Below are 72,089 nucleotides of genomic sequence, written 5' to 3' on the forward strand. Positions count from 1 at the left end.
GGTGTGAACTCGCTGCGCTTCACCCCTCTCCCTGACATGTCCCTTCAGTATTTGGAGGGAGATTCTGGAGCACATCTACCTCAAATGTTCCAGGTTGTATTCCCTCTTCCAATTCCTCCAGAACCTTCTCCTCATCAACCTCCTCCTGACACTGGCCAAGATGCTCATCTATTCCTCCTGGAAGAAGATGCTGGATGGAGAGGTGCTCTGCAACTGTGCAGCCTATTTCTGCTCCTCCCTTCAGTTACATACCCAGGAAAATTTTCTTTGGGCTGCATTCAGTGGCTCCCACTAGACACCTTTGAGGAGCAGCGGGTGTTCTCTGGGGTTCTCTTCTAAATGTCCCCTTCAGATTCCCTGTTTTTGACCTGTGACTCTCACACCTATCCTATTTATCATTACTTGGCCCCAAACTCACTTCAGCACTGGGTTTAGTAGCTCTTCCCCTTGGACTCGTGGAGGGGCCTAGGCCTCCTACCCTCAGAACTCAATAGATGCACATTCTCTGCACTCTGATCACTCAGATGTTTAGTTTTATTTCTTCACAGAAAGTTGATGTGACGGGGTGACCTTACCCCGCACGCTCCGCTCCGCTCCGCTCCGTATGGGACGCCGCGAGCAGGACCACGTGCATGTGCAGCATGCTCGGCATCTGCAGCCCAGTTGAAGGGGGGGATAGTTGATGGGAAGAGAGTGAGGGAAGGCAGGCCAGATGGGCACGCATGCTCAGAGGCTCAAAGAGCCACCAATCAACTGAGAGGGGAAGGCAGGACAGACTGGCGCACATGTGCAGAGGTGCAAAGAGCTGCTGATCAGCTCGGAGGGTGGGGGGATACAAGGCACAGGCATGGCGTGGGAAGGAGGAGGAATGGGTGGAGTTTCGGAGCACAGGTGGTGCGGAGAGGCTGGCAAGTAAACGGTACAGATGGGGAGAGGAAGCAGCCCAGGGCAGGGCAATTTGGAAGCCCGCGGGCTGGCGAGTTTCGGCGGGACGCCCCGCCAGCCGGATGAAACGACAGAAGGTCTGTGTCCTTAGGGCCCTGAGCTGGGGTCCGTGAGTGAGGGCGGGCCCGGACCTCCCTCTCCCTCTGCAACCTCCGTAACCAACGGTAGTAGCGATTCTGTTTCATTAAAGAAGATGTAAGCCATTGGCTTTGAACTAGAGTAAACAAAGACTCAGAAACTCAGGACAGGGATTGTTGGTGGTAGGATACAGGCCGGCTCACCAGGCGAGCCCACGGTAAAAAGGTTACAGTTGACAAAAGTTATTAGATAATTAAACTGTCCAGCTAGCTGAAATAAGACGTCAGTTAGCCCATCAGCCCAAGAATGATAAAGAAGCATGAAGGCAGCTCTCCCCACAATGTGGGAGGGAGGGGGAGGAGAGGATGGGCCAGGGTTAGTTGAACTCAGTTACATGGAGGCCTCTGTTTCCCCCATATTCTGGGGAGAGGGTTAAAAAGCATTGCTGGAGCTGTAAAATAGACTGTGAGGGGAAGGCCAAGGAGAAACCATGCCTCATGCCACTGCTTTAATCTATACAGGAGTCTCAACTTGTCTCCAGAACCTGCAGAAACAGGGAGGTGATCCACTTCTCCAAATGACCCTTGTACTTATTTTGGCACCAACACAGGGATGTATTTTCCCCCATGTTTTTGCCAAACAGGTGTTTAAAAAATAGCAAAAGAATGGGAGAAAATATATTTGTTCCTCACTCTAGTCTCAAAAACAGTTTAACTCATTCACCAGGCAGAAATTCACCTGAAATAGTTTATCCTAAGTGTGAACATTTCAGAACGCAAAAAGCAACTGAAAAAAGTATGTTTTTTATAATACAAGGACTTAGGTCATCATAATAATTGCAGTAGCTATGTGTCACCCAAAGAAGAAAGTAGGATTAAGAGAATAATTTCTGAGATTATTCAGCCTAAACCCAAGGCCTGCAATGATCTCTATTTGTCCAAAAGCCTTGATTCTGAAAGATCCCCACTGATGTCATCAGTACTGGGTGGCTGACAGACTTGCCAAGCCCCCAGAAAGATAGTGTCTAGCTCTATGCCTCTGAAGGGGACCAGGCCTAGGGTGGGATGCTAGTGTTAGCGCTGCCCAGAGTGTGCCACTCAGGGCCCTGGTGGTGATTTAAAGGACCTAGGGTAGTAGTGCCCGAGAGCCCCAGACTCTTGTAAATTGCTGGACCCCGGGGCAGCTGCCCTCTTTGCCTCTCTTGTCAGTGGGGCTGCATCAGTGTTCTGCAGAATCTATCTATACAGAACTTACTATGTTTGCTTAATTTGCAACCTTAAATTTGCATTAACAATTCCTCTGCTACATAATTCATAATCCCTGCATTCTTTCTGAGCTTGTCTTCTATTTGACCAAGAACTTGCTGCTTCCAGCAGCTGTTTCTTCAAACACAGAACTCTGAAATCTCATGATTACTTAGAGATAGTAAAATAATCACTTCAATATTAATATTTGTTTTATGCCATCTGTAGTCTTCTCTTCTCCTTCTGTCCTCTGATTATTCACATGAACTTCCCACATAACTGGATATTTACACTATATTCTGGCTACTCGCCAGACCTCAATACATTTTCTACAAAGTAAAAATTTCGCTCAATATTCCACTTCCCAAGGATTAAAAGGCACCAGGTGAATAATGCCCTTTTGTTGTACTACTTGTCTTATCCATCAGAGACTGCAACTTTATCTTCAGGAAATGCCAGACGTGCAGTGCCTCTCTCTCCGCAGCTCTATTACTGTTAAAGATATTTGATATATAATAGAAAATATCATTTGTTTTTCAGGTCACCCAGGAACAGAAATGTCAGGATGCAGTTGAATGAAAAGAGCCACAGTATTTCTTCTGACTGTGACCAGAGTTCTATGTGTTCCTAAACCACTGACTGCAACAGTCCGGGACTGGATGATAGCAGATGGATCATTTGATAAATTGGCTTGTTCTATGGCAGAGATATTAAACTTTGGAAGCTCCAATGATACTCACAGCAAATGCTGAGGGCCACAACTTAAGTGGGGTTGCATGGACATGCAAATGTATATGCCAATATATATGAATAGCTTCTTTCACACTGATGGGTGTGAATACAAAGTTTAAGGCAAGACTATACAACATGCAGGCCCCATTTAAGTCAGTTCTGTTGATATTAATAAAATGCAACATTTACCTGATTTCTACCCATATGACAGCACTTTTTAATGAGTGATGACACTCCAGGAATTTAACTACTAAAACTCATAACAGAAGACCATTATATTGACTTGCCGTTGTGGATCATGTTCCCAGTGAAGACCATGTTCAAAGAATCCCTCCTGTGGGCCACATGTTGAGCCCTGTATAAACCTACATCACACTGCAGGCAGCGTGTTGAGTAGCCCTGTTCTAGGGTGACCAGATGTCCCATTTTTAAAGGGACTGTCCCATATTTAAGTCCTCTTGCAGGTGCTTTGACTTTTTCTTTAAAAAGGTCAAATTGTCCCATATTTTCTGTCTCCCTCTCCCCCTCTCCCCATTAGTACTAATAGGTCCTGCTGCTGGCTGGATCCCTGCTCCACAGCTACCCAACCAGCAGTGGTGAGAGGTGGGATCCAGTGGCTAACAATGGAGTGAATGTGCAAGGCTAGGGGCAGAACGAGAAGCAGTGCATGGGGCTGGCCCCTCATCCTGCCAGACTGTCAGTGCAGCCCCTGCTGTGTGCCAGTTGTTGGCCAGCAGGTCCCCACCCTCTGTCCTGTTTCCACCTAGCACTGGATATGAGCTGTGGTGGCTGGAGAACATGGCACGAGGTGGCGAGCTCAGGCATGAGGTAGTGGCTAGTTATGTGTCTCCTCTACAGCCAGCCCATCAGCCCTTTTCATGCTGTCTTTCTTGCTCTCCTATCCCAGCTTTCCACTTCACCCATATCCCCAACCCTGCTGTCCTTCATATTCCCCTTGTGGGGTGTCCTGAGCCCAGCACTGTGTAGAGAACCAGCTTCTGGTCAGAGCGCTCAGCTCACCAACAGCCTGGCCAGCTTCTTCCTTACCCTACTGAATCTGGCTAAGCCAGTGCTCCAGGAAATTCTAATACTCTCTGACCTGGGATGCTGGCCAGGAGGACTTGAGTCCTGCATATGTCAAAGTCCTACACAGCACTGGAATGTGGAAGTCTCTCTGCCCCTCAACTTAGCTCTGAAGCAGCAGAGGGGAAGAGATATTTAGCCTGGAAGGAGGTTCCATCCCATTCCTGCTGCAGCAAAATGCAGGACTATGTAGCACTTTAAAGACTAACAAGATGGTTTATTAGATGATGAGCTTTCGTGGGCCAGACCCACTTCCTCAGATCAAATAGTGGAAGAAAATAGTCACAACCATATATACCAAAGGATACAATTAAAAAAATGAACACATATGAAAAGGACTAATCACATTTCAGAACAGAAGGAGGATGTGGGGGGGGGGGGGGAGGAAGGAAGGTAAGTGTCTGTGAATTAATGATATTAGAGGTGGGGAAAGTTAGATGTCTGTGAGCTAATGGTATTAGAGGTGATAATTGGGGAAGCTATCCTGGTAATGGGTAAGATAGTTGGGGTCTTTGTTCAATCCGCCCCCCCGGAGAGTGTCGAATTTTAACATGAATGACAATTCAGAGGATTCCCTTTCAAGTGCAGATGTAAAAGGTCTTTCTAGAAGAACGCAGGTGGTGAAGTCGTTGAGACAGTGTCCTTTCTGGTTGAAATGGCAAGAAATAGTTTTTTCTTTGTGATCTTGTCTGATATCTGTTTTGTGGGCATTAATCCTTTGGCAAAGTATCTGAGACGTTTGTCCAATGTACATAGCAGACGGACACTTTCGGCACATGATAGCATAAATTATATTTCTGGATGCACAGGAATATGTGTTCTTGATCTTATAACTCACTTGGTTAGGTCCAATAATGGTATCAGCAGAATGAATATGTGGACAAAGCTGGCAACGGGGTTTGTTGCAAGGGAAGGTACCAGGGTTGGTATTAGTGTGGTATGTCCTGTGGTTGTTGGTAAGAATCATCTTGAGGTTAGGTGGTTGTCTGTAGGAGACTATGGGTCTGTCTCCCAGAGCCTCTTGGAGTATGGTATCCTGTTCCAGTATAGGCTGTAGTTTATTGATAATGTGTTGGACAGGTTTAAGTTGGGGGTTGTAGGTGATGACAAGTGGTGTTCTATTGTTGGTTTTCTTGGGTCTGTCTTGAAGTAGATGGTTTCTAGGTATTCGTCTGGCTCTTTCAATTTGCTTTTTTATTTCTCTGGGTGGGTAGTTGAGATTTATAAATGCTTGGTAGAGATCCTGAAGCTTCTGGTCTCTGTCAGTGGGATTAGAGCAGATGCGGTTGTATCGAAGGGCTTGGCTATAGACGCTAGATCGTATAGTGTGTTCTGGATGGGAGCTGGAAGCATGTAGGTAACTGTATGAGTCAGTGGGATTTCTGTAGAGAGTGGTGTCTAATTTTCCATTGTTGATTTGTACTGTGGTGTCCAGGAAATGGATCTCTCATGTGGAATGGTCCAGGCTGAGGTTGATGGTGGGGTGTAGGTTGTTAAAATCTCTGTGGAATATCTCCAGTGTTTCTTGGCCATGCGTCCAGATCATAAAAATGTCATCGATGTAGCGTAAGTAGAGAAGGAGTGAGAGGGGACGGGAGTTGAGGAAACGTTGTTCTAGGTCAGCCATAAAGATGTTAGCATATTGTGGGGCTATGCGTGTACCCATGGCTGTGCCACTGATCTGGAGGTATAAGTTGTTCTCAAACTGGAAATAATTGTGGGTGAGAACAAAGTTACATAGGTCTGCTATCAGGTTGGCAGTGGTGTCCTCTGGGATAGTGTTCCTAATTGCTTGTAATCCATCTTCATGTGGGATGTTGGTGTATAGAGCTTCTACATCATGGTGGCAAGGATGGTGTTATTGGGGAGGTTATCAATGTTTTGTAGTTTCCTTAGGAAGTCAGTAGTGTCTCGGATATAGCTGGGGGTGTTGGTTGCTCACTACTGGTCTATCCAGCTATGTAGACTCTCTTCTCAAACCCTTCGGATTAGAAGCCTAATCCGAACTAGCTAGTCCGTGCCACGTGTAGCCGCGCGGCACGGAGTCCGAACTAGCTGGCATTTAAAAATGGCGCCGGCCGGCTTCATGCAAATGAAGCCCAGGAAATTCAAATCCCGGGCTTCATTTGCAAGTGCAGATGACTACATTACCCCCGCTAGTTCGAACTAGTGGGGTAGTGTAGACATACCCATGTATATTGTGTTAGTGTAAAATGAAAGTAGTATTTGACCCAAAGTGTTTAATTCATATATTTTCAATAGTGACAACCATAAACATTCAGAAATCAGGAGGCAAGGCCCCCCAAAAAATCATGATTGGCTTAAAAATATTGTAAGATTTATTTAAAAACATACATTTTGAGTTATTTATATTTGGCTTCAGGCTTTTCAGCCACTGGAGTTCATTTTGTTCTCATTTTCCTGCATTTCTCTACAACTATGAAAGATAAACACTTGCTATCCTACACTTCCTGTGCTCTCACATGCCATCACAAAGATCCTTTAGCTCATTTATGCTAGAATTCATTCATTTGTAAAGCAAAGTCTAAGTTGGTGTTTTGCATGTATCACACCACTTGTTTATTAGAGATAGATTATGCCCTGAGGCACAGCTGTGAATAAGGGTCTTTGCATTAAAAGGTGCCCCAGCTCAGGAACATGCCAGGGAGAAAATGTGACTCAGAGAATAATTCACTCCCTGCCATACATGCATTCCCCTCTCCAGAAAAGGGAGTGATTTACCTCACCTTTGCAAGGTTGCAGTTGACTTCCCTATGTTTGCCCAGTACCTGTCAACTCCACTGATAAAGTTTATTTCCCTTCACTGCTCTGGCAGGGCTAATCACATTCGGCATCAACAGTCCCTTTCGCCCCCTTCTTTCCAATAAGTAAAACTAATAAAAACATTGCAAGTATGTATGTAAATCTTTATTAAAGAAACAATATTCTTCAACAAGGTTGGTGACATATCTTATTAGACTTCTGTTGGCGAGAGAGACAAGTTTTAGAGCTTACATGTGACAGAGCACTTTAGGTTTTCTTCAGCAAGGGCAGCAGTAAGGGTCAGAGTCAATATCTAGGGGTTCCTTTTAATACCAAATAGAACTAACCTGAGCCTCAAGCCAGTAACTTGAGAAAACAGAATACCACCTTGGGTTCCTCTAAGGGCATTTCTACACAGCAGGGCTAAAATAAGCTACTCAACTTGAGCTACATCAATTGCGTAGCTTAAGTCGAAATAGCTTATCCCGGCTTTTGGCACTGTCTTCTACACAGCAGGAAATCCGAGTTAGAGCACTCTTCTTCCGACTTCCCTTACTCCTCGTAAAATGAGGGCTACATATGAACGTAAGAATGGCTATACTGGGTCAGACCAATGGTCCAACTATCCCAGTATCCTGTCTGCTGACAGTGGCCAATACCAGATGCCCCAGAGGAAGGGAACACAAAAGGTAATCCTCTCGTGATCCCTCCTCTGTGATCCATTTCCAGACAAACAGAGGCTAGGGTCCAATTCCTACCCATTCTGGCTAATAGCCATTGATGGACCTAACATCCAGGAATGTATCTAGCTCTACAGGTGTAGGGATAACATATCAATGTATTAAAAATGATTCCCCCAAGTGGAAGTGACTCCCCATAATTTGTTCCCCACAACTTAAAGTGTTTAGATGTATTATTCATTCTTATTCTTATTCTTATTATTTGTTAAGATTGTTAAATGTTTATATTTATTATTATTATTGCCCCTTTAGAATATAATGTATTAGGGCATGGAACTTAGAACTGTTAAGAATATAATCCTATGTAGCCAGAAACAGCCCCCCCTCTGTGTCCCAGGGCATGCTCAAGCTTGTGCAAGGGGTTGCTTGAAATTGACATTGCAGAGATACATTGTAACAATGCATTGTCAAGCCACTAACTCTGCTATGGGAGCCAAGCCCTGTAATTGACAAGGGGCATTGTTACATAATTGACGCCTGTTCTTTTTAAAACATTGTAACTTTACTCAGCACTCAGAGAATGTTTTAAGCAATACCACCCAGAAACTTTTGTAACTACAACTTTTTTTATTATACAAAATACTGTATGGGAAACATTAATTAGGGAATGTATGTAAGAGAGAGAGTGCTTGGATGATGAGTGAATGGTTCTGAGAGGTGCCAGCCTGAGAATACAGCAACAAAGGGCTGAGGAAGGCGTCAGGTGCCAGTGCAAACAAAAGGTGTCAAGTGGAGAAAACCAAGTACTGGAGGTCCACCCGATGAGATCACTGACGAGCACCTGGCAGCCACCCTGAAGACATCAGCATGATGCAGCAATTTCCAAAGACTGGCATAGGAAAAAATTCCTATAAGAACTGGACTAAAAAACTATGGAATCAGAGTCCAAGGTTCTGCTGCCAGCCTACCAGAAGCTTCAGATGCACATCTGATCAGGACTTCGCTCCCCACTACCATCACTTGTGTACAGAATACCTGGCCAGTATTCTGTCACAAGCAACTTCCAGGCTGGTAACTATAACAAATACACAGAACCTGAATGAATGGATGAATGAATGTTTATATGTATATGGGTTAAGTAGTTAAACAACGTTGTTTGCTTCTATCTTTTCTTTATTTTTGTATTATTATCTTTACAATAAATGTGGCTTTTTGCCTTATCCCCTTCATAAGATCCTGCTTGCTTTTATTTGGTATAACACAGGAGTAAGAAGTCCTCCAGCTCGACATTATTTTGACGTTATGTTGAAATAACTGCTTTCTGTGTAAACACAGACTATGTTATTTCAGAATAGTGTAATTTATTCTGAATTAACACTGCTGCTTAGACATAGCCTAAGAGGCAATACTCTCCCACCCATAAACATCTAGGCTGTGTCTAGACTGGCAAGTTTTTCTGCAAAATCATCTGCTTTTGAGGAAAAACTTGCCAGCTGTCTACACTGGCCGCTTGAATTTCCACAAAAGCACTGACGATCTCATGTAAGATTGTTAGTACTTACTTACTTACTGCCTGTTACGCCAATGGCGCATAGGGCAGCAACAAAGTCCTTCCACTTCTGTCGGTCACAGGCCAAAGCGCTTATTGTTCCCCAAGTGTGATGATGGTCTTTTAATTCTTGTTCTACCATTTGGCGCCAGGTTGTTTTTGGTCTTCCTCTCTTTCTCTTCCCATCTGGTTTCCAGTGGAGTGCAATTTTCGTAATAGATCCATCCTCTCTTCGTAACACATGACCTATCCATCGCCAGCGTCTTTTCATAATTATAGTGGCCATGTCTTCTTGTTTACACTGAGACAGTAGATCTTCGTTGGAAATTTTATTTGGCCAAAATATCCTGATTATTCTTCTAAGATTCTTGTTATGGAATGTAGACAATTTAGTAAGGTCTCGTTGTATCATGCGCCAACATTCTGCTCCATAGAGAAGCACTGGAAGAACACAGCTGTTGTATAGTTTCAGTTTAGTGCGCACGCTGTACTTTGAGGATTTCCAGATGTTATTCATACTGATAAAGGCATTTCGTGCTTTACTCAGTCTATTCTGAATGTCTTGCTTACTTCCACCATCTGGGGTGATGATACTACCCAAATATACAAATCTATCAGTAAAGGGAAGATCGTTGTTATTGATCTTGATGGGGGTTTGTGTTATAGTGTTCAGAGTCATGACTTCTGACTTCTTCTGGTTTATCTTAAGGCCAACTTGTGAGCTATATTTATTTAATTTATCTGTTTTATCTTGCATATGCCGATGAGTGTGAGAAAGAAGTGCCAAGTCATCGGCAAAATCCAGATCTTCAAGTGTAGAGAAAAGCGTCCATCTAATGCCGGTATGCTCCTCCTCAGTCGTACGTCGCATCACCCAGTCAATAACAAGATTGAAGAGCAGTGGCGACATTACGCAACCTTGACGAACTCCGGTCTTGACTTCAAACCATATATCGCTTCTTCCAACACAACAGCTATAATTTTTGTAGAAGCTCCTAATGAGCTTCACCATATGACATGGTATTCCATAGGCCCTCAAAATCTGCCATAATCTGTCTCTGTCAACACTATCGAAAAAAAAAAAAAAAAAAAAGATTGTCAGTGCTTTTGCAGAAATACTATGCTGCTCCCATTCGGGCAAAAGTCTTTTTCCGAAAAACTTTTGCGCAAAAGGGCCAGTGTAGACAGCAGAGATTTGTTTTCCGCAAAAAAGCCCCGATCACAAAAATGGCGATCAGGGCTTTTTTGCGGAAAAGCGTGTCTAGATTGGCCACGGACGCTTTTCCGCAAAAAGTGCTTTTGTGGAAAAGCATCCTGCTGATCTAGACGCGCTTTTCCGAAAATGCTTTTAACGGAAAACTTTTAAAAGCATTTCCGGAAAATCATGCCAGTGTAGACGTAGTCCTAGTATCTGTGTAACAAAATAATATTTGTATTAAAAGGAAAAGGGAATCTAGAATTAATTTGGGAAATCATTACTATCACATGGAAAAGCATGTAATCACAAGCAAACATCCTCCAATAAGCTAGCCATTCTCCTTTGCCTCAGATTCCCACCTTATAGTGTAAAATGTGAAGAATAGATTTTCTTTTAACATGCCCACTCCCCTTTCTTTCCACTGCACCATACTCACAGTTCTTATTCAGCAAGGAGCAAGAGTTCTGAGGTGCATTCACAGGGATCCAACTCCCACCCCTGAAGAATTGCTCTATGGAAGCTCAAAAACTTGTCTCTCTCACCAACAAAACTTAGTTCAACAAAAGATGTTGCCTCACCCAGCTTGTCTTTCTAATATCCTGGGTAGCATCATCCCTAGGCATGTTCAGAGCTCAGAGCAACTCCCCTGGATCATCCTAGGCCCCGCCCCTGCTCCATTCCATCACACTTCTTCCTGCCTCTGATCCACCCCCTCGCATACCAATGCATCCCTTTCACCAAACCCCTTCCCGTGAGCGATGTAACCTGAGGGATTACTGGGGGGCTTGGCACTAGTATCAGGTTGCCGGCCACACACATTCAAACACAGTGGCAGCAGGAAGTGGAGCAACTCTGCTCTCCCCCAAGCCTGGTTCCCTGCCATGTCATTGTGGAGCATGCTGGGGCCTGAGCACTCTGCTTCCCACAGCTCCCACTGCCACTTAGAGCTGTTCCATCTATAGGGCAGTTCGGGGCAGCCTACATTGGCGGGAAAGGGGCTGCTCTGGCTATCTCAACCATCCTGTAGATGACATGGTTCTCCATATTAGCCATGAGGCCCAGGGCAGCCTGAGGGATTACCTGGGGTGCCTGGGGTGAGACAGCAGCAGAGATTGGGTCCCCATGCACTCACCACAGTGGTGGGAGCCACAGAAAGCAGAATGATGCAGCAGCCTCCCCTGCTCAACTGCCATCTCAGCCAATTCACTTTGCTTCACATTGGCAGTGGGAAGTGGAGCACCTTGGTCCCAGTCCCAGCCCACTCCCTAAGCAGTGCAGTTTGGGGAACAGAGAGGAGCAGCCTGGGGTGGAGTGAAGAAGGTGACATCATGGTGAAGTGGAGTGAACCAGCTGGAAGATGGGCCATTGAGCAGAATAGGTTGGGGCTGGGCTGCTCTACTTCCCATGGCTCCAGACACCACAAAGGATGCAGACAGCCCCACACCAGGCCCCCTGGTAAACTCCCAGGTAGTGTCTTTTGTGGGAGGGGCTTGGAAGAAGGGGTGCGATGGGAGTAGGAGAGAGTAGAGTGGAGAGTGCTTGGTGGAAGGGGTTGAATGGGGGTGTAGGCAGAGCAGGGGCAGGAAGGAATACGGTGAGGGGAAGGCCTAGGATAGGCAGGGTTTCCACAGGTCCCGGGCTCTCCAGGTACATTCCTGTTGCCTCCGGTGAGTGTAGGGGCAGGGTTGTCCCCTGCTGCCATTGTTACCCCCCTCCCCCCCAGTAATACCCTAGGCTGCCCTTGGCCCTGCCCCTCCTCCAAAGCACAGGGCCTGGGGCAGCTCGCCCTTCCTCTTTCAGAATGAAAATTGAAATAATTTACTATAAATCTCAGGGTGGAAGAAAATGGTATTAATCCATCTCTGACCCTTTTTCTCCTCCTCCAGTCTCCTACTTTCTTCACTTCCCCCAAACATTCATTAATGTACCCACACCCTCATTCATCAGTTGACTCCATTCCCTCAGCACTCAACCCTGGCAACTTAATCCAGTTGCCCTCTCATTTCAGAACTTTTACATCTCTTCAGCTACCTCCAGCTTCCATCTTCTCAGAAATATTTCCCACAAATACATACCTGTCCCTGACTGGGAATAATTTTTCTTTATTTTTCCTTATTCACCTCAGATCTGAACTCTCTCCCACATATCACCAGACTCAGAAAAAAGCTCTCTCGACACACACACAAAATAGACTCCAATTTGAAGAGTATCCCTCTCCTATTCAGCATCTACCACTTTCCCAAGCAGGCATTGAAGTCTCCCCTTTCCTTTCTGCTTTGATTATTTAACAGCGCAAGCATAATGGATTTTTACTACTACATGAATTTTATTATACCTTTGGTGATAAAGCAAAAGGTCCTTGACATCCATATCTCCTATGAAGGGCACAGATTCATGGAAACAGCAGAGAATTCAGTAAGGAGTCCAAGATACATTTAAAAAACAAGGGATTTCAAAATCTCATTAATATATATTTATTTAACTTTAAAAGCTTCAGTGATAACAGTTATTCCTTCATAAAATCTACTTGTAAGGGCTAGAGAACATCTGGCTGAAACCCTTAATCACTTCTAAATAATGAGCTAAACTGAGCTCCCACAACTTGAGACCAGCTTTACAATCCTTAGCTGACTCCATTTCTGGTTTATTGTAGTCAATCTGCCTCATCCACTTCTTACACTATCTTTATATTTTTCACCTCTTTGTATATGTGTGTGTGTGGGGGGAAGGGTACTATTATTGTTATTTTTAAAGAATTTTTACCTATGTATTCTGTCCAGAAGCTTAAAAGTGGCATCAGAGAGAGCCAGCTATGTAAACCAACCAAATATAGAACAAACAAATCAGCTAATATTTAACAACTTCTGCTTCTTCAGTGGGAAATTGCAGTGCTACCTCCTTTTGCAATATTGCATTCCGAGCACCAGCTGGTACTATGTAAAGGTATAAATACATAGCAGCACATGTCCAGCTATCTTTCACAAAATTCTAAAATGGAGTCTATTAGTCAATACTGCTTCTTGTCCTGGTCCCAGAAAATACTGTGCTTCAAATATTGTCCTGAGGTAAGCATGCTGTACTCTCTGTTTGAAGAAGAAAAAAAGATGGTAGCAGTGCACTTTGCATCTTCCAGTTAGTGGTTCCTTCCCAGACTTCTCCTTCAAAATTTAAATATGACTCAATAAGGGGTTTGAAATCAGCTAAAGCATACATTTTTTAATTAGTCCTTTAATGGATCTGCTTGAGTTTCTACATTCTGTGTGACAGCTTGCTTTGTCACAGATTGTAATCTTTTTCTACCTGACTTCTAATCACTTCTTCTCACATTTTGTGACAATATAAGCCGCTATTCAAATAGGAAGCCTTAAATATTTTATACCAAACTTTATGCAGATCTTTTGTGGCTCAGTGTCATTCTCCTTGACAAAGATCTGAACTCTTCTGAAGCACAATGTTTTTATAATCGTGTTTCATTACAAGAAGCCTTCCTACAGCTTTAAGGGTGTATAGTAATATTAACAACATCCTGGTTAATATTACAGGTATGCATATGTTTTAATACATGCATATCTTTCAGGTATGTAGATAGCTGATGCATGAACTACTGATGTACCTTGTCCTGTTCAAATTTTTAAAGAAAATCAGCCAGCCAATCAATCAAGTCTGCTCTTGGGCACTTTGCAACTATTTCTATAAAGTGCTGCTTTGGAAGCAGGTGTTCAGGCACTGTGAATTAGTATTAGCGATGACATGACATATAGCATGAAACAGGGATGTCCTTAGGATTTATAGGGCCCTACACCCCTATGACCGACAATAGCCCCAGGGGGCGGGAGGGGAAACTATTTTTAGAGATGCGATTGTATCATCTTCAGCAACACACTAATGAAACAGTTTTAAACTCAGGTCCTGTAGACTAACATAGTAAATTCAGAAACTGACACTATATATCCGGGGTTGGCAAATGGCTGTGAAATGGCTTCATTAGCATTTGACTGGCTCTTTCACAGGTTTAATGTTCTGCTCAGAGGTCTGGCAGACTTTTTCCAATTTTAAGTTAAAAAGATCCTCTCCAGAGGAAGCAGAGCAACAAATCAGGGATAGGAAAAATGAATGATTAAAACCCAGTGGTGCCCCCAAATGTTTGGGTTTCTTATGCAGCTGCATAATCTGCGTATGGGTAAGGATGGCCCTGACCCCAAATACCACTTTTCAGAGATGCTAGAATTGATAAGAAAAAAATTGTCATATACCCCCTCATTATATTTTTAAGTATGCTGGCTGTTAACATATTCTTTTCAACCAGTAATTTGGAAGCAGCCTTGAAGTTCAACAGAATGAAACTCTCTGAGGCTTTTTGTTTATAACCACACATTTTATATTACACTTTTTTCTATCAACTCTAGCATTCTGTCAGTGTTTGCTATGGGGGCACACTTGGGGGAAGGCTTTTTTCCCCCCTCTTCTCTTGTGATTAGTATGCTGCAAGATTATTCTTCCTAGTGCATATCTTTTTTTGTTCTTTGCTAACAATGTTCTTGTCAAACATTTATCTACATTGCTCTTCGTTTGCTATCTACTAGTCCCAATTAATTACAAACTATAGTGTTTTGTCTTTATTCATTTGTAGGTTATTATTTCTAAGCCACCCAGTTGAGTTTCATATTAAATACAAGAAGCCTGATTTTAAATGTCTAAGGCATACGGTTATGATGACTAATATGCACTCTGGTTAGATGAAGGTGAAAATTATCATAATCCATGTGCAATGATCCAGTTTGCATATGCCATCTGCAGGTGCAGTTTTCACATGCCTCTGTAGTAATTGCACATGCAAATAGACATGTGACTGAACTTGCATATTACTTGGAAACCAAGCCCCAGAATCACTATACAATTAAGGGAATTTTCAGTGTGACTGACTCAGTTAATCAGTTATTTCAACTTCATATTGTAACTAACAGTTGTGATATGCATATTGCCATGTGAGTAACACAAATCTTTTCAAGAAAGGCTGTAGCCAGACTAGCAGATTTGGGAAGGTAGTAAGGACAAGAAGGAAGCTCCTAAGAGCTTTTGTTTTGACTTGGAAAAGTAATCCACATTCGGTAAGGTTACAGTCCTAGTGTAGATACAAGGTAACATCTTAGGTCAGTTTTAGCAGGTTGGGCTCTAGATTACAACTCATCCTGCAAAAATCAAGCTAAAGATGTGTCCTTCCTTTACATTTGGAAAAGTGGTCAAGTTTAGGGCAGGCTTACCTGGCATGTGTTAACTAAGCCACCCACACTTTACTATTTTTCCTAGTCTAGACAAAGTCTATGAGTGTAATATGAGTGTGATTTCCGATAATCCGGAACCTGTGGGACCTAGGTGGTGCCGGATTATCAGATATGCAGGACTATCAGGAGGTACTATAAGCTGGTTATATATATACTGTATACAGCATATACGGTAAATAAAGTGTTTAAAACCCTTTTTATTGTACATACTGTATACAGTATACTGTAATGTTTTAGTTTTCTTAACCCTTATTTACCCTTTTTGTTCAGTTCAGCTGATGCTGCAGTGGCCTTGTGACTCGTTTTTTGCCAAAGCTCACTCACTAGGCTCTTGCCATTTTGATGCTGGACTATCGGGAGTGTTGTACAATTGGATGCTGGACTATTGGTGTTTTACTGTATTTACATGCCTGTATCATATAGACTTCTTCTATTTAAAATCTGGTTTTACTAAGTTCCTGCATCTAGACATGCTTTGGCTCTTTGATTCATAGATTCTAAGCCGGGTCTGGGGAAACTCTGGTGTGCTGGTCAGATGTGGCTCATCAAGGTTAGCCACTGGTGGTGCTGACAGATGCTTTGTTTACTAAAGTGTCTGCAGGTGTGACCACTTAAGCTGCAAGTGGCCACACCTGCAGACATTCAAATAAATGAAGTATCCGGTGGCCTGATGAACCACATGTGGCCTACAGGCAGGGCCGGCCTGAGGTATTCCAGCGCCCCGGGCACGGGTGCGTGGCACTGCCCCCGGGAGCACGGCTCATGCGCGTGACCGCCTGTGGGGAGCAAGGCCACCCCCTTAGGGTGCGCAGGCCCGCCCCCAGTGCACACGGTGCATGTGCGGCCTGGCTACAGCTGCTGGCGCGCAGCCCGGGGCCTGCCCCTAGGGCGCATGGCACAAGCGTGGCCCAGTCCGGCCCAGCCATCGCACGCACCAGGCTGTGTAGAGCCCTGTGGCTCTGGGGGAAAGGGTGCTGCTGGCCGGCGCCGCGAGGATGCGGGCAGGCTGGCACTGCGGGAGCCGGGCGCACAGCTGCCATCAGGCGCCCCCCAGCAGTTGGCAGGCCAGCTGCCTGGATCACCCATGCCTCCGTCCGGCCCTGCCTACAGGCTGTAGGTCTCCCACCCGTAATATAAGGCCAGAAGGGACCACTGTGATTATCCAGTGTGACCTCCTGTCTAGAACCATAGAAATTTCCCAGCATAATTCAAATAGTTCAGCTTTACTTGAACTACTGGTTCTTCATATTTCAAAACAGTTTAGTGATGGAATATAATACTGCACACACACACACTGAACACATTTTTGGCACTGTCCCAGAGCAAAGAGGTGCCCCACAAAATCTATTAGCCCTGGGCCCCAACCAGCCTTAGGAGAAAGCAGTGAGCCTTGGTACCTCCATTGACCCTTGGGGCTTGAGTCTGGATGAGCAAGCATCTCAGGCTGTGTCCAGACTCAGGGTTTTTTTCGAAAAAAGTAGCCTTTCGAAAGAGGCTTGCAGTCTAGACATAGCCTCAGAGAGGTGATTAAGAATAAGCAGAAAGCATATAAGGAGTGGAAGATGAGAGGGACCAGAAAAGAAAGCTACTTTATTGAGGTTAGAGCATGTAGGGACAAAGTGAGAAAGGCTAAAAGTCATGTAGAGTTGGACATTGCAAAGGGAATTAAAACCAATAGTAAAAGGTTTTATAACCATGTAAATAGGAAAAAAACAAAAAATGAAGAAGTGGGACTGCTAATCACTGAGGATGGAGTGGAGGTTAAGGATAATCTAGGCATGGCCCAATATTTAAACAAATACTTTGCTTCAGTCTTTAATGAGGCTAATGAGAAGCTTAGAGATAATGGCAACATAACAAATGGGACTAAGGATATGGAGGTAGATACTACCATATCCGAGGTAAAAGCCAAACTCGAACATCTTAATGGGAGTAAATCAGGGGGCCCAGATAATCTTCATCCAAGAATATTAAAGGAACTGGCACTCTACAAAGGTAGATCGTGCCAAACCAACCTGATCTCCTTCTTTGAGAAAGTAACAGATTTTTTAGATAAAGGAAATGCAGTGGATCTAATCTACCTCGATTTTAGTAAGGCATTTGATACAGTACCTCATGGGGAATTATTGGTTAAATTGGAAAAGATGGGGATCAAAATGAATATTTAGAGGTGGATAAGCAACTGATTAAAGGGGAGACTACAGCAGGTCATACTGAAAGGTGAACTGTCAGGTTGAAGGGAGGTTAATAGTGGAGTTACTCAGGGATCAGTTTTGAGACCAATCTTATTTAATATTTTATTACTGACCTCGCCACCAAAAATGGGAGTGTGCTAATAAAGTTTGCAGATGACACAAAGTTGGAAGGTATTGCCAATTCAATAAAGGATCAGGAGATCATACAGGAAGATCTGGATCATCTTGTAAATTGGAGTAATAGCAATAGGATGAAATTTAATAGTGAGAAGTGTAAGGTTATGCATTTAGGGATTAATAACAAGAAATTTAGTTACAAACTGGGGGCACATCAGTTGGAAGTGATGGAAGAGGAGAAGGACCTCAGAGTCCTGGTTGATCACAAGATGACTATGAGCTGCCAATGTGACATGGCCATGAAAAAGGCTAATATGGTCTTGGGATGCATTAGGCGAGGTATTTCCAGTAGAGGTTTTCGGTAACCGGGTTTGATTCTTTAAAGGATTTGAAACCACAGACAGAGGAATACTTCTTTTTAGGGTCAAACAAAGATTTTTATTTTTCTATTTACTTCATAATTAATTTTTCATTTAAATCAATTCACTATCTTTGATTCTTTTAAGACAGTGTAATATCCAAATAAAAAATAGAAAAACAGTACAGTTAAAAAAAACAAGAAATAATAACTTTTCCTACAGATATACCCTCCTGAGTTACCTTTAAACAATGTATGGAGTTAACAAATATATAATACTCACGATAAGAAAGATAGAAGCATTGCTTAGATTCAGGAGATATTCTTTTCTTTATGTTTTTCCTTTTTTGGATTTTTCGTTGCAATTTACGACCGGTGTTGTTCCCCTTTCGGAGCTTATTTGTTCCCCTCTCAGAGCTTATGTGTGGCAGCGAGATTCAGCGCTGGGAAGGGAGCTCTGGTTGATCAGACCTAGCTTTTTGGATTCGCAACCCATCCGCTCTTGGTCTGTTCCATCCAACCTTATATACCCTGTTTCGGTATTTCGGTATTCCTCCACTCGCCTGACAATTGCTGACGTTAAATTTCTGTTGTTTCATTCTGCCCTTACAAAAACTTTTGTCTGCTCCATTGGGGTAATCAGTGCTTTGTTGCATATTGCAGTCTGAGTTACTTACTTCCCTAAAAGCAGGGTTATTGTTGGTCATCCCATCAAATTTTGTTTTTATTTTACATCTCCTGTAGCTCACAATGCTGCCTTTCCTTTACACTTACAATTAAACTGGTGCTCATTTGACATTCTGGGTATTCTGGGTAGGCCTCAATACCTTCCTTTCACAGAGGTAAGGAAATGTTAGTGTCGTTATAATAAGGCATTTGTGAGACCTCATTTGGAATACTGTGTGCAGTTCTGGTCTCCCACGTTTAAGGAGGATGAATTCAAACTGGAACAGGTACAAAGAAGGGCCACTAGGATGATCCGAGGAATGGAAATCCTGTCTTATGAAAGGAGACTAAAAGAGCTTGGCTTGTTTACCTTAACCAAAAGAAGGCTGAGGGGAGACATGATTGCTCTCTTTAAATATATTACAGTGATAAATACCAGGGAGGGAGAGGAATTATTTAAACTCAATATCAATGTGGACACAAGAACAATTGAATATAAACTGGCTATCAGGAAGTTTAGACTCGAAATTATATGAAGGTTTCTAACCATTAGAGGAGTGAAGTTCTGGAACAGCCTTCCAAGGGAAGTAGTGGGGGCAAAAGACCTATCTGGCTTTAAGATTAAGCTAGATGGGTTTATGAAGGGGATGGTTTGATGGGATAACATGATCTTGGAAACTAATTCACCTTTCACTATTGGTGGTAAATAGGTCAATGGTGGGATGATAGGAATTACTATAGAGAACTTTTCCTGGGTGTCTGGCTGGTGAGTCTTGCCCACATGCTCAGGGTTCAGCTAATCACCATATTTGGGGTCAGGAAGGAATTATCCTCCAAGGTAGATTGGCAGAGGCCCTGGAGGTTTTTTGCCTTCCTCTGTAGCATGGGGCATGGATCACTTGCTGGAGGATTCTCTGCATCTTGGGGACTTTAAACCATCATTTGAAGACTTCAGTATCTGAGATATAGGTGAGAGGATTATTCCAGGAATGGGTGGGTGAGATTCTGTGGCCTGCATTGTGCAGGGGGTCAGACTAGATGATCATAATGGTCCCTTCTGACCTTAAAGTCTATGAGTCTGAGGGGAGTGAATGAGTATATTTTTTTCCCCTCCAGTTGGGGCCACATCTGTGAGGGTTTTTTTTTTTTGTCCTTCACACTTGGAAGCCAGGTCAGTGAACTCTTTTTGGAGAGGGAGAGTGTTTTTTAGCTTCTCACTTGTGTGTTAAGCCTCTGACTGATTTTTTTTTTCTGTGGTTTAGTGGCCCCAGATTTAAAAAAAAAAAAAGCTGCCATAACTCTGGCAGCCCTCTGGGATTATCTAAGTTCCCCTACAACTCAAATAAACCCTGTAATTCTTGAGACTGCTTGGGGGATTTTTTTCAGGGAAGCGAGATGACCAAAATTTGAGCTGCCTGGAAACCTGTCTGCCCATGTGTCAGCAAGCTGTGTGCAGCACTCTAGGGCTGTATCTAGACTGGCCAGTTTTTCCGGAAAATCAGCCGCTTTTCCAGAAAAACTTGCCAGCTGTCTATACTGGCCGCTTGAATTTCCACAAAAGCACTGACTTCCTACTGTAAGAAATCAGTGCTTTTTGCGGAAATACTATGCTGCTCCCGTTCGGGCAAAAGTCCCATTTGCACAGAGTATGGACAATTATATTTTGGCCAATGACACAAGTTTGCATTAACCTCTATTTCCAGGAAAAAGGCCTGGTATTACAACTCTAATTCACAATCAATAGCAGTCACACAAGTGTTTCACTGATTTCAATATCTCCACAGAACAAACACAAAGATCTTGGACAAAAGATTCACACCCAATGAACTGCCTGGAACTCAATTTATCCACTTCAGAAGACTGAAGGATGGAGTTGACCTTGCTGTGATTGTAACTGTTTATTCCAGAGTCTAAATATTGAGGTCCTAATTATTAGACACATTGTCCAGGCTATAGACCTAAAATTCTACTTGCCAGAAGAAAGGTATCTGTTTGCTAAATTCTCAATGCATTTTTAAAATAAAAAGATGTTCTGTGTTTTTTTCATAAATAATATCCTCAGCTCCTGCCAAGATAAGCAGTACTAAGATCTGCATGTCTACATGTGCAAATCATGAAAAATATTGAAACATCTTAAAATGTTGTTATGAAACAAGCAGTGAATAAGGAAAATACCTTGACAGCCTTATTTAAGTATTGGGTGAATAATGTACTATTTTTTAAAAAGAATGTATGAGGACCTAAATTTAATTTAGTGCCTCATGAATATGCATAATTTTTTAAGTGTACACTGAGTTTTAGCAGCAGGCATGTGGTTGAAATTTACCAACCTGAAGATATTAAATACATCTCAAGTCCACCTGCCTTTCAAACACCAATACCAGTCAGCTGTTCTCTGCCTGAAAAAAGTCTTTCTAGTGGCCTTTGCTCTTTTCCACAGGCAATTCAGAGAAGCAGTCACTACAGCTGACAGAGTTCATGACCTTAGTGAGCTAACATCCAGACAGAAGAGGAGATGTAGGCACTCAGAGGCTCCCCATTTTCTGCATGGGCTGAACTTGCATGCTGGTGTGATTCAGATGGAGTGATTACTGCTGAACACAGTTGCCTGCTTTGCAGCTGCCACTGAGAGCTGGCCTTTCAGTCTCTTCACTGTGTGTAGTGAGTCTGAAAATATTTTTGGTCTTGTTAAACACCAATTTATTTATAATAGATCAGTGGTAAGTAGAATTAGAGTCTAACTGGAAAACATTGTGTAAATGGCCGTTCTCTTGCTAAAAATGAAAATGTTAGAGCACATGCTTTTCTCAGTATTGTTATCAGATCCCCAAAATACAATTTAGCACTGTATTCCTTGTGTATTCAAAATTCCAGCTGAATTCAATGGAGGATGAGGATAATGCTTTTTAAAAATGATTTGGAGACAGTTCAGCCTCATCTATACTGGTCACTTAAACTGTGTTTAAATGGTTTTAACAGGAGACTGGTTTAAATAATAAAAACTGTATTTGGGTATGTTGCTGGTGATGTTTTATTTACAACACAAGCTACTCAAACCAAAATTTATTTAGTAGGGCAGTTAATGAATTGCTGTTAACTACAAAAAAAATCATAATTCAAAAACTAATTGTGATTAATCACACTGTTAATAGAATATCAACTGAAATTTATTTAAATATTATGGATGGTTTTTTCTGCATTTTCAATATTTATTCCAATTGCAGCACAGAATACAAAGTGTACATCACTCATTTTATATTACTTTTGATTACAAATATATGCACATTAAAAATGATAAACAAAAGAAATAGTATTTTTCAGTTCCCCTCATACAAGTACTGAAGTGTAAGCTTTTTACAATGAAAGTGCAACTTACAAATATTAATTTTTGTTGTTGTTTCATAATGACACTCAAAAACAAAACAATGTAAACTTTTGGAATGAACAAGTCTACTCAGTCCTATTTCTTCATTTGCCAGTCACTGAGACAAAAAAGCTTATTTACTTTAACAGGGATACTGCTGCTTGCTTCTTATTTACCATGTCACTAGAAAGTGAAAATAGGTATTGACATGGCTATTTTGAACCTGAAGTTTCAAAGTATTTACTGCCAGATATGCTAAACATTCAAAAGCCCCTTCATGCTTCAGCCACTATTCGAGAGGACATGATGATGATGATACTCTTTAAAAAAAATCATTAATTACATTTTTATAATTAATTACTGAACTCCTTGAGGGAGAATTGTATGTCTCTTGCTTAATTTTACCTGCATTCTGCTATATAGTTCATGCCATAGCAGTATTCAATTATGACCCAGCACATGTTATTCATTTTAAGAACACTTTCACAGCAGATTTGACAAAACACGAAGAAAGTACTACTGTGAGATTTCTAAAGATAGCTACAGCACTCAACCAAGGTTTAAGAATCTGAAGTGGCATCCAAAATATAAGAGGGATAAGATGTGGAGCATCCTTTCAGAAGTCTTAAAAGAACAACACCCTGATGTGGAAAATACAGAACCTAAGCCGCCGCCCCCACAAATAATTAACCTTCTGCTGGTGGCATCTGATTCAAATGATGAAAATCAATATCCATCAGTTCACACTGCTTTGAATTGTTATAATTTAGGAACCCACCATCAGCATAGACACATGGTAGTGGCAGCATGAAAGGACATTTGAATCCTTAGCACATATGACACACAATTATCTTGCAACACCAGCTCAGCAATGCCTTGTGAACACCTGTTCTCACTTTTATGTGAAATTGTAAACAAAAAGCTGGCAGCATTATCTCCTGCAAATTGTAACCAGACTTCTTTGACCAATGGCTGAACAAGAAATAGGACTGAGTGGAATTGAAGGTGTTAAAGTTTTACACTGTTTTATTTTCGAATGCAGGGGGTTTTGTTATACATTTCTAAACTGGTAAATTCAACTTTCATGATAAAGAGATTGCATTATAGTACTTGTTTGAGATGAAATGAAAATATAATATGTTCTTTACAATGCAAATATTTTTAATAAATAAATATTGTACATTTTGTATTCTGTGTTGTAATTTAAATCAATATATTTGAAAATGTAGAAAACATTCAAAAATATAAAGTAAATGGTATTCTATTGTGTAACAGTGCAAATAATCATAACTGATTTTTTAAAATTTCTTGACAGCCCTATTATTTAGATGTCTGCATGAAAAAATATAAAACTGTTCAGTTCCTCTTCAAATAGGGCTTGTCTATACTTAGACTGTAGCACTTCAGCATAGACATTACCAACACTGACAAGAGGATTCTCCTATTGGTATAGGTAATCCAGATCCATGAGAGGCAGTAGCTAGGTCAACGGAAGAATCCTGGAGTTTACTCTATCACTCATGGTGGGGATTTTTTACAGCCCTTAGCAATGTAGGTTGGTGAATCTAACTTTTGAATGTACACCAAGCCATAGACTCAGAGAACCCATTACGGCTCAGTTCAACGTCTACCACTATTTAACAAAAGCGCTTAGGCTTCAAAGGGACATAAGCATGTGCTTAGAAGTTTAAACAAGTGCTTTGATGCATGTATATGGACTTAAATGCTTTGTTGAGTTGGTGCCTGATATCTAAATGAGCAAGCATTATTGCACAGCATTTGTTTTGTTGTCTGAGCCAACTTTAGCCAGAAATATTCCAGCAAGGGGTTTTATTTCCAAGGGGCCAAGCAAACATACTTATAAAAGCTTCATATCACTGGGAGACATTATTTTGTGCCTAACATATACTCACTAAAGCATATATTCTCAAAGGAATGTAGGTACCTAATTTCCTTTTCAAATCAATGGGAGTACATGCCTAAATCCCTTTGAGGATCTGGGCTGAAGTTAGTTTTTACCCTCTAATTTATATTAAAATCTAAAACAGACAAATATAATTACATAGTCATGAACATTGGAAATAAATGTAGAATGACAGAGAAGGTAAATCTAGGTGAGCCCCAGTCTTGCAAAGACCTAAGCATGTGCTTAAGTTTTTACAGGCTTCGGGCTCTGATTCACTACATAAAGATGTTCTACTGATGTTGAGGGGAGGCAGTTTTCAATGAGTGATTTTCTTGAGTCATAACTTCACCGTTGGATCTGAAGTACGCTTTATCCATTATATGTACTGTGAGAGTGACATGGGCATGTTATGAATCACTGATGTATAAACTTTCAGGATAAAAACCTCCAAACAAAGTTTTAGACCCTATATTTTTAACTGCAGGAGAGCCAGCACAGCCCCTGGATAATGCTGGAGGAGGGGAGTGGCCAGTGCTTGTGGAAGGGGTGGGGCCTGGGGCAGCCATTCCTCTGAACCACCCAGAGTACACTGACCTGGCTCCCTCCCCTCAGCCCTCAAGAGCTACATGGAGCATGCAGTGTGGCACTCCAGCAGCGATTTAAAGGACCCAGGGCTCCAGCCACCACTGCTCCCACAGTAGCAGCTGCGGCAGACCCCAGACCCCTTTGAATAGGTGGGCCCTGAGACAACTTCTCCTTTTTGCTCCTACCTTTGGTAGGCCTGATTAACTGTACCCCATGTCAAAATTAAAGGGATTATGTCTGTGGACAGCTAGTTTTCTGATGTTCCTTTGTGTCCTATAGCAACTGCTCAGATGTGGGGTAATGATCAGGCTACTCTTCACGACAGTGTGGGCATCAGTGAATAGCCCTGGACTAAGAGTTTTCACAGGGTAAATCCTAGTGCCTGGAGTGTCCAGTAAGTGCAGTCCAGATCAATGAGGGACTGTGTCACCCACTTGCCTTGCAGTATGGGGTGCCCCACAATGCTTTGCTGTTGTGGATCCCAATCCAGGCTTCTCTCAAATAGCCAGACAACATGCAGGTCACACCTTAAGTGCCTGTGCATAGCGATAGCCCTACTCCAGCAGCTCTAACTCCAGCAGCTTGTCAGAAAACATTAGCCATGCTCTACTTACCAGCAGCTTTGGTGATTATTTGCAGGGTAATCCCACCACACTTCCAGTCTAGGGATGTTAGATTTTGATTAATCGGCTAATTGAGTAGTCGATGGAATTTCCGTTGACTACGTGAGTAGTTGATAAGGGGGACGCTCCCTATCCTGCTGCACTCCTCCCTTTGAAATGTCCATTTGGTCTGACCCAGTACAGCCGTTCTTATGTTATGTTCTTATGTACAAGAGTTGCCAGCAGTTCTTGTACATTTCAAAGAGAGAGACGCAGGGGGAGACCAAAGCAGTCCTCGCTGGCACAGATTCCCCTTTGTGCCTCTTCCTTTGGACTGGCAGAGCGAGACTGTTTCAATCCCCACTCATGCCATTTCCCCGCTGCGCTCTGCCTCTCCTGCCCACGGGAACTGGCTTTTAAGCTGGCTAACTCCAGCCCAGTTTGTGCTTCTCCCCTTACTGCCCCTCTCTGATAAAGGCAGCAAGGTGGGGGGAGCAACTAGTTGAGTTCCTACTCGACTATCTGATAAGCATTTGCTTATCAGGTTGTTGACTAGTCGTTTATATCCCTATTCCAGTTTCAGATTTTCCTGTGTGTTCTGCACAGTCCAGTCCTCTTCTGGACAGTTGAGATGTGTTCGGGCCATTGCCCCTCTTAGGGGATAAATATACAACAAGCTGCTACCTCAAATGGAAAACAAATGTATTTTAACTAGAGAGAGAAATTTATGTGACTACAAGTGTAAGGAATTGAATTCAGAAATGATTATACCAGATATAAAACACTTTCTCACATTAACAAAGTAGACTTGATTCAAGGTGAAGGTCTTGCCACAGATCCTCGTTTTCTTAGATAAAGAGGAGAGAGATGGATAAGGAGAGATTAGGTGTGTTTGGTTTTGCCTTTTACTTTTACAGTTGTGACTCTTTGAAATGCATTTTCCCAGAGAAATGCATTTAAAAACAACTAATAGTCTAGTAGCACCTAGACTTTTGTGGGCCCATGAAAATTCATAATACCATCTACATGGTTTGTTAGTCTTTAAGGTGCTACTAGACTATTCGTTCTTTTCCTGAAAGGTTTACGTCTAGATAAAATTCTGTCTAGCTATGAGGATGGAGAGATAGGGTCTTATCCCGAAAGAGGCTATGTCCTACTGTTTGCTAAAATGCAGATTGGCCTTGTCTCCCTGGAGCTATTTGGAGGAACTTGTTTATTAATTACATGTAAACTGAGATAAAGACACTTTCCTTTATTTAAGTTAAAACCTGGTTGACCAGTACTGCCTAATCAGTTCTGTTGTAGGTTTGAACATATGATACCAACATCGTTCAGGGGAGTGGTTCCCAAATGCCAGGCCCCAGATGGATGCCAGGCTTCAAAACATCAGGCTATACCCATGTCTTGTGGCTCTGCGGGAATCTAAGTTCCCTGTAAGCCAAAGTTCTGAGGAAGCCTTTAATTTATCTTCTGCTGTGGAAGACACAGGGTGCGTCAGTGGGAGCAAAAGCCAGCTGGCTTTGCAGTACTTCTTAACAATAACTCAGGTCAAACCAAAGAGCAGGCACAGTGAGATGCAGACAGGCCCTCCGTTATTCATGGGCTAATAACTGTCCCTGCCACATAGGGAACAATGCACCAAACAATGCACTGTGGGTGAGGCTCCATAGTTAAAACCATGTCCAGAGGGCCTAGGATTGCAAGTCATCCAGAGCTGGCTGGAGATGGAAGGGAGGCACAGTTACGCAGCCAGACTGTCTGCAGTGTCAGTAAATGCAGGGTTGGTGCGGGAATGCATCTGGTACCAGGAACAAATGCTGCAAGTCTGAGCTGAGAGTGTTGTAGTTGAACCTGCATTCTGCAGGATGAGGGCCAGTCCCAGGTAACTGCGGAGTGGCTCTTTGTGGCACACTCTGGGAAACTTCCAGGGTATGAGATTGTCCCTAACTGGAGTTGGGGCATTGTGCAATTCACTGGGATAGTGCCCCTTTCAGGGCATGTTCTTGCATGTGCATGTGTCAGCAGCCATCCAGAGTTGGGAGTGGTTTGCGTGTCCTGTTCATGCATGTGGAGGGAATGCTGCTCCGCTCCTGGAAGTGATCTTTCCTTGCTTTTGCTAATGGCTATTGTCTGGGCAGGGACCTGGTGTCTACCTTTCAGTTCATCTGAACTCTGAATGTGCCTGGAATAACTCATTAACTTAAGTAATTAACTCTTATTTTATGAAAGGACAGCCAATGTCATTGCCAACAGGTAGGGTGAAATGGGAAAATTGGGGCTTAAATATCAATTATCCTGAACCCTCCATTTCAAGACTGCAAAGAGTTGACTGGGCAAAGCCATTTCTGGCTTCTCTGATGTCTTAAATTGCTCCCAACTGACTGCAGGCAGCAAGAGCCAGACTGTCTGTATCAGCATAGCAGCCCTAGTTGGGCAGCAGACATAGGACTCTCTCGTGCGCTGGGGCAGGCTGTATGGGATGGTACCAAAATTTCAGGTAGGTTAAGGCTGCTTTTGAATACTGGAACAAAAAGCCTAGCTCATGATATTTGCATGATTACATTTCAAACAAATTTACATAGGTGTTAATGGCTTAAGATAAGAGTGGAAAGGATTCTTTTAACAGAATTTGTTTTAGTGTTATAAATATCTTCCAACCCTGATCCGAATGATTTTTTTTAAAATCCTGTGTTAATACATGGTAAATTGTTGAAACTGGAAGAACTTTATCATGGATCTTCTTTAATTTGTTTGGCCTTTCAATAACACATGATGTCTTAAAATTAATTACCATAATGAATATGAAAATGTGCAAATAAAATGTTATCCATCTACCAAAAGTTTGTGAATGGGTTTGCTGGTCCAAAGTATTAAAAAGGTTGGAAACCAATGATTAAGGGGGCCTTCATAACATTACATATAATGTTGCTACACACCTTTCATCATGATAATAGGGTATGTCTACCCTTGCTCCCTAATTCGGACTAGGGAGGCAAATGAAGCATACCAAAGTTGCTAATGAACTATCCTGTGCTTGATTAGAAATATCCCGTGCTTGATTAGCATATTTGCAGCCAGTCACCATTTTAAAATGCCGGTAGCCCGAATTAACTCACCGCATGCAGACGCGGTAGTCTGATCCAAAACCCTTCCCTCAAATTAACTCTTTTTGGATCAGACTACCACGTCTACACGCAGCGAGTTAATTCAAGCTGCTGGCATTTTAAAATGGCAACCAACCACAAATATGCTAATCAAGCATGGGATATTTAAATCCCACTCTTGATTAGCAACTTTGGTATGCTTCATTTGCCTCCCTAGTCCGAATTAGGGGGCAAGTGTAGACATATCCTTATTGAACAGTGAGGTATCAAATGATACCTTACAAGATGTATTTTGTACAATCAATATTACAATGGTGTATAGGGTGAGAATATAGGAGTCCATTCCATTGTAGTATGTTTAACAGTCTAAACCAGGGGTTGCACATGAGCCGATTTTCAGTGTCATGCAGGGTGGGAGCTCGGCCCCGTCTGTCCTTCCCTGCACAGCAGGGAGCCTGTGCTGCTACTTGATCCTCATGGCTGGAGCATAGCCACAGCACCAATTCTGGGGGGCAGGTGGGGAGGCTGCTGATTGGGCTGTGCGAGCAGCCAGTGTGCAGCCACAGCACCAGCCTCCAGGGGGGGCAGGTGGAGAGGATGCAGACTGGGCTGTGTGCCAGCCAGCAATCGGTGCTCACCCCCTTCTCCACCCACCCAACTCCATTGCAGCAGTGAGCCGGTGGAAGCAGGTCCACTACTGGTAGTGGTGGTGGGCATGTGGGGACTCAGCAAGGCAAGCTCCTCCGGCAGCCAGGGCTTGGACCATGTAGTCTGCTCCTCTAGCAGTGGGATGGGACTGGTGCACTCAGCCACTCCTGAGCGGCCGGGGCCTACACTTGGGCCACATAGTTGCTCCTCCAGTGGTGGAGCCATGGAAGTGGGGCAGGGACAATGCAGCAACCCAGCTGGAGCTGGGGGTAGCCCCTGTATGCTGGTTCAGCAGCGCCAAGCAGCCATTGGCGGTAGTAGAATCACATTAGTGGAGCAAAGGCAGCCCAGCAACCCAGCTGGGGCTGTGGGCTGGCTTGGCAGTGGCATTGTGCTGCGGCATCTCGATGGAGGCTGTGTGCTGACACAGCAGTGGGGACAGAGCCACAGCATCCTGGCTGTGGCAGCCCCACAGGAGAAGCTCGTTTGGGGCTGCAGCAGCAGAGCCACGACAACTGGGGCTGTGTGCCAGCCAGCAGTGGGGCTGATGCCCAAGCAGCAGAACCAGAGCTGTGTGCTTCTATGCTGGCCACAGTGTTGGCTGGAGCAGCAGTTATGGCAGCAGGGCTGGGGCAGCTATGTTGCCCAGCCAGCAGAAGAGCCGAAAGAGCTGGCAGCGGGGAGGGGTGGCAGGTTGAGGGGGACAGTGGCAGGGGACCATAGTTCCCTCTAAGCTGCATGGCTGTGTGAACGCTCAGCTGTTTTCTGAGCTGTGCTCAGAAATTCAAAGTTCCCGTGCAGGCAGGGAGCTCAGCTGATTGGCCGGGGTGGAGTGTTGTCTTGCTGAGCAAACAGCTAAATGGAGCTGCTCCATGCTTGAAATGAAGCAGCTCCCAGAGCAGGTAATAAAAAGCAAGATAAGGTGGGAATAAGTGGCTAGGGAAAGGAGGCATGAGGGAATGGGTGAGTGGGTAACTGGAAGGGGCAGTCAGAGGGGAGAGGAGTTTTTAAAATCCCTTGTGCGTGGGAGAGAGAAACAGAAACTCAGTCCTCTCAAGCCTCCTGAGGAGGGGGAGGTAAGGGGCTGATTGCATGGTGTAGATGGGGGATAGAGTAGGTGGGTGGAGGCCCTGGGGTGAGGTGGAGGCAGGAAGGTAGTTTGTTTGTGCTGTGAGGTGGGGAGGTATGAATAATGTGTTTGTGCTTTAGCTGGGAATTAGAACAGGACAGACTGCTGGTGCTTGCTACTTTGAAAAGCAGGATTTTATCCCAACCCCCACCTGGGCTGGAGGGAGCAGATTGCACAGGGGTAGGTGGGGTAAAGGCTATTATTGACTTTAAAAAGTATCAACAACTGACAGACATGTAAATAGAAGTGAATAAGTTAAATCTTGGCACACCACTTCTGAAAGATTGCTGACCACTGGTCTAGACAGTTCTTGGAACCAAGGATAACAGGTTTGGTGATGGAAGAGTTAGATAATGCATATGAAAGACATAGTATAAACAAGCCACACTGGGCCAAATCCTTAGAGTTACATATTTATGCATCTAACTCTAATTGAAATCAATTGGCCTTAGATACCTAAATATCTTTGGGAATCTGTGCCATTGTCTTTTAACATGTATTAAGCTGGTGAACTCAAAGTCTGAGAGGCCCAGGCTTTAACTCAACCAGAAGCAGTTAAAATATGTGTTGCCTGGTATATTTTAGATTTTTCTTATAGGTTGACATCACACCATTAAATCTTTGTACAAAGCCCAATCAAGTCAGAGTCGGGGACAGGGATAGAGGGGGATGTTTCTGCATGACACGTGCTCTAGCTGAGGTTGCCTGTAAGAAGTGTGTGACCTCCTCTGTTCCAAGAAGTCATGTGCATCTTGTAAATTAACAAATGCAATTAGAAAATACCTTGGCTCTGTGACCTTGATTACTGCTCTTAATACAAAACTGACCTCAGGGCCCTGCAATTTGCTTAGCACAGTGGAAACAATTTTCACCCTAATGTTTTATGTCCATTACAATAAGTAGTAATGCAATGTTTTTATCTAGCAAAACACTATCTTTTGAAAGTATATTTTAAAATATGAAAAATACAGACTGAGACAAGCACAAATCAAGCCATGAGGATAAGTGGAAAATTTGTTACAAGATTCAGTATCGTGCTGCAAGTTCAATTTTTTATTCTTACTGTTATATGTGATGACGCAGAACTTACAGGTCCTAGTCAGGGATCAGGTCCCAATTGTGTTAGGTGCTATATAAAGACAAGACTAAAAGGTGGTCTAAGTATGTGTTGGGGCAACAAGTGAAAATATGAAACAGACAAGGGAACAGTGAAACAATTATGATGGCATACTAAACAGCTGTCACAGACTTAGTTTGATGTATTATTTCACATCTAATCAGATGAACATAACTTTCAATAACAAATAAAAATATTTGTATTATCATCCAAACCTCATCCTGTCACAATGATAAATGAAACAAGCATAGTTTGGTTGATTTCTCTGATGTTCAAGGAAATTTTCAGGTTGTTCCTGTTTGCTTTATTGAAATTTAGGTTTCTTTGACACATATTAAATCTTGGCAGGAGACTTTATAAAAGGTAATCATGTGAAACCTCTAGCAATTTCTCCTTCAGTGAAGCCAAGGTAAATGATATTCTTTTAATCCCTTGAGCATAATTTTAATAGAATTTGGAGCCAGCCCAGTCTTCCCATTTCAGATTCAGAAGATTTCAGCAGTGGAGGTAATAATTCCTGAAATCTACAAACACTTTCTGATACCATTAAGAGGCCTAAACATGTAAGGTGCTCAGCACTCTTGACTTCTATGAAAGTCATATTTAGTGAATTAGCAAGTTTGGGCCCAAATATTTGAGACTCAAGTTTACTCTCTACTTCATCCTTAGTAGGGGGCAGTTGTGTAAAGTCTAATTTTGCAGCATACATCTCCTTGACTTTACATACAATAGGAAGATGAGTCTTTGACAGATCTTAATAGTTCACAAAATGTTTGAAAGAAAGAGAGTACCCCAAAATAATTTTCTAGCAAACATCTTATTTTAGCCTTTTTTGCTTTCTATGTCCTATTTACTGACAAATGCAATCTCCTTTAAAATCTGGCAAAATTTGACCCTAGATACACTTACACATATAGTTATCTTTACTCACATGAGTAGTCCAAGCGGAGGCCAAGAAAAGTCATAGGGGTAAAGTCAAGCAGAGGAGAGTTTTTGAGTTTTCAGGACTGAGGCCTGAAATAGTACAATGTACTGGACGTCTTGTCTGCTGTACAGCAAAGAAATCTTAAGATCAAAGAGTTGGTCACACAGCCCTAGTCTACACTAGGGCTTTATTTCGAAATAACTCCCGTTGGGTCCAATTTATAAGTGGACTGTCCATACTACCAAGCCCATTATTTTGAAATAAGGGGCCGCTTATTTCAAAATCTGCACTCCTGCTTTTCTCGGGGAATAACGCTAATTTCAAAATAGTTATTTCAAAATAGAGTTAGTGCGGACGCTCCAGGGCCACTATTTCAAAATAACTACTCCCCAGAGTAATTCAAACTAACTACTCCCCAGTGCTTCCTGGGGCTCTACATCGAGGTAGCTCTTCCACATTAACGGTGCCTGCCTTGGACTAATTTTGAGGTTTTCCCGTAGTGGGGACGCACTATTTCAATTTGTAAAATTGGGAGTTATTAAGTCTAATTTATTTATTTCTAAATAGTTTCCTAGTGTAGACATGGCCACAAAGTGGATGGAGGCTGCTCCTGCTAGGAATAACCCTATTGCAGGAGAGGAGGTACCCAACAGACAATGGGCATCTGTCCACATAGCTGAAATGTGCTCCAGCAGTCCCCAGTCAGTATATGGACCTTTGCAAGCCATAGCTAGTTGGCACAGTTAAGAACAAGCCTTTGCCATGGCTAAGACTAGGTAATGGATCTGGATGATTCTTTATGAATAAAATTATTCTCTGGGGCTGCTTTTCTTAAAAAAAACTAAAACTCGTTGCAGTAACATTAAAAGATTTTTGTTAGTGTCACAGATGAGGAATCAGGCTTTTTTCTGGCCAAGTAATGAAAAAGTTTATTTGCAAATAATTCAATGTCTGACAGGGGAAATATCAGATATTTACTTGCAGAATACTTGATCATATGCAGAGCTGCTTGGATAATAGGAAAAATGATGACAATCTATTTACAAAAAAAAAAAGTCCCATGTTCTCAGATATCTGCTACAACTGATTTGATCAGCTGTAGCAGAAATGACAACCTACCTTGTTAATGTGGTTTTAATGGGTTCCTACATGCCCTTCCTCTCTGGAGAGCAGAGTTCAAATATGACTGACCTGAAAATAAGTGCATTCATCTCAGTCTAGTCTATAAGCTTCTGTGAATGTAAAAAAAAAACACCACATAAAACTGGTAGACATGGCACGCTGTAGGCTAGAGAAAGAACTATGAGTACAGGCTCTGGGAGGGGCCTCGGGGCAGTAGTTTGGAGTGAAGGAGAGAGTATGGGGTCCTGGTTCTGGGAGACAGGTCATGGCTGGGCCCTGGGGTACAGAGAGGTGTATGGGATGCTGGTTCCAGGAATGGGGGTGGAGGGTCACCTCCTGCAGGCAGCTCCTGGTTGATAGTGCAACAGGGCTAAGGCCGACTGCCTGCTTTTCCCAGTCCCATGCTGCTCCTGGAAGGGGCCAATGCACCACTATGGGCCCCAGTGCATGGGTGGCACGTAGCTCAGTATACTGCATCTTTCTGCCAGCACCATGTCCTCAGCTTCCATTACCCACAGTTCCCCATTCTTGGAAAATGGGAAATGCTGGGATAGTGCTTGGCAAGAGCCACACGCAGAGACCAGTGCCTCTGCCCAGAGGAGCTGCACTGGCTGCTTAGCAGCAGCCCAGCTTCACCATTGAAGATCTCAAGTGACCAGAAGAGGGGGCAACCAAAGGGCAGCCAAAAAGCAACATGAAGTTGCAGGTTGCCGACTCCTTCACCTAAGGCCTGAGTCAGTAAGGTGAGTTCATATGCCTGTCTTTAAGCATGAAAATAGCCTAGGGTATGTCTACACTACCCCGCTAGTTCGAACTAGGAGGGTAATGTAGGCATACCGCACTTGCAAATGAAGCCCGGGATTTGAATTTCCCGGGCTTCATTTGCATAAGCGGGGAGCCGCCATTTTTAAATCCCCGCTGCTTTGAACCCCGTGCAGTGCGGCTACACGGGGCTCGAACTAGGTAGTTCGGACTAGGTTCCTATTCCGAACTACCGTTACTCCTCGTGAAACGAGGTGTACCGGTAGTTCGGAATAGGCACCCTAGTCCGAACTACCTAGTTCGAGCCCCGTGTAGCTGCGCTGCACGGGGTTCGAAGCAGCGGGGATTTAAAAATGGCGGCTCCCCGCTTATGCAAATGAAGCCCGGGAAATTCAAATCCCGGGCTTCATTTGCAAGTGCGGTATGCCTACATTACCCTCCTAGTTCGAACTAGCGGGGTAGTGTAGACATACCCCTATTGACTTCACTACAGAGTGTATATACAGTGGAGACATTGGTGTATCTAGTGTATTGTTAGGCTATGTCTACTCTACCAAATTTTGTCAAGGAAACTAGCAGTTGGCAAAGAAAAAGTCGCCAAAGCGAGTTTACACTTGCTCCCTCTGTCAACAGATGGTCCGTATCTTTAATGTCTCTGTCGACAGAGACCAATTGTGGGTATGTATCCTGCAGTGTCTGGTAACACCATGTATTGCTAGGCGTTGTGGCACTTTGGAACAAAGTGCGAAGAATCTGGGGGCCATGCAAAATGACCCTGCTTTGTTCAGGGGCTTCTGGCCTCCTTTCATACCTTTTTTCCAACTGTCATTTTCTGCGATGCACCCCTGAATCTGCAGTGAGAAAGAGAATGGATCCTGCACTTCCCTCACATGCTCTGTTAGCTCTGATAAGGATGTAGCACATGGCAGGAGAGATCATCTTGAAATTACTCACACAGGAAAAAGACTTGGAGGAGCCTGACAGAGCACATGATATGGACAACAGCAACCTGTTGTTGCATTTGGCAAACTCAGAGCAGCTGAATAGGGTAGATGAGCACTTTTGGACTAGGGAAACCAGCACTGATTGTTGGGTCATGCAGATTCCGGATGAAGATGTCACTACAGAACTTTAGGATGCATAAAGCAATTCCTGGAGCTATTGCACTGATCTGCCCCCTGAACTGCAGCACAAAGACACTAGAATGAGAGCTGCCCTCTCAGTTGAAAGATATGTGGCAACTGCTGTGTGGAAGCTGGTGACTCCTGATTGCTACAGAGATAAATGTGGGGTGGTCTAGAGCGGTGTGTGACACACACTTCTTTAAGGGCACTGGCCTGTACAAAATGCTGCAGGTGGGAACTTTCCTTCCAGACCACAAGATTACAATAGTGGATGTGGAAATGCCCATTGTGATCCTTGGAGACCTGGCTTACCCCTTGCAGCCCAAGCTCATGAAACTATACACAGGGCACCTGGACAGAGTAAAGAACATTTTAATAATTGGCTGAGCAGGTGCCACATGCTGGTCAAATGTGCCTTTGGGAGATGAAGGCAAGATGGAGGTATCTCAATGGCAGACTAGACCTCACTGAGGACAATATTCCCAAGGTTATTGTGACTTGTTGCACTTTGTGTAATTTGTGTGAAATTAAGGGGGAATTGTTATATTGGGATGGAACACTGAGGCACTGTTCTTGGCTGCAGAGTTTGAGCAGCCAGATACTAAAGCTGTCAGAAGCATTCAAAGGGCTGCTGTCAAAATGTGGGAGGCTTTGAGGATACACTTTGAAATTGAGAAACCTCTGTAACAGCTTCCAAGTTGCACCTTCCCCTCCCATGCAACACCTAGCCAGGAACATGCATTAAAGCCTGTAAATAAACAGTAAATAAAAACATAGAACCATTATAAAAGTGTGCCTTTATTCATCAGAAAACAGTGCACTGAAACACAAGCACCCTCCATGGCTGGTAAGGAAGTTGCAGGCAAAGAATTATAACTCAGATATGTCTGTAGGCCCAGGTATCATAACCAATGTTGGGACAGGGATGCAGTGTATGGGAAAACAAGTACTCCCAGAGAGACAGGGAAAAGGAATGTGAGGGCATGGGGCCGAGGGAGACGGGATTGCTGGACTCAGAATTTTGAATCTGCTGCGGGAGGGAAGGGGGACATGTTATCTTACCGTGTTGCTTCACAATATGCTTGAGGATCTCAGCCTGTTCCTCCATCACCCCGAGCATGTGTTCTGTGGCCCAGTTGCCCTTGCAAACTCACTCTGGGTACGTCTACACTACAACGTTAATTCGAACTCACTTAGTTCGAATTAGTTAATTCGAACTAAGCTAATTCGAACTAATGGATCCAGACTAAAAAACCAGTTCGAATTAGCGTTTTGCTAATTCGAACTAGCATGTCCACATTAAGTGGACCCTGAACCAGGCTTAAGGATGGCCGGAAGCAGTGCCAGCAGGGCATCAGAGAAGAACTTAGAGCATGGAGATGCTTTCTCAGGCTAGCCGAGGGCTGTGCTTAAAGGGTCCCGACCCCCACCCTGGACAGACAGTTCTCAGGGGTGACCCGCTTGCAAAGCAGTCCTGGCTTGGATTGCCCGGAGTACCCACACTGGGCACATCACACCACTCGGCCATCAGCCCGGCTGCACTTGCCGCAGGCTGCCATCTGGGGAGAGGGGACAATTGGGGGGCTGCAGGAGAGCTTCCACCCCCAGAAGTCCACAGAGCCAGCCCAGTCCTCCCCATCAGGGGCTCGTGCCCCATTCCTCCCTCACCTCCTTCCACTTACCCTTCCCTAGCCCCTCTTCTTGATGTACAAAATAAAGATAACGTGTCTTCCAAAATGGAATCTGTCTTTATTGAACAAAACTGGGGGAGACTGGGAAAAGGAGGTGGGAGAGGTGAAGAGAGAGGGTGGGAGAGGGGAGGGCAACTAAAATGATCAGGGGTTGGGAACAGGTCCCATATGAAGAGAGGCTTTTGGGTATGTCTACACTACCCTCCTAGTTCGAACTAGGAGGGTAATGTAGGCATACCGCACTTGCAAAAGAAGCCCGGGATTTGAATCTCCCGGGCTTCATTTGCATAAGCGGGGAGCCGCCATTTTCAAAACCCCGCTGGTTCGAACCCCATGCAGCGCAGCTACACGGGGCACGAACTAGGTAGTTCGAACTAGGCTTCCTAATTCGAAATACCGTTACTCCTCATTTCACGAGGAGTAACGGTAGTTCGAACTAGGAAGCCTAGTTCGAACTACCTAGTTCGTGCCCTGTGTAGCCGCGCTGCACGGGGTTCGAACCAGCGGGGGTTTAAAAATAGCAGCTCCCCGCTTATGCAAATGAAGCCTGGGAAATTCAAATCCCGGGCTTCATTTGCAAGTGCGGTATGCCTACATTACCCCGCTAGTTCGAACTAGCAGCGTAGTGTAGACATACCCAAAGAGACTGGGACTTTTCAGCTTAGAAAAGAGGCGACAGAGGGGGGACAGGATAGAGGTCTCTAAAAGCAGGAGTGGGGTGGAGAGGGTGCATACAGAAAAGTTCTTCATTAGTTCCCATAAAGAAGGACTAGAGGACACCAAAGGAAAGGAATGGGTAGCAGGCTTCAAACTAGTAACAGAAAGTTGTTCTTCACAAAGCAAAGAGTCAACCTGTGGAACTCCTTGCTGCAGGAGGCTGTGAAGGCTAGAACTGGAACAGAGTTTAAAGGGAAGTGAGATCAAGTCATGGAGGTTGGGTCCATGGAGTGCTATTAGCCAGGGGGTAGGAGTGGTGTCCCTGCCCAAGGTTTGTGGAAGGCTGGAGAGGGATGGCACGAGACAAATGGCTTGGTCACTTTCTTCGGTCCATCCCCTCCAGGGTCCCTAGGGTTGGCCGCTGTCAGCAGACAGGCTACTGGGCTAGATGGACCTTTGGTCTGACCCAGGACGGCCATTGTAAGCTCAGGGCTCAGGGTCGGGGGTCTCAGTGGACCACCTTGATTTTCATGCACACCTGCTCCTGGGTGGCCAGGCTGGCAGCTCTCCTGCCCTAGACGGCCACTTTCCTGTGCCTAGTGCGGAGGTCGTGGACGAGGTCCACGATGTCCGCACTAACCCAGGTGGGTGCCCGCCTCTTGCAGTCCTGGGCAAGCTCCCAGGAGCCGCCAGCCTGGTCCCGGGAAGAGGGGGAGGGCTGGGGGGCATCGGGTGTCTGGCTCGATCCATGCCAGGTGCAGGGTCTGCTGGCTGGGTGCTGGCAGGCTTGCACCTGACACGGGCACCGTAACCAGCCCGTGCCCCTTTAAGGGGTCCGGGGCCGAGAGGGGGGCAGACGAGTTTCCCTGGTGTTGGCCAGAGTGGCCACCAGGGAAACCTGGGGAGGGCTAGCCTCCCACTAGTTCGAATTAAGGGTCTACACAGCCCTTAATTCGAACTAGTAAGTTCGAACTAGGCTTAATCCTCGTGGAATGAGGATTACCTAGTTCAGACTTAGCGCTCCGTTAGTTCGAATTAAATTCGAACTAACGGAGCACTAGTGTAGCGCCTATGAAAGTTAATTCGAACTAACATCCATTAGTTCGAACTAACTTTGTAGTGTAGACATACCCTCTGTGATTAAGCACTTCACACACCAAATCCTCCCTTTTTTCTCTACGATGTTTATTTATCTGTCACAACCTCTCCAGCATAGTGCACAGCGGGCTTGGCAAGGTCTCTGCTGTTCAGCACAATGCACAAAAAAGAGTCTGTGAACCTTGAGTCCCACCCTGTGCCATTTCACTTACAAACCCCTTTTCGAACATTTCCACTCACTTTCCTGACCCTTGCAAGGATCGCATCTTGGCAAGCCCTGTAATCATGGTGGGGGGGGAGGGGCAGTACATATGGACAAAAGAAATTCCAGCTGGGTCTAGAAAATTCCCTTAGCAGGAACATAGTTCTAATTATGTCACACTTTTCCACAGGTGAGTATCCCTTTCTGAGACATCTCCCTGCAGAGGATAAGCAACCAAACCAGGGCACAACTTCTCCAGGCTTGTGGCTTTCACCCTATTCCGTATGTAACCCATCTATGTTTTGCTTTGGTTCTGCACAAGTGATTGATGAATAGTACAGGCTCGTGTCCTTCAGTGGGGAAGGGGACAAAGCTCCACAGCTATAGATAGTGCACAGGATACGTGGCGCTCACAGAAACACAGCCAGCCTCCCTCTTTTCCATGCCCTCAGCCCTGCACTCTACAAGCCACACTTACTGCAGCGTGCCCTTCGCAGAACCCTGTCCACAGCAGGATTGAGAAATGTGTCTGTCTGCATTGCTGTTCCTATGGGTCACTTGCAGCTGGGACAGACGTCTCTTCCCCTACACTGATCAGATCCAACAGTTCTGTGATAGTGCAAGCAGGAGAGCATTTGGTGCCATGGCCAGGCATTGGTACTTGGGAAGGCTCCATGAGATCACTGCACCCTGAGCCAGCCTATGTGGGTGGAAGGGTCCAGGTGCTCAGCCAGCAGGAAATGGGATTTAAATTTCGTAGGATCTGCAAGGGGGTGGGACATGAAGCTGGTCACTTGACTTCAGGGCAACAGAGTTCAAACTGCTGACCAGAGAGGATGATTGGGAATTGTGGGCACTTCCTGGAAGCCAGAATAAGCAACAAAATGCCTTAAGATTTCAATACTGCATGTTTGTCAACAACATAGGGAGGGAAAAAGACAAAAAGTCCCCCATGGAACTGGAAGCTTTTTGTCGATGAAAAGGGCCATTTTTCATGACAAAAGTCCCGCTGCAATGTGAATCCTTATACAGTTTTGTCAACAAAACATATCTTTTCTCAGCAAAATTTGCCAGGTAGACAAATCCTTAGACTAGAAAAGGATGAGGATATTAACTGAACACAGCACTGATGGTGTGATTATCAACACCATTATATAATTTTTCAATGTTGTGCCATAAAATAAACTTATCCACGGTGAACACAGCAAAGCTGTAGCTTTAAAAAAACTTCACTCAGTTCACATATGAAGTTGTGAATCAACTTTTGCTTTTTTAATCCAACATTAGAACCAGTTTCTTCAGATATCAGATAATTACTGTCTATGAAAATAATGATTTCTTGCTGCAGTTTGATGCATGATGTCAGTATGTCATATTGCAGCTTTCAGGAAATCTGAAGTAAGTCATGTGTTTCACTGTAACACGTGATGCTGCAAAACATTATAATTTAAAAGGTGACAATTGCAATACCTATTTGCTTCATAGAGGAAAATTACATATCCAATGACCTGCACAAATGGCTGCAGTAGGGGGAAAACTGAATAACGGGTATGTTGGGTGGAGAGGGCAATGGAATATTAAAGAAAATAAGTAAAACATAAAAAGGAAATTGTGCGCTAAATTATTTAAATGAGTGAAATATGCAAAAAAAACCACACAGAATTGTCATTTCTCATTTTTAAAAACCTACACAAAGACCTGTATCCAAAAGAACAAAAATAATGTGTGTGGCACATAAAACACGTGTAAAGTAAAACTGCAAGATGTAGAAAGGCACTAATAAATAAGGCTTTGATGTAAATAAACAAACACAGCATTCAGAGTTCAAAAATAAAATCCATGCAATCATCAACCATAAAAATGCATCTGAAAAGAATTGAGACAGATAAACTTTTCTTTTCAATAAAAAAAAAAGTATGAACTTAAACATGAAGACACTGCATGAAATGTTAGCCATTTAATGGTTCCAGTCTACAAAAACAAAGCAATAAAATTGACATACGTTCCCATCAGGTGGCAGTGAAGATAGTTTACCCTTCTATAATCCATCAGAGCATCCTTCTGCAATCTTCATTAAGACTGATAGTTTTACACATTGCTAGGATTCCCTCCACTCCCCTCGCAAAGGGCATGTCTAGACTACATTCCTCTGTTGAAAGAGGAATGTAAATGAAGCAAATTGAAAATGCAAATGAAGCACGGATTTAAATATCCCATGTTTCATTAGCATATTTGAGTCCGAGCGCTTTTTCGAAAAAGGGTTTTTTGAAAGTGAAAGCGCAGTCTAGACAGGGTTCTTTCAGGGGAAAAAAACCCCTTGGTACAAGAGCTCAGCTGATGACTGGACTGGGAAATATCAAGTATTACTAGTTAATGTCAGTTAATCCAGGTCTGCTCAGAAGAAGGAACCCCTATGAAATGGAGGAAGCAAGCCAAATAACAGAGAACCTGGGGATTCTACCATTGCTTTCACTGCATCATATTTTACTGCTAAAAAACTGCAGAGAACTTAAGGTTCAGTTGTGCTATAACCTACCTTTCTTTTGAAGTTTTGTCTGGGTTTTATGCTAATAACTAGCCATTTCATTTCTAAAATCAAATGCAAAACATTTTTTAACAGGTCTGTTGACAAAACCCCTTTCAGACCTTTAGCTTAGGCTCTATTATGTTGTCCTGCAGGTGCACAGTCTGACAGATAGATTCTATGGGCTTACCAGCCATCCTGATTTGTATGCAGTGATTCTGTCCTCATTCTCAGACTCCAGTATCATGATGATTGTTCTGAGACTTCTGCTCCCTTGGATAGGTACACAGTGAAGTATTGGAAAGTGCTAGAGTGAGGCACAGTTGTAAAGGACCAGCTGGAGGGACCAGACATCAACAACAAAACAGGGGAAAGACAATCCCCAGTGGAATATGTGAAAAACATCTTCTGTCCGTGGAACTTTGGATGGCCTCACGTATTTTTTCTTGTTCTATTACTATGTCAGTGAAAATAATGGTCAACTTTTCTCAATAATATAGAAGCAAAGAATAGCTGAGTACAATATTGCTTTCTAAATCATTCTTCTATCAATTTGTCTACTGCATGCTTCAAACTATACTGAATACTTACAAATCTTATTAAAAGATGGATATGATCTGCTGTAAGGGGAGCTCATTCACTTTTCCTTCTTTGCATTTTCTAAATCTTCATTCAAATGAAGGTTGTCCAGACTTCCCATAAACAAAATCTTTTATACTTTAAAACTGACTTAGGGATTATTGTTCTATGTTGTACAGAATGTGGATAGGGACACACTCTGTCCTAATTTATTAACAATGTGATGGTTTCTGCTGTCTCTTTTGATAGCCTATTTTAATGAGAGAAATTTAGATGGTACCCTTTCTGCTTGTGCCTTGAATACGTTCCAATTTTCACAGTAGAATTTCCTGAGCCGTAATTAAACCCAATTATCTTTCTTCTACTCCCTATTTACTGAAAGTCTGTATACTAGCAGGAGTGTGTCTCAGGATTCCTTCCTGAGAATTCACACAAGAAAAGATAAACCTTACCCAACAGAGAAGCCAAGATTTTTTTTTAATTTTATGTTTTTTAGAGACATAGTGGGTAAGGCAATATCTTTTACTGGACAACTTCAGTTAGTGAAAGAGACAAGTTTTTTAGTTGCACAGAGTTCTTCTTGAGGTCTGGGAAAGATACTAAGGCCAGGCCTGCACTAAGAAATTGGTAAAAATTCACATACTGTACATAGGTTGCTCAAGGGTGTGAAAAAGCCACACCCTTGAGCAATTCAGCTACACACCTAACCCTTTTCCCCTTCCGCCCATTCATCCCTCCCCCCTGCAAGATAGCACCAAATCAATGGGAGAATTATCCCCATGGATACAGTAATTTCTCATTTAACAAGGTAGATGCGTTTCAGAAAATGATCATGTTAAGTGAAAACATGTTATGCGGGGTCAATTTTCCTATTGAAAATAATGGAAAAGGTGGGGGTTGTGTTTCAAGTGGTGGTGTCGAAGTCAATTTTCTGTTGGTGCTGAGTCATCAACGTCAATGTTAGACAATGTATATGGAACAGGGCTATCTTGTTCATCAGATAATCTTTTTTTAGGTTGAACATGAAAAAAACTTTTGATAGAAAGCTGATTTGCTGCTTTTGTTTTTCATTGTAAAGTTGCTGGTAGCAAGATATAGCACTTTCTAAGCTTTTTGCTACTTTGGAGCTCCGTTCGTGATCAGGATCATTCTCATCAAAAATGTTTATTGCATCACTTATAAGCTTAAATGCTTCAGCCATAACTTTCATTGATAATGTTCGAATAACTGGCTCAGCATGTTCAGGCTCATTTTCCAGCCGCTGCTCATGCAGAAGCTTCAGCTCATTGATAAACAACTCCTCCCCATGAGAGTTGAGGAACTCTTGCACATCAGTAGCATCCACCTCCTCTAATCCTGCTTCATGGGCTAGGGTTACAATCTGCTTTTTAGCTTCAGCTATTTCAGTGTCAAACTCCCTAAACTCGTGAACGCATGCAGGCCATATACAGCACCAAACTGCATTAAGGCAAATCGATGAAACTTCTGCCCAAGCCTCTGCTTTAATATCTATAGCATCTTTAATGTTAAATTGTCTCCAGAACTCCTTGATTGTAGGCTTATTCTCACCATCTATCTCCTTTATAAGCCTAGCAAACGTACAGCGCAAGTAATATGCCTTGAAAGTAGCTATCGCACCTTAATCAAGAGGTTGAATTAACAAGGTTGTATTGGGGGGTAAAAATAACACTCAAATGTTTTCTGACAGATCAGTAAGGCAAGGAAGATGCCCTGGTGCATTAACTAGAAGAAGTGAAATTTTGAAAGCAAGATTTTCTTGCAAACAGTAGTCTTTCAACTCAATGGTTAGGTGACTGCAGAAGTAGTCTGTGAAGATGCTTGCAGTTACCTAAGCTTTTGCATTAGATCTCCAAATAACAGGAAGATGATCCTTTGAATACCCAGCAAAAGCTCTAGGATTGGCAGAATGGTAAACTACTACCGGTTTGAGCTTGCGACACCATTGGCATTGGTGTATAGCATCAGTCATACAATCCTTTGCAGCCTTAAAACCAGGTGCATAAGCCTCATCATGAGAGATATATGTGCGTGCTGGCATGCGCTGCCAGAAGAGTCCTGTTTCATCCAGGTTAAATACCTGTTTAGCTGAATAGCCACCTTCCTTTATAATAGCTTCAAATATCGCTGGGAATGATTCAGCAGCCTCTGTGTCAGCAGCAGCAGCCGCTCCAGTTATTTTTATATTATGTAAGTTTGAACGCTTTTTAAAATGGCTTGCATTAAATGGCTTGGCATCAGTTTCATTCAATTCTATTTTAACAGCATCATATAAAGCTTTGGCTTTTTCCTGAATAACAGCCAAACTCACTGGCATCTTTCATTGTGTTTGGTCTTCAATCCACATAGACAATCGCCTCTTGATATTTTCCATTAGGTTAGATCACGTACGAACAACCTTCTTCACACTTACTGGTGTTGCATTTTTGCAACTTTCCTTAATTTTTTCAGCTTTGTGCGCACACTAGACTCATGCATGTTCAAAGCGCGGGAGATGTCACAATTGTGTTCACCTTTATCAATTCACTTAATCACTTCAAGTTTCTCTTCTAATGTAAACAATTTTCTATGCTTCTTGCTTGCAGAAGCAGATGTATCACTTTCCTTACGCTTTCCACTCATGATAAGGGATACAGTAATCCACAGCAAGATACAGTACAGTAACAATTCAGTACAAGACATCGCGGTTTGTTAACACAAGATATACATGTGAGTGAGTGGAGGAGCGCTATGACCACATGTACAGTGTATTCATCTGCTCATGAATACTGTCCAGTACAGTAAAATTCCCACTAGGGCATCAGCTGGAACCCGGAAGTGCTCCGGTTAGCCACTCTCTTCGCGGGGCTGCTGAGAGCTGCATGTGCGCTCTTGGCTCCAGACTGCACTTGTTAGCAGCTGGGACTGGGACATAAGGCCTAGGGGACTGGGTTACAGCAAGGAGGGGAGGAGTTTTGCTCTGGGAAAGGAAGGGGAGGAGAGGGGAGTTGGATTGGTTTGGGAGTACAGTATGCCCCTGTGACGGGTCTGCTGGGACCCGCACTGCGTCCGGCAAGCGGCGAACCCTCTGCCGCTTTGCAGGGAGGTGGGAGAAGCCCCGTGCAGCCGTCGGCAACAGGCTGGCTGGGGAAACCCAGCCACTGGCCTGCAAGCGGTGATGGAGGAGAGGGAGCAAGGCGTCTGGTGAGGGGGGGTCACCGGGGAATGGCGTGGTGAGTGGCAAGCCCTCCACCACTTTGCAGGGAGGTGGGGGAAGCCCCGCACAGCTGCTGGTGACAGGCTAGCTGGGGAAACCCAGCCACTGGCCTGCAAGCGGTGATGGAGGAGAGGGAGCAAGGCGTCTGGTGAGGGGGGGTCACTGGGGAATGACATGGTGAGTGGCAAGCCCTCCACCACTTTGCAGGGAGGTGGGGGAAGCCCCGCACAGCTGCTGGTGACAGGCTAGCTGGGGAAACCGTGTTATTTTGGGGATGGTCGTGTTATTCAAAAAACATTCCCTAAAAAAAAATCGTGCTATCACAAAAACGTATTAAGTGGGCACGTGTTAAACGGGTAATTACAGGCAGTCCCCGGGTTACGTACAAGATAGGGACTGTAGGTTTGTTCTTAAGTTGAATCTGTATGTAAGCCGCTGCTGAAACTGACCGCCAGTTCTGACTTACATACAGATTCAACTTAAGAACCCCAAGTCAGCTGCTGCTGAAACTGATCAGCAGCTGATTCCAGGAAGCCCGGGGCAGAGCAACTGTGCCTCGGGCCTGAGCAAAGCCTCAGAAGCGGGGGACCCCGCTGCTGCTGCGGGTTTGCTCGCGGTGCCCCTGGTCTGCTGGGGACCGTCTCCAGCAGACCAGGGACACCGCGAGCAAACCCGCAGCAGCGGCAGGGTCCCCCACTTCTGAGGCTTTGCTCTGGCAAAGCCTCAGAAGCGCGGGAACCTGCCGCTGCTGCGGGTTTGCTCCCGATGCCCCTGGTCTGCTGGAGACGGTCCCCAGCAGACCAGGGGCACCGGGAGTAGCTTTTCTCGCCCCGGAGCTCGAGGTTGCTGACCGCTGCCTGTGAGCTCCGGGGCGAGAAAGCCCCGTTCGTAAGTGTGGATCCGACATAAGTCGGATCCGCGTAAGTCGGGGACTGCCTGTACTGTATAACTACTGTCCTCAGGGAGGTGTTTTACCTATTCTGATGACGAAAGCCCTGCCATTCGCTCTTCCCTGAAGCACTACAGTGCACTGCTGCAGCATATTAAGTGTTCACCTGTTTTCAGAGTGTCAGAGCTAACTACAAGTTGGAACCAATTGTCTATTTAGTTAATGCATGTTTTAAGAGACCATTCAAGGTGTAGTGGCCTGTTAATACCTCTCCAGTCATAGGACAAGAAAGGATTGTGAATGGTCTCTTTAGGTATATGTTAATTAATTACTTTATGCTCAACAATCTGTTCCACCACCTATTCAGTTATGAGACTTTGGCATGGTCTGCATTAGAAAATCCCACATCCCTGAAGGACCTAGTTAAATCACAGTGCTCGGTTGATAGAACTATTCTTCCCTCTGTTGAGCTACCTCTTTTCAGGCTATGCCTACACTGGCACTTTCGCCTGTAAAACTTTTTTCTGTCAGGTGTGCGAAATAGTGTCCCCTATAATTTTTGCTACCTCTGAATGGAATGAATTTTCTTCTGAGCACCAAATTTGGAGTTGATATGCAGGAGGGCTGCCGGGCTGGGGCAGAGAGTTGAGGGACAGGAGTGTGAGGATTCTGGCTGGGGGTGTGACTGCTAGAGTGGGGCTGAGGTTGAGGGGCTCAGGGCAGGGACAGAGTATTGGGGTGCAAGGGCTCTGTCTGGGGTGCAGGCTCTGGAGTGGGACTGGAAATGAGGGGTTTGGAGTGCACGAGGAGGACTCCAAATTTGGGGAGTAACTCTGGACTGTGGGTAAGGGTTCAGAAAAGGGTACAGGCTTTGGCCTTGGAGTTGGGTACAGGAGAGGGTACAGGCTATTGACAGGAGGATGGAGATGTTCAGGGTTCAGGAGGGGGATCAGGGACTGGGGTGCACTCAAGGTGGGAGAGGAGTTTGGGGTTCAGGCTTATCTGGGTGGTCCCATGCTGGGGACAGCAAGGAAGGGCCCCTTTCTCCTGGATGCAGCAGCTCCATGCCAGGGATGGTGGGGATGGCTCCCCTCCACCTGCTGTGGCAGCTCCCTGCTCTGGCTGGTGCAGGCGGGGGATGCTCCTCCCTGCCAACCCTAGCAGCTTCAGGGCTTGGGGAAATATCTCTTCCCTGATGCAGTCCTGAGTCTCTGGTAACAATTATTTGCACTGGACTTGATAGAAAATAAAAGTGATTTTATTAAGTAGAAGCAGTAGGATTTAAGTGGTAATAAGTGAGAACAGGCAGAGCAAAGTAGATTATAAACTCAAAATAACAGAAAACGCTTAGCTGACTAACACTGAAACCTCGGTACACAAACTTATTACAAACTCAATACAAATTTACCATAAAACTTTCTTTTTCAGCTAAGTCTTTCAAACCAGGGCTGTTTCTCACCCTGGAGTCTTTGGTTCCTTCCCTGGGGTGTGCCTGCCAAAGACCAAGCACTCCTACTTTCCTATTGTTTTTAAAGATTCCTTTCTTGCATAGGAGCTTCAGGGGAGAGCAGAGTTAGTCTGTTAAGAAAAAACCAACAAATGGTCTGGTAGCACTTTATAGACTCGAAATACATAGGAAAGGGGAAGGAGAGGTGGGAGAAAAAGAAAAAAAAAGGAAAAAGGAAGGGGGCATCATTAAGTGTGAGAGGGCATCATTAAGTATCTGAAGAATGGGTGCTTAAACCTAAGCAGGTCAAAGTAAATAGATAGATGCTAAGACAGGAAGAATACCACTCACAGAGCTGTTAGCACCTTCAGTGGTTATGAGGTACATAGTGTCCTAGCCAGCTCGTATCTCGAATGAGTCCATTAGCATGTGAATTGAATTTGTGGATGACATGATACCATCTACATGTTTTCTTAGTCTATAAAGTTCTACCAGACCATTTGTTGTTTCTTTCTTGCATATGAAGGCACATGGCTAGTTACCTGGGGTGGACATGTGACGTCCCCAGACCAATCACTACTATGAATTAAAGGACAAAAGAGATTGTTTAACGGTTGGTCATCAGGAGATTGAGGGTAACACCCGTGATGGCTTTCAATCACGCATTTGAAAACCAGAAATCATTCCACACTCCATATGTCTAATTTTACACGCAAGAATGATACATACACCAAAATAAGGTAAACAGATCCAGCAGATTAAGACATGAAGATTGATAGGTTACATGAAGCAATTTGTCCCACACATCTTAAAGTTATGTATATTTGTGTTTGTAAATCCATTTCATAAAACATGGCGAGGGGGGTCTGTCACACTTCCTATATTCTACTGCTTGAGATGCAAGTTCTTCATTGTCTTTTAGGAGGCCTTAATCAGTCTTAGCCACCCGCATGCATTGCTGTCCAAAAATAATGGTTTCCCATAACCTCACACCCTTCTTCAGACCCATTCAACCACAGATGATGTACAATTGAAATGTGAGATCTCCTATATTTTGCTTAGTTTATTATTAAGAAGGAGGAAACATTGATTATATAGGAGGTCCCAATCAAATGTTTCTTGTGATGGCCCCTAAAGTGGATGACCAGTCCTTGCCTATATTCATACATTCCTACTCTGCTGAGTTCCAGGATTAACATTAGCCTTTCCTTTAGCATGCACTATTAAAGAATATACATAATATGGGCTCTTGAATTCTTTATTTGAGACAAGAATCATAGAAATGTAGAATCATAGAAATGTAAGAATGAAAGGGATCTTGGGAGATTATCAAATTCATCCTCCCTGACCTGAGGCAGGCCCAAGTATACTTAGAGTCAGACCATACTGACAGACGTTTGTTTAATCTGTTCTTTAAAAGTCTGAATGATGAGGATTTCACAACTTTCTTTAGAAATCTATTTCACAGCTTGACTATTCTTATAGGCTGTGTCCAGACTCAGGAGTTTTTTCGAAAAAAGTAGCCTTTTTTTGAAAAAACTTCACCTGCGTCTAGACTACAGCTGTGTTCTTTCGAAATTAAATCGAAAGAACGCGGCTTTTCTTTCAACGGCGGTAAACCTCATTTCACGAGGAAGAATGCCTTTTTTTGAAAGTGGTCTTTCGAAAAAAGGCGTTCTTGAATGCCAACAGGGCTTTTTAGAAAGAGAGCATCCAGACTCACTCATTGCTTTCTTTCGAAAAAGCGGCTTGCTTTTTCGAAAGTTTTGCTTGCAGTCTAGACGCTCTTTTTCAAAAGAGGCTTTTTCGAAAGTATCTTTCGAAAAAGCCTCTTTCGAAAGAGGCTTTCAGTCTAGACATAGCCATAGTTAGAAAGTTCTTCCTAATATATAACTTAAATCTCCCTTTCTTCATGTTAAGTTAATGACTTATTGCTCTGCCTTCAGGGGACATGTAAAAAATTAACAAATGGTTGCACTTTATAGACGAATAAAACATGTAGATGGTATCATAAGTTATAAAGTTTGTTCGTCTATAAAGTGCAACCAGACCATTTGTTGTTTTTTTCTGTACAGACTAACTCAGCTACCCTCTGAAGCTGAAAAACATAGATCACTATTCTCTTAACCTATTGGGGTCCCTCCCATTCTATTTTTCCCTCTAGAATAAATATGACCATTTTTTTTTGTAACCTTTCTTTGTGGGTCAGGTTTTCTAAGCCTTTTATCATTTTTATTGCTCTCCTCTGGACTCTCTCTACTTTGTCACATCTTTCTTAGGATACGTCTAGATTATAGGCTTTCGTCGACAGAAGTTTTGTCGACAGAATCTGTCGACAAAACTTCTGTCGACAAAGGCGTCCAGACTGCGGGATGCTCTGTCAACAGAAGAAAGCACCCGGAAGTGCTTCTGGAAGGTCACAGGGGCAGCCATAAAGCCCAGGCACTGCTGTATGCTCTCTGCAGAGCATGCTTAAAGGGATCCTCCTGGACAGCCATAGCTCTGCTCTTGCTTCTGGCTTGCCTATCTTATACAGGGAAAGCAAAGCTGCTGCAGTTTTTCTGGCTCTGGTTGCCCTGCTTTGTCGGACACCCAAAATAGACAGCTGTTTATTTTCTGGTTTGTCTGTTTGTTTGTGTGTTTGCGTGTGTGTTTGTTTTCTTGTTTGTTTGGGTTTTGGCTTTTTTGGTTTTTGTTTGTTTGTATTTTTGTCCATTTGTTTGTTTCTTTTGTTCTTTTGTTTGTGTGTTAATTCGGCTTTTTTAGCCATGGATCCTGAGCTTCCCCTGGGCAGGCAATGGCCCCACACTATGCTGATGGAAGCTCTGCTGCATGCTCAGGAGAGCATGATGACCTTGGCGGCAGAGCTGGATTCTGAGCCCAGCTTTGAACTCCTCCCTCAGGCTGCAGCCCTGCTGCCCTTGCCCCCCAACTTATTCCTAGAGAGGCGAGTTTGTAGGCTGGGCACCAGTTCCAACTGGTGGGACAGCTAGTGCTGCAGCAGTGGGTGATGACCAGTGGCTCCGGAACTTATGGATGTGGAAGGCCACCTTCCAGGAGCTCTGTGGCTCGCCCCTGCCCTGCAACATCAGGACACCCACTTGTGGCCTACCATCCCCCTGGAGAAGCACATCACCATTGCACTGTGGAAGCTGGCCACCCCCGACAGCTACCGCTCCGTGGGGCATCAGTTTGGTGTGGGGAAGTCTACCGTCGGGGCTGTCTTGATGGAGGTAAGTCACTCTCGGGGGACATTCCAGGGGGGCAGTCAGGACCAGACACAGGGAATCGGGGATGGGGTGGCAGAAGCAAAAGCCCTTTCAGCCTCACCCTGCCATGGTGCAGGAGGTGTGGGGCGTGGGAGGGATTGTCTGGGGAGGACTGTTGGGATCTGGAGGGGTTGGGGGGAGCACCCCTCAGCAGCTGAGCCAACCCCTCTAATGTCTTGTTCTGCGTGTTTCTATTTGTCCCTCTCTGCAGGTGGTGAAGGCCATCAATTCCGAGTTGCTCCACAGGACCGTCCACCTCAGAGACCTGCAGACTATCCTGCCGGATTTGCGGGGCAGGGGTTCCCAAACTGTGGTGGAGCACTTGATGGTACCCACATCCCCATCAGTGCCCCACCCCATCGAGCAGCACAGTACATCAACAGGAAGGGCTTCTTCTCCATGGTGCTGCAGGCCCTGGTCAACCACAGGGGACAGTTCACCGACGTTTGTGTCAGGTGGTACAGGCCGGGCACATGACTCCCGTGTGTTTAGGAGCTCAAACCTGTACCACAGGCTGCAGGCTGGGGCGTTCTTCCCAGAGAGGATCCTGGTAGTTGGGGATGTGCAGATGCCTATGTGCATTGTGGCTGATGCGGCCTACCCTCTCATGCCCTGGCTCATGAAGCCCTACACCGGCCACCTGGATGCGAGCAGGGAACTGTTCAACTCCTGCCTCAATAGGGCTCACTACAGGTGGAGTGAGCTTTGGCATTGTAATTTTAAGAATGCTTGATAGTGATCCTGTAGGTGTTTGTCTCTGTGTGAGGGATTGCAGCAAATGTAGTTGTATCTTAGGGCTTGGCTGCAGACAATGTATCGTGTCATGTGTTTTGGATGAGAGTTGGATGCGTGTAAGTAAGTATAGTGGTCAGTAGGTTTCCGTTATAGAGTGGTGTTTATGTGACCATCAGTTATTTGTACTGTAGTGTCCAGGAAGTAGATCTCCTGTATGAACTGGTCCAGGCTGAGATTGATGGTAGTGTGGAAATTGTTGAAGAATTCCACTGGGGTTTCAAGGGCCTCCTTCCCATGGGTTCAAATAATGAAGATGCTTTCATTGTACCATAAATAGAGGAGGGACACTTGAGGATGGGAGCTTAGGAATACGTGAAAATGTTGTTGTACTGTGGATCCATGCAAGTACCCATGACAGTGCCTCTGACTAGAAAGTATAAATCATCCCCAAATCTGAAATGGTTCATTAACTAGTTGTACTGTGGCACCATTAGGGATACAGTTCCTGATGCCTTGTAAACTATCTGTGTGAGGAATGTTGGTGTAGAGAGCTTCTAGTTTATGGATTTTGGGTAGCAGATATAATATCCCAGATCTGGGCTCTGTGAAAATTTGTTCCTTTCCTTCTTCCCTTAGTTTCTTAAGTAAACGGTGTAATTTCTTTTGGTACTCCTCAGTGGGATCAGAAGATAGTGGCCTGTAGAATGCTGTGTTGGAGAGTTATCTAGCAGCCTCCTGTTCATAATCTGACCTATTCATGATGACTACAGTGCCTCCTTTGTCAGCCTGTTTGATTATAATGTCATAGTTTTGTTGAGGCTGTGAATGGTTTGGCATTCTGCATGGCTGAGGTTATGTGGCAAGTGATGCTGCTTGTCCACAATTTCAGCCTATGCATGATGATAGAAACTCTCTGTCTAGAACTCCGGATGGTTGTTGCAGCCATCAAGTTGAGTCCATGTAGAATCCTTCTTCTTGTGGCATTGGTAGGATGGTATTTGTGGGTTAGTGTGTTGTTCAGCAGAGTGGTAGAAATATTCCCTGAGTCAAAAATGGCATAAGTAAGCTTATAGGTCACTGCAGAACTGTTTCATATGTGTGGAGGTGGTTGGGGCAGAAAGAGATTTCCCAAAATAGGACAGACTTTTCTGCCAAGATAAGTGTATAGCTGGATAGATTAACAATGTTGTTGTGGGCCCTTGTGGTGTGTAGGAGTTTGGAGAGTTTCATGCCCTTTTTTTTCTGTAGAGAAATAAAATGTGTGTTGTAAATGGCTTGTCAAGTTGTAGTATAGTCCAGCCATGTGGAAGGTGGGTTTTTTAAGAAAGTCTGTAGATTTGAAAGCTCTTTCTTGATCTTTTCCTGTTTGCTGTACAGGATGCTGATCAGATTATTTCATAGTTTCCATTATCCAACTTGTTAGTGAAAATGTTAACTTGTACTAAACTCAGGACTGACCTCTGAGGGACCCATTGGATATGTTCCACAGTCTGGCAGCTAATCGCTCTTTTGAGTATATCTTTCAACCAGTTTTGCACCAACATTATAGTAATTTGATCTAGACCAGAGGTTCCACAACTTGATCCAGACCAGAGGTTAACACAATTGATAGTAATAAGGAGGCACGCCCATCCCCCAATGGAGATTCATGCCTTATAGTGATCCCCTCCAAACCTCTAGCCCAGGGAAGCATAATAAGACCTTAGCCAGGAGTGGGGAGCAGATTTGAGAATCAGCTCATCTCAGCCCAGGGAGGAGCTGGAAAGTGATTTTGCTCCTCACTCACCCTAGATGTCCTGCAGAACTGGGTTCAGCACCCCTAAGTTTGACTCTGCACACATATCTGTTCATTTGCTTGTTTATATGGAGCTCTACCCTGTGACAGTCAAGTACAACAATCCCATCACAGTCTCCCTATCTGCCCTACAGTTTGAAAATCTGTAATCTAGATCACATTTCTCTAATTTGTTTAGGAGAATACCAAATAAGAACTGTGTCAAAAGCCTTAGTAAAATCAGAATATATCGCATCTTCTGCTTCCCCCATCCACTACACCAGTAAATCTGTCAAAGAAGGAAACTTGGTTGGCTTGACAAATCCATTTGGGCTAGTATCTAAAATCTGTTATTCTGTAAGGGTATGTCTACATTACCACCCTAGTTCGAACTAGAGTGGTAATGTAGACAACCGGAGTTGCAAATGAAGCCCGGGATTTGAATTTCCCGGGCTTCATTTGCATCTTGCCAGGCGCCGCCATTTTTAAATGTCCGCTAGTGCGGACTCCGTGCCGCGCGGCTACACGCGGCATGGACTAGGTAGTTCGGACTAGGCTTCCTATTCCGAACTACCGTTACTCTAGGAGTACCATTTCAAGAGGAGTAATGGTTCGGAATAGGAAGCCTAGTCCAAACTACCTAGTCCATGCCGCGTGTAGCCGCGCAGCACGGAGTCCGCACTAGCGGACATTTAAAAATGGCAGCGCCTGGCAAGATGCAAATGAAGCCCGGGAAATTCAAATCCCGGGCTTCATTTGCAACTCCGGTTGTCTACATTACCACCCTAGTTCAAACTAGGGTGGTAGTGTAGACATACCCTAAGTGATTACATGCAGTTTAATAATCTGTTTCAGTATTTCCAGGTATAGAAGGTAGGTTGACTGATCTATAACCCTCTGGGTATCTCTACACTGTGGGACAAAGTCAAATTAAGATAGGCAACTTCAGTAGCTTAACTCGGCTTTTGTGCTGTCCACTCTGCAGGAAGTCTAAGGAAAAACACTCTTCCTTCGACTTCCCTTACTTCTCATGAGATGAGGGTTCCCAGCATCGACAGGAGTGCCCCTCTCAGTTCAAATTAGCTGTCTTAACTCGACCGCTAATTCAAACTTTGGAAGATCAACAGTGGCAGCCACAATCTTCTTCTGCAGTGTAGATGTACCCCTAGTGTCCTCTTTATTACCCTATTTAAAGATTTGGTGCAATGCTTGCCTTCTTTAGTCCTCTGGGACTTTCTCTGTCCTCCATGAGTCTTCAAACAAGCTAACTGTTCTGCGATTGTGGCAGCTAGTTCCTTAAATACCTTAGGGTGAATTTCATCAGAGCCTACTGATGATCATCATTCATCTAACTTGTCTAAATATTCTTTAACCTGTTCTTTTCCATTTCTGGCTTGCATTCCTTCCTTCCTATTACTATCAATTGAGGAGAGTTGGCAGTTTTTCAAAGGGACATTGTTAAGGGCCCAAAAGCAAGCTATTCCGCAGCGTAGGAAAGATAGAAAATATGGCAAAAGACCACCTTGGCTTAACCATGAGATCTTGCATGATCTAAAAATAAAAAGGAGTCATATAAAAAATGGAAAGTAGGACAAATTACAAAGGATGAATATAGGCAAACAACACAGGAGTGCAGGGGCAAGATTAGAAAGGCAAAGGCACAAAATAAGCTCAAACTAGCTACGGGAATAAAGGGAAACAAGACGACTTTTTATAAATACATTAGAAACAAGAGGAAGACCAAGGACAGGGTAGGCCCACTGGTCAGTGAGGAGGGAGAAACAGTAATAGGAAACTTGGAAATGGCAGAGGTGCTTAATGACTTCTTTGTTTCGGTCTTCACTGAGAAGTCTGAAGGAATGCCTAATATAGTGAATGCTAGTGGGAAGGGAGTAGGTTTAGAAGATAAAATAAAAAAAAACAAGTTAAAAATCACTTAGAAAAGTTAGATGCCTGCAAGTCACCAGGGCCTGATGAAATGCATCCTAGAATACTCAAGGAGCTGATAGAGGAGGCATCTGAGCCTCTAGCTATCACCTTTGGAAAATCATGGGAGACAGGAGAGATTCCAGAAGACTGGAAAAGGGCAAATATAGTGCCCATTTATAAAAAGGGAAATAAGAACAACCCAGGAAACTACAGACCAGTTAATTTAACTTCTGTGCCAGGGAAGATAATGGAGCAGGTAATTAAGGAAATCATCTGTAAACACTTGGGCTGTGTCCAGACTCAGGGGTTTTTTCGAAAAAAGTAGCCTTTTTTCGAAAAAACTTCCCCTGCGTCCAGACTCAAGCCACGTTCTTTCGAAATTAATTCGAAAGAATGTGGCTTTTCTTTCGATGGCGGTAAACCTCATTTCACGAGGAAGAACGCCTTCTTTCGAAAGTTCCTCTTTCGAAAGAAGGCGTTCTTCAATGTAAATAGGGCTTCTTCGAAAGAGAGCATCCAGACTCACTGGATGCTTTCTTTCGAAAAAGCAAGCCGCTTTTTCGAAATTTCTCCGTGCAGTCTAGACGCTCTCTTTCGAAAGAGGCTCTTTCGAAAGATGCTTTCGAAAGAGCCTCTTTCGAAAGAAGCCTGCAGTCTAGACACACCCTTGGAAGGTGGCAAGTTGATAGGGAACAGCCAGCATGGATTTGTAAAGAATAAATCATGTCAAGCCAATCTGATAGCTTTCTTTGCTAGGATAACGAGTCTTGTGGATAAGGAAGAAGTGGTGGATGTGGTATACCTAGACTTTAGTAAGGCGTTTGATACGGTTTTGCATGATAAACTAGGCAAATACAACTTAGATGGGGCTACTCCAAGGTGGGTGCATAACTGGCTGGATAACCGTACTCAGAGAGTAATTATTAATGGTTCACAATCCTGCTGGAAAGGTATAACTAGTGGGGTTCTGCAGGGGTCTGTTTTGGGACCGGCTCTGTTCAATATCTTCATCAATGATTTAGATATTGGCATAGAAAATACGCTTAATAAGTTTGCAGACGATGCCAAGCTGGGAGGGTTTGCAACTGCTCTGGAGGATAGGGTCATAATTCAAAATGATCTGGACAAATTGGAGAAATGGTCTGAGGTAAACAGGATGAAGTTTAATAAAGACAAATGTAAAGTGCTCCACTTAGGAAGGAACAATGAGTTTCACACATACAGAATGGGAAGCGACGGTCTGGGAAGGAGTACGGCAGAAAGGGATCTAGGGATTATAGTGGACTACAAGCTGAATATGAGTCAGCAGTGTGATGCTCTTGCAAAAAAAGCAAACATGATTCGGGGATGCATTAACAGGTGTGTTGTGAGCAAGACACGAGAAGTCATTCTTCCACTCTACTCTGCACTGGTTAGGCCTCAGGTGGAGTATTGTGTCCAGTTCTGGGCACCGAATTTCAAGAAAAATGAGGAGAAATTGGAGAGGGTCCAGAGAAGAGCAACAAGAATGATTAAAGGTCTAGAGAACATGACCTATGAAGGAAGGATGAAAGAATTGGGTCTGGTTAGTTTAGAAAAGAGAGGATTGAAAGGAGACATGATAGCCGTTTTCAGGTATCTAAAAGAGTGTCATAAGGAGAAGGGAGAAAATGTGGTCATCTTGACCTCTGAGGATAGAACAAGAAGCAATGGGCTTAAACTGCAGCAAGGGAGGTTTAGGTTAGACATTAGGAAAAGTTCCTAACTGTCAGAGTAGTCAAACATTGGAATGAATTGCCCAGGGAGGTTGTGAAATACCCATCTCTGGAGTTATCTAAGAGTAGGTTAGATAAATGTCTATCAGGGATGGTCTAGACAGTATTTGGTCCTGCCATGGGGGCAGGGAACTGGACTCAATGACCTCTTGAGGTCCCTTCCAGCCTTGTATTCTATGATTCTATGAATTGTGTTAAGCTCAACATTAACCTTGTTAGTGAAGACTGAAGCAAAATAGACATTAAACACCCAAATCTCCTTGATGTCAGTAATTAGCTCTCTTCCCCTGCTAAGTAAGGATCTGTGCTTTCCAGCATCTTTCCCTTGCTCTTAATGTATTTATAGAAATTTCCTTTTCCTCTTTTATGTCATTTATTAAATGGAACATAAGCTAAGGCACAAATTTCTGATTTTGTCCCTACATACGTGTAGCATTTTTTATATATACATGCCAAGCAATTTGTCCATGTTTCTACTTATTCCAACATTTCTTTTTGATTTTAGGTCATTAAGATGAGCTATATTCACCTCTTACAGTTCTTCCTATTTTTCTGTCACATTGACATAGTTGTTTTTTGTGCCTTTAATAGTGTCTCCTTGAAAAACTGACAGTTCTCCTGAATTTTTTTCCCATTACTAATTGCCACTTCACAGTCTTCTTCAAAATCCTGCAGTAAGTGTAAATGTGGATTAAAGTGACTGAGGCGTCAAAGTGTATTTTGTTGTTTATTCAGGATCAGTCTAGGTCCATTGCATAGAAAGTGCATGATCCCCTTATCAAGCCTCTCATATAGAGAGAAACGGATATTCTATTAAATTTAAGGCTCAGCTGTCAAAAAGGAGCTACAATCTGTCTTCAAATGTCCACCAGAGGAACACTGCAAGGCACAAGTATGCTGGATGTGGGCCTGAGCTTCTCCTCCTACCTTTGAGTTTGGGGTTATGGCAAATCTCCATTACCCTACACCCAACCTCTACTGACTTAGGGATCCTAGATCAGTGGTATAACATACAGCTTCTCAACAACAGATCTAAATTGAAGCAGGGCTGGCTTTTTCCATCAAGAAGCTGGTTACAGCTTCCTGATGCCCCCTTCACTTCCTTGCACTAGGCAGAATTCTAGCCGAGACTGAAACTTGCCCCTATTCTGGAAATCCGCAAAGGCAAAGGTATGTATTTGGACACGGTCTGACTTTTAGAGTGTCAATCTTTCTGTACAATGGAAGCAGTATCTATTTCTACTTGAATCTTATGAAAGACTTGTAGGCATCTTTTAAAATTTTATTGTAATCCTTGCCTACAACTATTGCACTTTATTTCCAGTGGGACACCTTGTGGAGAAAATTGAGGAATACAGTAAAAACAGCTTCAGAATTAGCCAGTCAATTTTAAAACATAGGAGCCTGAGCTTTTACGGGTCAGTGGGAAAGGGACTATAAGATAGTCCATCTATGATAAATTAATTGAAATATCATCTTAAAGCCAGGGGTTAGAAAGTGTCTTCTTCTGAGCTACTGTTATGCTTTTCAAAAATGGTAAATCCAAACTTAATAATTATGCAGCAACATTAATAGACACTAAACTTTTTGTGCAGTCATTATAAAAAGAAACATATTTTATACTGTTTTAAATTATACAACATTTCACAGGGTATAGTAAGGCCATTGGTACTTTAATTATTAAAGATTCTGACTTTAATTAAATTAATTTTTGATGCTAGGATGTAATAAAAAATTTTAAACTGAAGATTCTATTATCCTTTTCTGCAGTGTTACTCTCAGATAGCCTTACTTTACTCCTGGAATTCATTGACAGCACAAACAGTCCCTTTGATTGTAAACTCTTTGAAACAAGGACAGTGTTAGCACAGAGAAGACAAAGAACTAAATAATCACTACAAAAAGCTCTTAATTTCCAAAGAGCATTATGGTTTTGTTAAAGATGTTTCCAGATAGTACATTTTATTACTGTTAACAAACACTTCTGCAATAACATTGGGAATATGTTTGCTTACAGTGATTTTGCCAAATCTACCTCATTTACTAGCAATTAGGGCATTGGCAATTCTGAAATTTGTCAGCTTTGCTGCATGTTTTGCCAAAATAAAAGAGCAGCTCAGAAGATCTATTCCATTGCGTTTATAACAATAATCAGGTTAGGTTCTAAACCTGCTTGACATCCTGTTTTTGAACTGTAGACAACCCTGTAATATTTTGAGTATTAATTATAGAGTAATAATTAAAGAGCCTAGGCTTTCTTTTGTATATTAACAACACTGAAATCAACTAGTTGATAACTAAATGTAGCATAGAGTTCCTAAATACTACAATTTGAACATGACACTTGTGTGTTCTGTTTTGTTCTTTTGCTTTGTCAACAAAATCCATGTGTAACATAAGATTAATGCCTGAGCACTGTAAAATTTGTTCTAGAATATATACGAAAGGATTTTGTGAAGTGTAAGGTATGTTTGAAAAATACTAGTGACAATGTGGCAAAATGAATTTCTCTTAGGTGTTTTTTTTTAATCTAATACGTATTGTAAAAATCCATTCCTATCTTCAAGGGCCTGATGCTACAACCATGATGTCAACAGAAATTTTACTATTGATTTCAGTGGATGTAGGATCAGGCCGCAAGTGAATACTGGCTGAATTTTTGAGAATGTTGTACCGTGTACTTAAAACTCATGAGGCCAAATCCTTCTATCCTTTCTAGATTTGTTTGCTTATTAATGCCAAAAGATATTTCTCCCAAAAATTGTTACATGACCAATAATGAATAAACCATTGATATAGTAGAGCTCCATGCTCACTGAAACAATCTGTTTCTCCCAAGAAGAAACATAATCTATAAAGTTGGTGGAAAGCATGTGGGAGATATGCATTCTTGTTGTTTCAAACCAATAGCAGGTACTCTGAAGCATGTTGTTAATACCCCTTCTCCAGTATATGTGACCCACATTACAATCTATTACATTCCTGCTGTGTTGCTTTATATTTATTCACAATCATTATTGGCATTTCTTCTGGCAACAGTATTTAATTTATTTACTTAAGTTATTTACTTTCTACAAAATTGAATTTATAAAGCTGTGGCAACATCTTTGATGAGCAACAAATACAGGCTGCATGCAATTCATGTGTGTCTCTGTTCAACAGATGCCCTGTTATGGTTTTATTTATTTATTATATAGATATACCATCTCACAGAGCTGGAAGGGATCTTGGGAAGTAATCAAGTCTAGTCTCCTGCCAGGAGCAAATACTATCCCTGACAGATTTACCCCAGGTCCCTAAATGACCCTCTCAAGGATTGAACTCACATCTTTGGGATTAGCAGGCCAATGCTTAAACCACTGCACCATCCCTACCCCCGGAAGGAAGGTTTGATGGATATCTGTGCCAGAAAAGAACTAGAAGCACTTTCTATATTGTTTAGGAAATACTTGACCCTTTCAAGTTTTCTAGTTTTTTAATCATTTACAAAAATAGCAATTTTAGAGTAAACCAATTATTATTTGTCACCAATTATTATTTTAGAATAACAGTTAATAGGCAGCACAAAGAGCCAGATCCATAGTTGATGTAAATCAGTGAAGTCAATCTCACTTCAACAAAGTTGGGCTGATCTACGCCAACTAAGAACCTGCACCAATCAGGAAGATTGGTTATGTTTCTGCCAGAGGATGGAGAGAATAAAAGTATCAAATCTATGCTCCTCATTGAGGCATTTAACAAATTGCACAATCAGACTCCCAAGGACTGTCCTCCTGCGGAACTAGACATTGTCCACAGAATGAAGCATTTGTGGAAATAAGCTACGTAAGTTTCATCCTGTGGGCCTAGCATTAGTCTCCCACATATTTGTGACAGGAGTACTGGACCAATATATATGGTGGGGGTGCTGAGAGCCATTGAACCAAACTGTAAACCCTGTATATAATGGAAACTACTTCAAGCCAAGGAGGTGCAAGAGAGAGAAAGAGGAGGCACAAGGATACACCCCCATCTTGTCTATTCTGGCAGGGTCAGTCCCACTCTTGGGTCCCAGACCCTGTTCTGCCCAGCCCACTATCCTGCAGTTTAGGGGTCATGGTACAAGTCCCACTTGCCTTTCCTCTGCATTTGGCCTTCTGTCCCTTGGCAAAACAAAGGAGTGTTGGGGCCAATGCCCCAGGCCAGTCAGGACTGAGTGAACAGTCCTCCTCAGCCACCAAGTTTCTAGCCACCTGAGGGGAAGAGAGCCTCCAAACACTCCTTGTTAGAGCCCCTAATCTCCTCCTGCAGTTTTTAGCCTTGCCGATGTTGTTCTACTTAGCTGCTCTGAGTCTCCTTATTAGTTATTGCAGTGGTTCCCAACCTTTTCCAGATGGGGACCCATTTTGACAATTCAGGAATACTTGGTGATCTGGGGAAATTCAAAAATGGGGGGAGGAGGGGAGGCAGAGCCACCTGGGGAGACACTTGGAGACTCTTTTGAAAGGTAATGGTGACCCATTTTTGGGTGCTGGCCCATAGGTTGGGAAACTCTGAGCTACTGGTTCCTCTTCACTTCCACTCTCCAAAATCCTTCTCTACTCTCCTCCACCCTCCCCCACAGGAAAGGCTTTTAAAGAGGTCCCCTGTCATCCTGAAATTAGCTCACCTGGCCCTTAATTGATTTATAGTATAGCAGCCCTGTGTCGGCTGCCCCTGATTAGCAAGGGCCTTTGCTGGTTTTGTTTTGTTTTGTAAAGAGTTGCCTCTCTCCCCTTCCATCCAGCCCTTTAACCTGCCCTGTCACAATACATACACAGCTAGGGTGCGTCTACATTGCACCATACGTAAAAATAAGATACGCAATTTGAGCAAGTTGCATATCTTATTTCAAAATAAATCGCTATTATGAAATATCCCTTATTCCTCATTGAATGAGATTTACAGAGACGGACTAGAGAGCCCATTATATTTCAAAATAATGGGTGCACTCAAAAGTTGTGGAATAGCTATTTTGGAATACCTCTGGTATCCCAAAATAGCATTGCAGTGTAGACATAGGCCTAGAGTCCTCATGACTGAACGCTCTGAGCCCAAGCTCATGGGGCTTTATGGGCATGACCAACAACACTAGACATCCCAGAAGCATGTGTCTGTCTTGAACATAGCCCTGTCTCTCTGTTCTGCACCAGCCAGTGATGCAAGCTGGACACTGGAGACAAAGCACATTGCATCTCCCGTAACAAACAGCAGGAGTCATTTGTGTGTAAGCAGGATCTGAAGGAATGCTTCCATTACAGATAGCCGGAATAGGAGAGAAACCCCAGGTGTGCTATGTAAATAACAGTTTTCTCCTGCTTTGCCAGATTTGTTAAATTTTCAGCAGATGGGGTAGTATTTTGTTCATTGTAATCAACTTAATTTGTGACCCAACTCCAGCTATGTTTGTATTAAATGCAAGGAGAGCTAAAATATGGTTATCAATGTGTGTAATTTTGTGGAAATACAGGTACTAAATTGTTCCAAATGAATGGGCTCTCCAGTAGCAGAAAGAATCTTGCAAATCCAGGGGCTTGACTTTCAGAGCTTTATGAGAGAGAAGGAGTGAGGGAAGATTATTCTAGTCTTGAGGCTACATGGCTTCCCCTGCCTGGACTGGTTTGACCTGTTTCCCCCACTGTTCAAAGAACAGAGCTAAATAGGCATCATTAGGTGCCTCTTTTATTATGTTAATTGTGTTGGAGTTGTGTTTCTTCCCTAAGAGTTGCTAAGAGTTGAAATTACTGGGAGCTGAAATCATTTAAGACTGATGGGCAGAAGTCATAGTCAAGAAGTGGATGGCAGGGGATGGTGACTGAAAGCCAGCAGGGTGGCAGTGCAGAGATGGGAAGAGCAGTCAGCAAGACGGGGCAGAGGTGAGAACAGTGAACAGGCTCTTCCTCATCCCCTCTCCCCCCCCCCCCCCCGCACCTCCTCTGAGTGAGCAAAACCACATCCATTGTGTGTGATGAAGATGCTACAATTAAGCCTTTACTAAGTTTATAATGGATCATACTAATAAGCAGTGAACTGAGATAGAGTGAAAAAGCCATTTTGATGGTTAAACCCTGAAGTCTAGTCAGGTTTCATTCACTCAGCCCTTATTTGTGGAAGAAACGCATTCATTTCAATAGGATTTTTGCCTGAGGAAAACCTCAGGACCTGACCCTACAGCGGAGTAGAACATCCCTAAATTATTTCAGTGTGCAAATTACAGTTTTGGTTAAAGTGAACATTTATGGAGACATTCTTCTGTGGCAGCCTATATACCTTGAATAAAGGGAACTGACCTGTAGCATTTAGAAGACAGCATGATTATCAGAAATAGGCAGAGTACATAAAAAATGGATCCTGGCAGACAGACATAGGAGCTTTCTTTAACACAAATGCTAGTTTGTGTATTTATGAATGCAGGGAGTATTCTTTCCCTCAGAGTCATCACATCAGTACAGAAAATCAGAGTGAAGTGGGTCCTGTGCTTTGAGGGACTCCATGCTTCAGTGTGCATGTGTTGTGTGGGCTTTGGGCTCAGTCTCTGGCAGCAGCAGCCATTGGCACCGCGTCCATGGGTGCTGAGCAGGCAGACTCCCCAAAACCTCTCCTTCCCACTATTGCTCCCTGCCTTTTGGTAGACCCCACAAATCAGCACCCTCCCCATTCTCCCAGTATCTGCCACAGATCAGCTGTTCCTCAGAATCAGGAGGAGCTGAAAGAAAGAAGTGAGAAACAAGGGAACAGCATGATCCAGGGAGGGGACAAAATTGGGTGGGAAGAGGGAGGTTAGGAGCAGAAAGAGACTGAAAGAAGTGGGGTGAGGGCTGGGAAGAAACAGAGCAGGACTGGGGCATTTGGGGAAGGGTTGAAATGGGAGCCAGGACTGGTTAGAGCTGGAGGGGAGCACCCCCAACAGATTAGAAATGCAGGCTGATTTGTCTCAGGCCCTGCCGTACCCCACTAAAGATGCCACCCTTTCCTGTCATGAACTTGGAAGCCAAACTGTTTTCAATAGGGTTACACTGGTAGCATGGTATACTGTTATACAGCATGGTATACAGCATAGATAGTTTACAGCCAGCGCCATCAGTTAGAAAGTGATTGATCCCAGCTCAGAGGTTTACTAGGGTATGTCTACACTAAAAAGTTAATTCTAACTAACAGCTGTTAGTTTGAATTAACTTAATAGGGGCTACACATGCAAACTGCTATTTCGAATTTAATTCGAAATAGCAGAGTGCTTAATTCGAACTCGGTAAACCTCATTCTACGAGAACTAACGCCTAGTTTGAATTAACTAGTTCAAATTAAGGGCTGTGTAGCCACTTAATTCGAACTATTTGGAGGCTAGCCCTTCCCAGGTTGCCCTGGTGGCCACTCTGGGCCAAAGCAGGGAAACTTTTCTGCCCCCCTCCCGGCCCCAGAGCCCTTAAATGGGCACGGTCTGCCCATGGTGCCCTTGCCAGTTGCAAGCCTGCCAGCACCCAGCCAGCAGACCCTGCACCTGGCATGGGATGAGCCAGCCACCCACTGCCACCCAGCCCTCCACCTCTTCCCAGGACCAGGCTGGAAGCTCCCAGGAGCCTGCCCGGGGCTGCAAGAGTCTGGCGCCCTCCTTGTCTAGTGCGGAGATCGTGGACCTCATCGAGGTTTGGGGGGAGGCCTCCAACGTCCACGATCTCTGCACTAGGCACAGGAACGTGGCCGTCTACAGCCGCCTGGCTGCCAGCCTGGCCACCAGAGTCCACATGCGGACCCAGGAGCAGGTCCGCTGCAAGATTAAAGACCTGCGACAGGCCTACTCCAGGGCCTCCAAGCCAGGGGCAGACCCAGAGGCATGCCCTCATTACGAGGCCCTGGACCGCACCCTGGTGGCTCACGCAGTCCATGCCCCCCAGACAGGGCCGGATGGAGACATGGGTGAGCCGGGCAGCTGCCCAGGGCGCCAACCAATGGGGGGTGGGCGCCTGATGGCAGCTATAAGGGGCATGCGGCGTCCCTTACAGCTGCCACGCGCACCCGGCTTCCGCAGTGCCAGCCCCGCAGTGCCGGCCAGCAGTGCCCTTCCCCCCATGGCCACGGGGCCCTGTACGGCTGTGTCGTCCAAGGCCAGAGAGGGCTCCACATGTGAGTGCCATCTTGCTCCCCGTATGTGTATGAGGGATGGTGGGGGGAGACAGAGCCCAGGGACCGTGCGCCTGGGCCTTGCCCACATGGAGCATCAGCTGGGTGTCATGCAGGGGCCCTGGCCCATTCCCCACACGTCAACCTCTCTCTGCAGAGGGGGGCTGGGTTTCACCCACTGTGTCCCCAGGAAGAACTGACCACTGCTCTTGTTTCACCACAGCCGCAGCACCTGGGCATGCAGGGCGCACCACTCCGCCTGCAACAGCCACCTGCACCCGGGCCAGCAGGCGCGCCCACAACCTGGAGGACTACCAGAGGCGGTACCTGCGGCTACTGGAGCACCATCTCCACACCCAGGTCCATTGGGTCCGGGGGGACCTGCAGCTGCAGCAGCAGAGCTTGGAGGCGTTGGAGGAGCAGGGCCGTGCCCTCAGAGGTCACCTCCAGACCCAGGTGGACAGGGGGGTGAGGGGCAGCACTGTGGGATCAACCCGGCAGCACCCCAGCTGCTCTGCTCCGCAGCTTCCACAAGTCCCCCACAGGTCAGTTTCAGCAGCGGCAGCAGCGGACTTGGGGAAGCGGCGCGGAGCAACTCCAATTGTCCGGCTGGCTGGAGCACTTCCAGGTTCCAGTTGGTGCCGGACTATCGGGAGTGCCGGACCACTAGATGCCGGACAATTGGAGTTTTACTGTAGTTGAGTGGTTTGACTGTGAGTCAGGAAACCTGTTCTCAATTTTTGCCTGCAATTCACTTTCTATGAGATTTTTTATAAGCTTAAGAGGCAAAATTTTGATGTAGGTGACTAAGATGCAGGGCAGACCAAAACATTATGTTCTCACTGCCCCTTGTGAACACTGCTGCTGCCAGCTAACTGACACTTACCTTGTATCAACACAATGCTCTTCCGACAAGACAATGTTAATGCTAACTAGGTACATTCTTAAGCTTGTGCAAACAGCATCCACATGGGAAGCTAGAGTGCAACATTTTGGTGTGCTCTGCAATTCACACCCCTGTAGTTCACATTGCATCACAATGAAGACAAACCCTAACATTTGGCAGCTAACTTCATGTTTAGGCACCCAAATAAGTGGCCTGATATTCAGAGAAGCTGAGCACCTGTAGCTTCCATTTGAGGTAAAGAGTTGTATCTAAATAAGGAGTACAGACTGATGCCTAATAGAAATACTTTGATATATAGCTAGTAGACTATTAACATTAATTTGTATCTTTTTTCTTACTCTTTCAAATAACCATTGCAACATTGTGGTTGAAAGCTCAGTGGTACCTTTGAGGCCTTGGCTACACTACTGAGTTTTGTCAACACAAGTTAAGCTGACAATTAAAAAACAGTATAAGTACATTGCTTGTGCATACTCACGTAACTCTCCTTTTGGCAGTGTGAGTCTACAGTTCATGCTCTAGCATTGACAGAAAGAGCAGTGCACCCTGGGTAGCTATTCCCACTGTGCTACTTGCCACCTTCTGCAACTAGGACTTGTGGTTTAGCAGAGTGAATCACAGTGCATCATGGGGGCAGACTCAAGGTCCCATGATGTTATTATTACAAACCCAGTGTTCCATGGGCTTCCAACTGCATTTCATGGCATTGTTCAACAGCCCCTATTTATTGAGCCCCTACCATCAGTGGCTGAAAGGAAGGATCTCGTGCTGCTCTCTACTGCTGTGGTCACTCTTATGAGGCCATCACAGATGGCTATGTGGCATATCATGAGAACCCCATTTGCACAGGAATCAAAGTTCCCTAACTTGTTGTATGCCATGGGAAAAAACATCAGAGTCCTTCTGGCTTTCATGGAGCAACTGATCATGGGAGACTATCGCTTTTAGGCTAGGAAAACAAGCACAGAGTGGTAGGATCACATCGTTATGCAAGTCTAGGATGACAAGCAGTAACTGCAGAACTTTTTGGATGCAGACAGCCACTTTCCAGGAACTGTGTGAAGAGATCACCTCAGATCTGCCCTCTCAGTGGAAAAGTTCTGTGTGTGGAAGCTGGTGACTCCAGATTGCTGTTGATCAGCCATGAATGAGTTTGGAGTCAGGACTCTGACCCCATGGTTCCACAATAATGCAAGTGTTAAGGGCCATTAGTCACATCCTGCTATGAAGGGCTGTGATTCTTGGCAATGTGTGTGAAATATCGGATGGCTTTGCAGCAATCGGATTTCCTAACTGTGGCAGAGTGATAGAGAGCAAACATATTCTAATTTTGGCCCTGGAGCATCTTGTAATGGAGGACATCAATAGAAAGAAGTTACTTCTCTATGGTATTGCAGGTACTTCTGGGTCACTATGGGAATTTCATTGACATCTATACATGGTGATGCATGAAGGTGTATGATGAACACCATTTCAGGAACACTGACCAGGGACTTTCTTTCTAGACCAGAAGATTCCAGTTGGGCATGTTGAAATGCCCATAGTGATCCTAGGAGGCTCTTACTCTCATGGCTCATGAAGATTTACACAGGAAATCTGGTCAGTAGCAAGGAGTTCTTCAACAATAGGTTAAGTTGGTGCTGAATGACTACAAAATGTGCTTTTGGCAGATTAAAAGCATACTGGTACTATACTTGTGGCAGGTTAGACCTAAATTAGGAAAATATTAATGCGATCAAAGGTACCTGCTCCATAATATTTGTGAGGCTAAGGGTGGAAAGTTTCCCCTGGGGTGAAGCATGGAAGAAGATTGCTTGGCTGATGAATTTGAGCAGCCAGATACCAATGCTATTTGATGGGTAAAGGAAGAGGCAGAAGGAGCTGGAGATGGAGGATGATTAGAATATAGGGAGGTGGACTCAAACTAGAGTACCAGTAAGGGAGGGAAAGCTCAGCTCAGGAGCAGGTGAGGATAAGCTGGAGAAACAGGAGCAGGAGAGTCTATAACTTCCAGAGAACATTCTGTACCAAAACTTGGAACTGAACTCTGGAATCCTTAGTCTCTATCTTCCTCTGCTGTCAGCAAATATCTGTGAAACCCTTTGGCAAACTGATTGAAGGATTATGAGACACACTTTGCGAGGTGGTTTCTAGAGGATAAAAGTCTACTAATACCTTTGATCATGCAGTCGATGTGATCAGTGTTATGGATCTAAAAGTGCAAAACTTGCTTATGACCCAAGTTGGGGGGGGGGTCACAATGGCACAATATAATAGAATTTAAGGGCAGTTTTAGTTTTAAATTATGAAAGTGTATTTAAAATGCCTCACATTAAAAGAAAGTGGGGCTTTCAAAATCAAGCATTTAAAGATAAGCAAATGCTTGTGCAATCTTAACTTAGTCCTCATGAGTATATACACTTACGATACAACTTCTAATAGCAAGATGATACTATTTTTCCAGGGGATCCCTACCTAATTCAGTGCACATAATGGATCTATTCTGTGGATTTATCAGAGATATGTAGTGAAAGTAACCGTAGCTTATAGGACTCCTGCCTAAATATCTGCAGTGAATGGGGCAAAATGTTGTAGAGTAACTATGCTCTCATAGTTAAGGAAGTTGAATTTTACACTTCAGAATTGGATTCTATTCCTGCCTCTGGAATAAAAACTTAAAAGAGTTTTCATCGGTAACCACTAAGGGTGCATCTACATTGAACCCATAACTCGAAATAGTTTATTTTGTAATTAAATAACCTGCTATTCTGAAACATCCCTTACTCCTCATGGAACAAGATTTACAGGGACATCAGAATAGCGAGCCTGTTATATTTTGAAATAACAGGTGCACTGTTAAGACACAGAATAACTATTTCAGGAAATAGCGCTGCAGTGTAGACGTAGCTTAAGAGTGTGTTCCTCATTTCCTGATTGCTTTCTGTTTGATTCCTCATGTGTTCAAGGAAAATGGACATTGTATATTCTCTGTAATAAACAGCATTGCATCAAATAAATGACTATTATCAATTTATCCTCCTAATGGAAACAACCTAAAGAATTCCAAAATTGACTTGCTGCTCTGGTTAAAAAGAAGTAATAATAATTATTCAAAGATCAGGTCCAAATTATCTCAGTTGCTGTTCTGAGTGCTCAGCCAGTCTGCAAATATGGCACCAGGTGTCTCATGCTGGACAATTTCTTTTACTCATAATCCCAAGCCTCTTTCACTTAATCCAAAAGCTCTCTTTTAGCTTTATCTCAGGGTCATACTATCAGTCTGGTGCCTACTTGCTACCTTCTCTGTCCCTTCTGTGGTGTTTCTCTAGCTCAGTGTTTCCCAACCAGGGTTCCGTGGAACCCTGGGGTTCCGCAGACATCGTCAGGGGTTCTGCGAGAAATCGTGGAATAAATAAATAATTTTTTTCTTACAATGTAAGCTGACATACATAAATATATATATATATATATATGTATGTAACAGCTCTTTACAAATAAATTTTCTTGACAATAATTTAGCAGTAATTGAATTGTGCTCCCCGCTGTCAACTTTTTCTGGCCAAGCAAACATTTTCATAGGTAGGGGTTCGTCGGGCTATGAAAAGTTATTTTAGTTCCTCTATGGGAAAAAGGTTGGGAATCACTGCTCTAGCCTTTGTCTCTATCACTCCTTCCCGCCCATTAAAACAAAACCCAGCAAAGGGCCTCCATTCACATAGTTCAAATTCCTGATTGGCCTCATATGCACATTTGTTTGGGGCAGTAATGAGCCTGGGTTTTGGATGGAGGCTGCTTTTGTTTCCATTACCTGATTCCATCAAGGAATTTTAATGGCCTCTTACAACCATCTTCAATGAGGGATCCTAGTTACATTTCTCTCCCATCTCATTTCTGTCAGGTTCTGCCCATTCTATAAAAACATTTTAGTGTAAAAATAAATTATCTAGAAAATTAAACTGTAAGAGAATTGGGTGCCTTTGACAATCTCACTAAGTCCCTATCTGCTTCTTTAGATACCTGAATATCTTTTTAAAATCTGGCCCTGTGTGTTGTGTTTCAAGTTGCACATGCAAAATTAGTTGACATTTTTGACAATTTTGGCCTTAATCTTTATCTTGCTATCTTCATTTCACATATACCTCCACTTTGCAGGGGTGCTGTGAATATATAATAATTAATGTTTGTGAAGCACTCATATATTAGATGCATAAACAACAAGAAGTCCTGTGGCACCTTATAGACTAAGGGTACATCTACACTTGCATACTCATGAGGAGTAACAGTTATTTCGAGAGATGGGTTTTTCTCTTGAAATAACACTGCTACACGGGGCATTTTATTTCGCAATAACGTGATTTCAAAATGGCTCCCAGATGCGATTATGCTAATTAAGCGCAGGATATTTAAATCCCGCGCTTCATTAGCAATTTCAGTCAAATACATTTGCATCCCTATATCGAGATAGGGAGCAAGTGTAGCCCTAACAGATTTATTGGAGAATAAACCTTCATGGGCAAAGACACACTTCGTCAGATTATGATGGGCTCATCAATGGAAATACCCTTGAGGAAATGAATCAGTTGTACTCAGTTCAAGTTTTTGATGGTGTGTTAAGGCTGTGGCACACACTGAATGAGGAATACAAAAAATATTGAATAATTATCTGTTCACTGAGGTAGTTAAGGTTTCCATAGAAAAAGTGTGTTATCATATAATTCAATTAAAGACTTTCATAATGCATCTTTTAAAGGGAACTGAATTAAGGTTGCACAGACTAAGTGCCTATATACCTAATTTTAGCTCCTGTAAACTCCTCTCCCTTAGCTACAGACCACAGACTCTTTTTTCCTCTGTGAGGTAATATTGTCGATGTTTTTCAACAGCTGTGGGATGCCAATATACCACCTCATTTTGTAGAGAGACTCCCGCAGGACATTTACACATAAGTTACATCTTCTCTGTTTCCTCTTTGGCACGCATCCCAGGGAAACATATGGCATTATGTTCTTTAAAAAAATTATAAGCCAGAGAAGATGTGTACATAGGCATTTATTTGACCGAAAGCCCTCACATTCAAATAAAGAGTTTTTTGACTGTCTTTTTTGTAGGAATGTGTGATATAATTATTGCACATTCTCCTAAAACATGCTAATGTCTTTAAAAAGTTTCTCCAAACAACACAGTGTAAGCTATGCCAAAGACTCAGTGCCTTGAGGCTCTCTTCATCATAGCCACTTCTTTAATGTTCAATCTATTTAGTTTATCAAAAGGAAGGCTGAAGCAACTTGATCATGGTTTATAAGGACGTACGTGGGCAGATTCTGACATTAGAAGGTCCTTAGATTTAGCAGATAAAGGCATAAGAAGATCTTGAGGTTGAAGTTAGAATAAGTCCTTTGGAAAATAAGATACAAATTATTAACAGTATAGGTTATTAATCATTAGAACAGTTTACCAAGGAAAGTCGTAACTCCATCATAACTTAGAGTCTTTAAATCAAGTTGGGGTGTCTTTTGAAAAGTTCTAGTGGAGCAACAAATTATAGGATTTGATAGCATTCACTTTATGCAGCAAGGAAGAATAATTGCCTCCAGCAACACTATTACAGGGTGAAATTCTCTGGCCTGTGTTCTGCCTGAGGTCAGACAGACAATGTGGTTCATTCTAGACTTAAATCAATGAATCTATAGCTTCATTCCTGACATACAAGGGTAGGTCATATATCGTCAGACATAAAGTATCCTGTCATTGAAGTAAACTCTCAGCAGAATCTTTTTGGAATTTATAGTGCTTAAATCATTACATTAAATGAACTACTAACCATTATTGTTTATCATTTTTGTAGCATCATAGATTAACGTTATGCTTACTGAATATAAAAGAAAATGTAATGCCAGACTTAAAGACCTTTCAATCTGCAATAAATAGAAAAAGGATGGACAGAAAAATAAAACAATACCATTAGAAATTTTTAAATTTGGCATGCAACTTGATAGTCTTCTTTTT

Source organism: Pelodiscus sinensis, chromosome 3 (assembly GCF_049634645.1).
Source record: "Pelodiscus sinensis isolate JC-2024 chromosome 3, ASM4963464v1, whole genome shotgun sequence".
In the NCBI taxonomy this organism is placed as follows: Eukaryota; Metazoa; Chordata; order Testudines; family Trionychidae; genus Pelodiscus; species Pelodiscus sinensis.